This window comes from Hibiscus syriacus, unplaced genomic scaffold, assembly GCF_006381635.1.
Source record: "Hibiscus syriacus cultivar Baekdansim isolate YM2019G1 unplaced genomic scaffold, ASM638163v2 tig00111427_pilon, whole genome shotgun sequence".
Classification (NCBI taxonomy): Eukaryota; Viridiplantae; Streptophyta; class Magnoliopsida; order Malvales; family Malvaceae; genus Hibiscus; species Hibiscus syriacus.
This window is the reverse complement of record NW_024063088.1, coordinates 1,428,482-1,500,570: the sequence shown is the minus strand read 5'-3', so window position 1 is coordinate 1,500,570 and position 72,089 is coordinate 1,428,482. Positions and strand designations below refer to the sequence as shown.

At 32.7% G+C, this 72,089-nt stretch overlaps 3 protein-coding genes across 3 annotated transcripts; 2 read left to right on the top strand and 1 right to left on the bottom strand.

The window, feature by feature from the left end:
- Positions 1-24,339: 24,339 nt before the first annotated feature.
- Positions 24,340-31,249, top strand: LOC120163003. Its single transcript, XM_039173040.1, has 4 exons — positions 24,340-24,344; positions 28,225-28,229; positions 30,299-30,830; positions 31,063-31,249. Exons 3-4 carry the CDS (start codon positions 30,300-30,302, stop codon positions 31,165-31,167), a joined length of 636 nt encoding a protein of 211 aa, XP_039028971.1. The 5' UTR covers positions 24,340-24,344; positions 28,225-28,229; position 30,299; the 3' UTR covers positions 31,168-31,249.
- Positions 31,250-31,341: 92 nt separating this feature from the next.
- On the bottom strand, positions 31,342-32,651 carry LOC120163116 (protein RKD3-like). The gene is made up of 3 exons (XM_039173126.1): positions 32,575-32,651; positions 32,011-32,464; positions 31,342-31,599 (listed from the first exon to the last, which is right to left on the bottom strand). The coding sequence occupies exons 1-3, from the start codon at positions 32,649-32,651 to the stop codon at positions 31,342-31,344; spliced, it is 789 nt and encodes a 262-aa protein (XP_039029057.1).
- Positions 32,652-41,128: 8,477 nt separating this feature from the next.
- Positions 41,129-43,576, top strand: LOC120163115 (protein ABIL2-like). Its single transcript, XM_039173125.1, has 9 exons — positions 41,129-41,144; positions 41,233-41,240; positions 42,211-42,351; positions 42,431-42,530; positions 42,630-42,722; positions 42,815-42,884; positions 42,991-43,079; positions 43,190-43,308; positions 43,442-43,576. The coding sequence occupies exons 1-9, from the start codon at positions 41,129-41,131 to the stop codon at positions 43,559-43,561; spliced, it is 756 nt and encodes a 251-aa protein (XP_039029056.1). The 3' UTR covers positions 43,562-43,576.
- Positions 43,577-72,089: the final 28,513 nt, after the last annotated feature.

Genomic DNA, 72,089 nt, shown 5'->3' with positions numbered 1-72,089 from the left:
ATGCAACATAATTACAAATATTTATAAGAGAAGATCGAGTTGTTACCCCTTTGAATGGATCACCTATGATTTTACCATCCTTGAAATAGTTGTACTCTCTTGGGTAAGATATTTTCCTTTCTTCAATGGTTGGATTCTTGAGAGGATCATGAGTTTCCTCATCTTTCGTTTCTTCCTTTGATGATGGTTCTCCAACGTCATGTCTAACGTCATTTGTATTTATAATACCTACATCATCATTCAAGCAAGAATCCTTCCTGAGAAGGAGATTATCATCGAAAACAACATGTATAGACTCTTCTACAACTAAAGTTCTTTTATTAAATACTCGATAAGCTTTAGAACTTAAGGAATAACCCAGAAAAATTCATTCATCGCTTTTAGCATCAAATTTGCCAAGATTGTCTTTACCATTGTTTAAAACAAAACATTTACATCCAAAAGGATGAAAATAGCTAATGTTAGGCTTTTTATTTTTAAAAAGTTCATATGGAGTTTTCTTCAAAATAGGCCTAATCATTACTCGATTAATAACATAACAAGCAGTATTTGTGGCTTCTGCCCAAAAATATTTGTGCAAATTATTTTCACAAAGCATGGTTCTATCCATTTCTTCTAAAGTTTGATTTTTCCTTTCAACAACTCCATTTTGTTGAGGGGTTCTAGGTGACTAATACCATTAGAATTACAAAATTCAGTAAATCCAAGATTTTCAAATTCAGTTCCATGATCACTAGTTATAGAGTAACCTTTTTTGTTTTGGATTACTTTTGAAAACGTGATGAATTTTTCTAATGCTTCATCTTTAGTACTTAAGAATAGAACCCAAGTATATCTAGAATAGTCATCTACCAAGACAAATGCATATTGTTTTCCTCCCAAGCTAGTAGTTCTAGATGGACCAAAAAGATCTAAATGGATCAATTGCAATACTCTACTAGTTGATACATCATTAATGGATTTAAAAGAAACTCGCTTTTATTTTCCTTTAGCACAAGCATCACATATTTTATCATTATCAAATTTTAGTTTAGGCATTCCTCGAACTAAATCTCCTTGAATTAACCGTTGCAAAACACTCATACTAGCATGACCTAGTCTCCTATGCCATAACCAACTATCATGCTCATCCTTAGCAACTAGGCATAAATTAGTAATATCTATAGAGTCTAAATGCACCATGTAAATGTTTCTTATTCTATGACCAACAAGCATAATCTGATTAGATGCAATGTCAATGACTTTACAACCATTAGTTTCAAACATGACATTGAATCCCTTATCACAAAATTGACTAATGCTCAAAAGATTATGCTTTAATCCATTCACATATAAAACATTTCTAATTTGTATGGAAGAGGTATTACCTATTGTACCTATACCTTCGATGTAACATTTTGAATTATCACCAAAAGTCATTTCTCCTCCATTTTTTGCGTTAAGCTCTATGAACCAGATTTTGTCTCCGGTCATGTGTCTCGAGCATCCACTATCAAGGTACCATGAATTTGAATTTGTTTCCCGTGCCTTGTAGCAATGCTCCTTTTCCTACAAATATAGATTAATTTCTAATTTTTGGTACCCAAATTCTTTTGGGTCCATATTCATTAGTTTCCAAAATCCTAGTCCCCTTAGGTATCCATTTGTGTAGGATATCCTTATCTTTAGTAGCAATGAGCTCTTTAGGAACCCATATACTTCTAACAATTTTTTCATTAGAGGTTCTTCGTGGATCTCTATGATTGTAGTTTTTAAAACTTTTTCTAACAAAGTTGGATTTTGAATTTTCTCCATTTTCAAAATGTTTTGTTCCAACTTTATCAAAAGAGGTTTTAAGATCATCAATTTTCTTTTGATGATCATCATTGACCTTTGAAAGTAAATTTTGCAAATCCAAATTTTTCTTTTCAAACTCTTCTAGTTTGATTTGCAAATATTTGATTTTACTTTCAAGATCGCTGTTGGTTTTGGATATGAGTTTATTTTCATTTTTCAATTTTGAAACATCATTTTTATATTTTAAAAACAATTTCTTATAATCCGAAGCTAACCCATTATATTCCTCTAATAGCTCATCATAAGATAAATCATCAAATTCAGATGAGTTAGAGGTTACCTTAGAATCTTCCCCGAATACCATCAAGCAGAAGTTTACTACTTCTTGTTCCTCTTCATCGCTCCATGTAGCCACATGAGCCTTGTGCTTATTCTTTGATTGACCCTTTCTTTTCAATTATGGGCAATCATATTTGACATGCCCCGACTTTTTGCATTCAAAGCAAATGATAAGGTCATTCTCTTTTGGTTTATTTTTGAGGCCTTCATTTTGTTTGAATTTTCTTCCTCGGTAAGGTCTCATCATTTTTCTGAACCGTTTGGCAAACAATGTCATTTCCTCGTCATCGTCATCTTCATCCGAATCACTCTCATCTTTTGTAGATTTGAGAGCAACTCCAATGTTTTTCTTCTTCTCCTTCTCCTTTGGTGTCTTGTCAATCTTATCGAGGTCCACCTCATCTTCAAGCATCATTTCATGAGTTAGGAGAGAACCGATTAACTCTTCAAGAGTTAAGGACTTTAGGTTCTTAGCTTCGATGATTGCAGTCTTCTTGGATTGCCATGATTTTGGAAGTGAGTAAACTAACTTCCTTACAAGTTTTTCGTTTGGAATGATCTCTCCATATGATTTGAGACCATTGACAATCGTTGAGAATCTATCCGTCATAGCTTTGATATCTTCAATTGGTTTCATCCTAAAATTTTCATAGTTATGTGTTAGAAGACTAATTTTAGATTCTTTTACCTCGTTGGTGCCTTAATGAGTGACTTGTAGTTTATCCCATATTTCTTTGGCGGTTGTACAAGATGAAACTCTTCCATATTCATCTGGTCCAAGAGCACAAAATATGATATGGATGACTTTGGAGTTGAGCAGGAACATTCTTGTCTCTCCTTCACTCCACAATCTTGGATGAGTGAGAGGCTTGATATATCCGTATTTTACAACATTCCATGCCCTCATGTCACTGGCTTGAATGAAATACATCATCCTATTCTTCCAATAGGCATAGTTAGATCCATTGAAGAAAGGAGGCTTGTTGACGGGCATCGAATCGAGACCGGAGTCGACGTTTGAAGTGGAGGCCATTGATGACTTTGATTATCGCTGTAACTCTTCCCAAATCGACTCAAGTGGCGATTAAACCTTCAAATGAGTTAGGCTCTGATTCTAATTGTTGAGTTAATCGATAGACGGAATCGGCCAAGAGGGGCTGAATTGGCAATTAAAATTTTGGTGGAAGCTTTTGCAGAAAATTGAAAGTAATTGTACAGCGATTTAGAGTGGTTCAACTTTCTCAATCAAAGTCTACGTCCACTACCTTAGCTATCCACACTAAGGATTTTCCAACAAATTCACTAATTTGTTCTTTCTTTTAAGGCCAAAGAGATAACCTTACAACTCCCTTAAGAATATACCCCAATTCTTGAGAACACTCTTTCTCAAAGAGAATATTACAAATTTGCAAAATTACAAGGAAATCCTCACAAGGTAGATTGTTTGCATAATTCTAGAACAAAGAAAAGAACATTCAGAAATGAATACAATTGAGTACAAGTAGTGTTCTTGAAAGCAAAATGAATATTGAATGAAAATTAGGCTTGAAATGTTCAAACTTGAGGTTTGATGCTTTCTCTTTGATTCTCTCTTGATTCTTGTTGATTTTTATTTCTTGTTTTTGATCAATGGCTTCTAAGCTTGTTTAAATACACCTTTAAATGATTCTGAACGTTGGGGATGATTAGTGGAGTCAATAGAGCCGTTTTAGTGTGAAATCAATTAATAAAATAGCTTGGAGCATGGGGGAATCGGTACCCCCTCATGGGGAATCGGTTCCCTAAGTTAAAATTCAAATATTTTGACCATTAAACAGGTGGGAATCGGTACCCCATTGGGGGGGAATCGCTTCCCTCTGGACATTCTGGAATTTTTGGCTTTGAAACGGTTCGAAATACTTTGTAAAATTATTTTGAAATAATTTTAAGATTAAAACTTAATTTTACACTTGAGTAAGGATTAAAAATGACTTTTGAGAGATTTGGAGTAATATTTTGATATTCGAATAATTATATCGAATATACTTAAAAAAATCTTTTTGAAAAATCTTAAAATTCATTTATCTTAATTTGTTATATCGAAATATCAAAATGTTTTCAACAGTATCGATACATGCCTTATGGTATCGGTACCCTTGGTATCGATACTACCCATAGGGTATCGATGTCCCTTGAATAACTTATCAAATTCGGGCTTATGGTATCGTTACTGTTAAACCAGTATTGATACCCCTACTCCAAATTTCATTCATTTATCCTTGAAGTATCGGTACTTGATGAAAAAATAATGATACTCATAGCCCATAATTCACTTTTAAAACCCGAAAAATTACCCATACCAGCTCAATTCCTTCATGTCTTATTCCCTTTCATACTCTTAACTCAAGTACACATATTCAAACCAATTTATATTCATCTAACACATCATTATCTTCAAAATCTCATCATATATATTGAAACCAAGAATCCTACAAATTTTCCAACACACTCCAAATTCAATTCTAACACTTCATACTTCTTAATTTAGCCGATGAAAAGTAAAATTTAGTTTCAAACTTTACTTACTAACTCTCTTCCAAGATTTCATTTATAAACCTCTCATCTTTAATCCTTCCTAACTCCTTCATATTTTGATTTTAAGATAACTAAATTTAAATTCAATTCAAAATCAACTAACAAGAAACTCACATTTGCTTTTGGGATGACTCACGGTTGAAAGAGGAAAAAGAGTGAAGAAGAGTTCTCTGGAAACTTTCTTTTCCCTTAATCTTTCCATTCCACGTGTATATATCCTTACCATAATACATTTTTAATTCATTTCTGGGTCAAATAACCATTTTGTCATTCCATTCATCTTTATTTACTATTTAGTCATACATAAAATTTTTCATATAAGTCCCTGAACTATTCAATTTATCTACTTTAGTCACTAAATTTTGAAGTTTTTACAATTTGGTCACTAACTCGGTGTTGAGAATGTTACAAATCTCCCCTTGATAAAATCTGTCCTCAAATTTTTACTGCACAAAGAGATGGGGGTACTGATTCCTTATATCCTCTTCATGTTCACACGTTGCTTCCTCTACCTTGTGATTCCTCCATAACAGCTTGACCAACGAAATAGTCATGTTCCTTAACTATTTTACCTCAATAGCCATTATTTGTACCAATTCTTCCTCATAAGTCAGGCCAAGCTGAACTTCATATTTCTTCTGGTGTCACCACATGGGAGAGATTAGACATATATCTCCGAAGCATAGAAACATGGAAAACATTATGTATCTTCTCTATTTCAGGTGGCAAAGCCAATTGGTAGGCCACTGGTCCTACTCTCTTAACGATCTCATAGGGCCCAATAAACCGAGGACTAAGTTTTCCTTTTCATCAAAATCTCATCACTTTCTTCAACGGAGACACTTTTAGGAATACTTTATCTCCAATCTGAAACTCGATTTCTTTCCTCTTGAGATCAGCATACAATTTCTGTCTATCAGCTGCCGCTTTCAGATTGTTATGAATTACTTGAACTTTATCTTCCACTTCCTTAATTAAATCAGGACCAATGACCTCTCAATCCTTAAGCTCATACTAGTTCAAACGCATACGATACTTTCTCCTATATAGAGCAAGCCATTTTGATGCTTAACTGTTAGCTATTGTTGTAAGGGAATTCGACAAGGGGTAAGTATTTTTCCTACGATTCCTTGAACTCTATTACAAAAGCTCTCAACATATCCTCAAGAATTTGGATAGTCCGCTCGGATTTTCCATCGGTCTGAGGATGAAATAATGTGTTAAAGTTCAATTGAGTTCCTAACGCTCTATTTAAAGTCTTCCAAAACCTTCATGTGAATCTAGGATCCCGATCCGAAACAATTGAAACATGTATACAGTGTAATTGAATAATCTCCCTGATGTACAGTTTAACATATTTATCCATGGAGAAATCAGTTCTTACTGGAATAAAATGGGCAGACTTAGTCAATTTATCTATGATCACCCAAATTGAATCTCTTTTATTCGGAGTTAAGGGTAACCCCATCACAAAATCCATCGTCACATTCTCCCATTTCCACTAAGGAATAGACATTGGTTGCAATAGTCCGGACAGAACCTGATGCTCAGTTTTGACCTACTGGCAAGTTAAACACTTGGACACAAATTCCGTAATACTTTTCTTAATTCCTGGTCACCAATATCGACTATTGAGATCCATATACATCTTGTTTCCTCCTGGATACATCGTCAATGCGCTATAATGAGCTTATGTTAATAGTTCATTATTCAATTCTTCATCTTCATGAATTACCAACCTCCCTCTATAATATAGATTCTCATCAGACTTAATCTCATAATCATTAAGCTCTCCATTCTTTACTTGTTGCAACCTCTTCAAATACCATTCATCTTTTGTTTTCACTTCTCTAACTCGATCCAACCATTTTGGTTTAAGTTTTAATTACACACATATTTCACCATCACCGTCCAATGACAACTTGGCATCTAAAGCTCGTAAGACTGTAAACGTCTTCCAACTTAAAGCATCCACTACCACGTTTGTTTTTCCAGGATGGAAATCAATTACTACATCATAATATTTTAGAAATTCCACTCATCTTCTTTGCCTTAAACTCAACTCTTTTTGGGTCATCAGATACACTAAGCTCTTATGATCCATATATAAGTAACAATGTTCACCATATAAGTAATGACGTCAAATCTTAAGAGCGAACACTACTGCAACCAACTGCAAGTCATGTGTTGGATAGTTCTTTCATGTGGTTTAGATTGTTTGGACGCATAAGCAACTACTTTACCTTCTTGCATCAGTACACATCCAAAGCCATTATGGGATGTGTCACTATAAACCACGTAGTTCTTGCTAGATTCGGGTTGAACCAATACTGGAGCTTCTGTCAAAATCTTCTTCAACGTTTCAAATCTTTCTTGACACTCAAGAGTACAAGGAAATGTCATATCTTTCCTCATCAGCCTAGTTAACGGTAAAGCTGTCATTGAAAAGTTCTTAACGAACCTTCGATAATAACCTGCAAGTCCCAGAAAACTTTGAACTTCATATACATTCTTTGGAACTTCCCATTCTAGAATGGCTTTTATCTTCTGAGGATCAACCCGAATTCCTTCCGCAGAAATCACATGTCCAAGGAATGTCACTCATTCAACCAAAATTCACACTTAGATAGTTTGGCATATAATTTCTTATCTCGTAAAATTTGCAAAACTATCTTCAGATGTACACTATGCTCTTCATTCGACTTCGAGTACACCAGTATATCATCAATTTAAAAAACTATGAACTGGTTTAAATAAGGTTGAAATATTCTATTCATCAGATCCCTAAAAGCATATGGTGCATTCTTAACTCCAAACAGTATAACAATGAACTCTAATGACCATATATCGTTCTAAAAGCCATTTTTAGAATATCTTTCTCCTGAATCTTCAATTGATGATAACTAGAATGCAAATAAATCTTAGAAAATACCGAAGCTCCCTTTAATTGGTCAAATAAATCCTCAATTCTAGGGAGAGGATACTTGTTCTTGATAGTAACCTTGTTAAGCTCCCTATAATCAACGCAGATACGCAACGACCCATCTTTCTTCTTAACGAACAACACTGGAGCTCCCCAAGGAGACATACTTGGTCTTATAAATCCTTTCTCCAACAATTCTTGTAATTGAATCTTTAACTCCTGTAACTCGTTTGGAGCCATTCTGTACGGTTATATTGCAATGGGTGTTATTCCAGGAATTATCTCAATATGAAATTCCACATCTCTATTCAGAGGTAAACCGATAAATTCTACAAGAAAAACATCTGGAAACTCTTTGACTATGGGAATTTATTCAACCCCTTTTTACTTGGTTATAATATTCAACACATTAGCAATGAAACCCTGACATCCTTGTAGTAATAACTTATTTGCTGACATTACTGATATTATGTTTACCAATGGATTCCATCTTTCACTGAAGACTATAACCTCCAATCCGTCTGAATTGATTAACATTACCCTCTTCAATCTACAGTCAACATTAGCATGATAACGATATAATCAGTCCATTCCCAATATAACTTCGATTTTTTCAAAGGGTAATTCCATCAGATTAGTAAGGAATTCAATTTCCTGAATATGTATGGGACACCCTCGACATACTCTATTTACCCAAGCATTGTGCCCTAATGGGTTTGTTACTATCACATCACTACTAGTGGCTTCTAACTGAATTCCTAATTCTCTCACCACTTCACTACTAATATATGAGTATGTGGAACCCATATCAAGCAATACTACAACACATGTATCATACAATATAAAAGTACCTGCAATTATTTTGGGATCATCACGCTCTTCATTGGTCTTGATATTATACACTCGGGCAGTAGACCACACTTCTTATTGAGTAGAGGACTCGAGTTGACTTCTTCCTCTCTCAGAAATCTAAGCGGATCGCTCTGACTGTACAGACTCTTCGACCCTCAATAGACAATCCCGCAGTAATGTCATGGTTCTCCACATCGGAAAAAATCTCCTAAAATTACTCTATATATTCCACTATGGCTTCTTCCATAAAGTTGACATTGTCAGACTTATCCTTGATTTGCTCTTTCAGTACCAGACCCTACTAATTGAGTCTGTCTAGCTCTCATCTGATTTGATCCTCTAGCGGAGGATGCCACTGACTCAGACCTTGCCTGAGATCTAAAACTAGAATCTCTACCTATCTTAGGTGGTGCGGAACTTGATGAAGCCCCAGTTCTTTTGGACGGTTGAGCCCTTTGTTCCCCAAATCTTTCATTTTGAGCTCTCTCTAGAGCTTTAGCATGATTTACTACCTCTTGCAACGAGGATAGATTCAATACTATCAACATTTCTTTCGACCTAGGGTGTAAACCCTCCACAAACCACTCACGCGTATCTTTCTCAGTTGGAATCAACTCAGCCACAAAATGACTAAACTTATTTAACTCGCACTCTTATTCATACACAGTGCGATTCAATTGCTTCATATTCAAAAATTCTTGCTTCATCTGCTTGATGAATTGATCACCTATATACTTGTGCTTAAACTCTTATAGGAATAAGGACCATGTCACCTGGTCACTTGTCATCCTCAGAGTGACATTTTTCCATCAAATTCTCACTTGCCCACGGAGCAAGGAGACCACTCCTTCTAGCTTCTCCACATCAGAACAGTGGAGTCCATCTAACATGATCTTCATACCAATAAGCCAAAGGTCCGTAAAAACATGACCTTCCTCGGCTTTACCTTTGAACTTAGGAGCTCCTAATCCCTTTAACTCTTTTCCTACATTCTTTCTTTGGGTAGAGGGAGAAGGAGGTTAGAAACGCGTCAAGATAGCGTCCAACGTCCTGAAGAAAACGTCTTGATCTTGTATATGCACTCCATAAGGTGTATGTTCTTCACCTTGCCGGGCCAGGGTAGGTAAATTACTACTCTCGGCTGGCCTATTATCTCCCGCTTCACTTCAGGAGCTATCGTGTCCAGACATATAATAAGATATAACCATATAGTTCTATTAACAAAACAACATACTTGTTACCCTATCAGATCAAAGGTTCTTACTATATTGTTGGCATGTGTACATTTAAAGACACTTTAGAGTTTGGTTTATGCCTAGAATCGACTTAACCATAGCTCTAATACCATTAAATGTAACACCCCCAACCCGTACCCGACCCAGATACAAATTTGAGGTGTCACATTGACTATTCAAAACTTTTAAAACTTATAAAAATCATGAAAATTCAAACTTTCATTAAAATAAAGTTAATAATTTATACAAGTATATTCAATATATTACAAAAACCGATCAGAGCATATGTAAATCACAATTTGTCTACATGCCAACACCTTTGATACAACAAAATACATATTGTGTAATTTACTTCTGATCTAATCTTCAAGTGGAGGTATGTTGTTCTGCAGATCCTAGGTCTGATCCTCCTGCTTCTCAATACCTACGTGTAAAATGCTTATACGCTAAGTCATAGACTTAGTGAGGTATAAAAATACAATAATGCATTTCCTAAAAATATGAACTTATTTCAAATACAATCACAATTATCATACCATTATTCAATCATGTCACATATGATCCGTTATATACAATAATAACATGATAGCATATAATAATGTAAACACTTTTTATATCTTTTATAGGCCCATGTACATTATTGAGAACTTAAGGTATGCGAGTACATTGAGGTTGTATGCTGTCACCACAGCTCGTATAAGGGTCTATTGAGTGGCATGTGAAATTTGTCCCGAATGACCTCATGTATGTCCCGAAGGACCTAGTACATGTCCCGAAGGACCTTATATAATCCCTCGACTCTTGGCATGCCAACTATAACTATAGCTCTCATCTCGCATGTTATGGGCTGGAATATATATATATATTCCATATAATCACTAATTCATTATATATTGATGTACTCATATCCATTCTCTTAAAATTACATATGTCTTATCTCATACCACATATCACATGTACACACAACCATCAATCTCATATCATATAGCTTATATTATTTGATTATGTTCACATAGGCCATATAGAATGTATCAAAACATATACATATATACATTTATACATGTGTTTATAATGATCGTCATATATGCATGTTCATAACTATTGGACCATGAAAGTTAGCATAGAAAATAGACTTATCACAAGTCTTATTTCCATAAAACTACATCTATAGGATGCACTCACATTAGCCTCACTTGATCCCAATCACTTCTATGACCTAATTTCTCTCTCTTGATTGTTCCTAACTTTTCGGACGTTCCGAAACTTGCTTATGCTAAATATCTACACAATGACACATTTGATATGCATATCAGAATTCTAAGTATTATAATTTGATCCCTAATAACTCAAACTAAAAGAAAGGCTTTATGAAATTTTCCACTTTGAGTAGTATTGGTACCCTCTGTATGGTACCCATATTTCCCTAGTTGTGGTATCGATACCATTTTCGGTTCTATAATCCTTATTTCAAAAATGGTATCGATACATGCCTTATGGTATCGGTACCCTTGGTATCGATACTACCCCTAGGGTATCAATATCCCATGAATAACTTATCAAATTCGGGATTATGGTATCGATAATGTTCAACCAGTATCGATACCCCTACTCCAAATTTCATTCATTTATCCTTGAAATATCGGTACTTGATGAAGAAGTATAGATACTCATAGCCCAAAATTCACTTTTAAAACCAAAAACATTACCCATATCAGCTCAATTCCTTAATGTCTTATTCTCTTTCATACTCTTAACACAAGTACACATATTCAAACAAATTTCTATTCATCTAACACATCCTTATCTTCAAAATCCCATCTTATATATTGAAACCAAGAATCCTACAAATTTTCATACACACTCCAAATTCAATTCTAACACTTCATACTTCTTAATTTAGCTGATGATAAGTCAAATTTACTTTCAAACTTTACTTAATAACTCTTTTCCAATATTTCATTTATAAAGCTCTCATCTTTAAACCTTCCTAACTCCTTCATCTTTTGATTTTAAGATAACTTCAGTTTTCCTTAAGCTTAAGTATCATCTAAGGAACATAAACTAAACTTAAATTCAATTCAAAATCAACTAACAATAAACTCACCTTTGCTTTTGGGATGACTCACCTTCATCTTTCCACGTGTATATATCCTTACCATAATACATTTTTAATTCATTTCTAGGTCAAATAACCATTTTACCCTTTCATTCACCCTTCTTTACTATTTAGTCCTATAAAAAAAATTTCATATAAGTCCCTAAACTATTTAATTTACCTACTTTAGTCACTAAATTTTAAAGTTTTATAGTTTGGTCACTAACCCGGTGTTGAGGATGTTACATTTTAATAGAGCTAATAGGACATTCATAATTACATGCCACTAAACTAAGTCAAAAATTCCATCGTAGAATGTCTTACTGATAGTGTAATATATTCCTTGATGTTTGGGGTTGTTCGGTACTCTTTACTTCTAATCTCGGCTTTTACCTATGCTTGAAACCAACACACGCTAAGTATTTACTTAGTGAGGCATAGTAATAGAAAATGAATTATATTTAAATATAAACATATCATATATTATCAAATATAAATGAACATCGTATTATTCATATCAATACATTCAATAGTTTTGGCGAACCAACCTTAAATCAAATAACATGATAATTATCTTTAGTATGTCCAGCATACCTATCAATTAATATTTTCTAATTTATCCTTTGTTTTCCAAATATATGTTGAATGAAAATGCATGGTACATGAGATGCACCTAAATTTCGTAATTAAAACATAAGTATATCATACCTATCAAAAATGAATTTAATTATTTTCAAATCATTATAATTTCTTTGAGATGCATACGTAGTGTCGATACGGTCGTTCATAAACATATTATGAATTTTGCACACTTAGTGCCAGTACGATAGTTCATCAACATATAATGAATTTCGTGGGTTACACTATTAGTACTTATACGGTCGTTCATCAAAATATGATGAATTCTGTGGGTTGCACACTTAATGCCTATATGGTTGTTCATCAATATATGATGAATTCTGTGGGTTGCACACTTAGTGTCTATTCAGTCGTTCATCAACATATGATGAATTTCGTGGGTTGCACACTTAGTGCCTATAGGGTCGTTCATCAACATATAATGAATTTCGTGGGTTGCACACTTAATGCCTATACGGTTGTTCATCAACATATGATGAATTCTATGAGTTGCACACTTAGTGCCTATACGGTCATTCATCAACATATTATGAATTTCGTGGGTTGCACACTTAGTGCCTATACGGTCGTTCATCAACATATGATGAATTTTGTGGGTTGCACACTTAGTGCCTATATAACAATGCAACATATACATTTAATCACATAAAATCCATAACTCTTAAGGTACATAATAAATGCACTCACATGGTATGCCTAGTTAATATGCTTTAAGGATGTCCAGTTATCCAGTAACTTTATCTTTTCCCGTTTTCTTGCTTGACTCGGGAACTTGGTTACGATCTACACAAAATCCATTAAGTACACATACCATACCAAATGTTAGTATACTTCTCTAACATTTATACTTTCAATAATAATTAAAAGTACTACTATATTTAATTTCTATTAAAATTCATCATATCTTAAAGTTTCCAGACTCAATAGTATCGGTACCTCTATCATGCTATTGATAGTTATATATTATGGTACCGATATTCTCTTTTAGTATCGATACCATTTTTGCATTCTGTAATCCATGGTATCAATACCTCCCTTTTAGTATCGATACCCACATCAATATTGATACTAATTGCATAAGTATTGATAGTGTTCATCTTAATTCTTTAAATTTAAACCTATAATACTGGAACTATTCTTCCAGTACCAATGCCCTTACCCAGATTTTCCATTTTCAGCTCGATTTTGACCCAAATCATGTTTAAATCTCTTACTTTTACCTCAAAAAATACCCTTAGACTTAACATCACTTAACCCAACTAACTTTCCTCCATTTAGCTTCTTATAACACCATAATTCTCTAAAGAACACTCCAAACCAAGAATCATTCTACTTTTTATAACATGTTTTTAATCACATCCAAGTCTTCTAATCTCTTATTTACTTATTTGACAAGTCAAATATACTTATAAACATCAATAAAAACCTATATTTCAACAAATCACTCAAAAACACATTTTCTTCAATCTCAAATAAAACATATTTTTCTTAGTTTTAATCTTCTTTAACCCTTCCTTAAGCTTACACATCACTTAAGGTTTCAAGACTTGCCCATAAACTAAAGAATAAACCAATTCAAAGAAAACTTACCTTGGCTATGGGGAGAGCACGGTCATGGGGAAGAAGGAGAAGAGATGAAAGATAACTATCCTCTTTAACTTTCCCCCTTTTCTCACTTAAATCCCTAATAAAAATTGAATTTTAAATTTATTTCTCTCTAAAGGAATAAAATGCCCTTTCATTCTTTCATTATTTACTAATTGGTCTTAAACATAATCTATAAATCATTTCTTATACTTTACCATTTATTAAATTTATTCCCCCAAATTTCAAATTCTTTTACTATGGCCATCGACCCGATATTTGGGGTATTACAACTTTTCTAATGTTCACTGATCTGATGAAGTAACTTTTATGCTCATCTTTTGGAAGTGCTCTCCAATTCTCAACTCTCGTGAGCACATTTAGGTTGTATGGTGCCTTATAAATAGATTTAAAACCGCTTCATATTCATCAACTGCATAATCTTTATATATGAGCCTATTTTTTAGGTTTTCAACTCAAACCCTCCTTTGGTTTCGAAATGTTATTCAAAATTTTACGTCTTGAACTCCTCTTTGTCATTTTTCCGATCAAGCATTAAAGATTTTAGAAAACCTTTAGCAAATAAAAAATTAAACCTGAGAAGCGAAATAAAATATGAAGATAATCTTTTCTACTTAGAACTCTATGTATGATTAGAAGGGACTTTTTAGGCACGTACTGTAGGCTACGGTTCGCGGTTATGAAAGAAAGGGATAAATAGGCCAAACAAGTGTTTAAGGGTGATCAAACCAAGGATCAATTCATTTGGATGCCTTTAATCTTGTCTTATCAAATTTGAATTTGTTTGTCACTTGTCTTTTATTTTCATTCTTCTTCGGGATCCCTCTAGGCTGCGCATTATTGTGTTTTCAACCTAGATTTCATCTTCATTTTCCTATATCTTCGGCATTTATCGCTCTTCTTGTTAAATTTGGAACTTTGAAACATTTGTACTTGATCAACCTTATGGCTTGAGGCTCAACGAGTCACTTATCTTGAAATACTTGATCTATTTTCTCTCTTCTTCTTCTTTTCCTTCTTTTTTTTTTCATTTTTTCTTTTCTTTTTCTTATTTTATTTCTTTTTTTCCTTTTCCTTTTCTTTTTTGTGTGTGTCTTGAATATGAATTTATTAGATGAGTTTAGGACTTCAATTTCTTTAAGTACCTTCTTGTCTCTTTATTTGAAGAATTTTACACTTATATCTGAGTACAAATTGTTTCTTTTATCCGAACATCTTTTGTTATTATTGACTTGATTTGATCTTCGAGCACTTGTACTTGGTATACCTTGCGGTGTCTTGTTATTTCTCACTTGATTTTACAAGGGCTTGCCCCTGTAATAAAACCTAGATTGATGGTCTTCTCTCACGCGAGCAAATTTCCTTCACCCTACCCCCAAATGTGGAGGGTGATCCTTGGTTTGGGTTGAATCAAAAGAAAAATAATCCAGGTTCAAATGAGGAAAACAAGGGATACATTTTCTCTTTTTGTGAAGGGATAAATGAAATAAGGTCATTCATCATTTCATACACCGATGTCCTTGCAAAAAGAGGTATCCCCAGGGGGATGAATATTCATGATTAACATTTATTCACATGAAAACAAATTAATTAATGCATGATATAATCATTTCAATCATTTTATTTTAATCATTCCCTTTATTTCCTCTTCTTCTTCTTGCTTATGGTATGCTCTAATTATTTGAGCTTATATTCAAAAACTTGATCTAGGATGCCCCCATTTCGTCTCTTCTTGCTGGAAGATTCACGGACAAATGAAAGTTTTGCACTTAAGGCCTTCAGGTTTTATTGGCGTAAAAATGAGGATTTTGTGTTTGAAAAGACGAGGGTATAACTATAAAGTCGTATATATGGAGAAAGATAGTGTTATAAAAAGATCAGTTTTACCCGAGAAGGTAAAAGTATGAATTTGGTATCTCAAAAAAGGTAAGGGTGTGACATTGGGGGTCTCAAATAGAGGTAATGTCAAGGTAAAGAATCAAGTGATTTTACTTTTGGAATTGGACGGGATACGAAAGGTCTAATCTTGCTACTTGCCAAAGATCTATAATTATTGAAAAATTAAAAGAATCTTTAATTTATCGATATTCAAAGAACTTCAGGATTAAAACTTCTTTTATTGCTTATAAACCTATAAGAAGGTATAAGTTCAATCACCAAACATTTTTATAAAGCTTGGTGTACTTTATCACGTTTGATAAAGCTTGGTGTCCTTAAATTATTTGTGGTTGAATCATGAGATCTCTATTTTTACTTCCAAAACAAAGTGGTCTTCATGTCTTCGTGAAGGGCCTTTTCGTCCTAAGTCTAACTGCATCTATCTCTTAAGGAAACATTTTGGCATTTGCGCCTTCAAATGAAGTCTTCAATCAACTTCAAATTTCTTTATTCATCGGTTGTCTTTCTTCATGGAACATTTAAACATCTTTTGATCTCCTAGTTTTGACTACATGGCTATGAGTTTCTTGTCTCATTAAGAACAACCTTTTATTTAGTCAATCACTTGCAAATTAACACCTTTATATGGCATGAAGATGCAAATTCAAGAAAATAAAATCAAAATAAAATAAACACAAAACAAAAATGGGTTAGTACACATAAGATAAATAACAACATAGTAAGTACTATAAGCATCGAATGAAACCTACCCTCACAGGTTGACTACCCATACATGGTATAATAAATCCTACCCAAACATGCTTTCTACCCACATACTTTGTTATTCACAAAAATCATAACCACATGATATCTAGTTCTCATGTATTTATTCAAAACATCAAATTATTCTACCAAGACTCATAGAATCTTTTCCTTGTGTACACTCTTCATGGGCTTTCTAAGGGTAGATCAAGCTCTATAGTCCTAGGCTCACGATATGCTAGGTTCATCTCTAGGGCAAGAGGTACTCGAATTATCCGTATGGAGGCGATTACCATAACGAGGACCATAAGGAACGTGCCCCAGGAGCGATTAACTATCACATGCAGAGGTGAAAACCATCACGAAAGAGTAACTTCTCACTCCCACTTAAGTGAGATGGAACGATATTTTAGCTCATGTTACGCAAATGCAGCTGTGCAGTGTGAGGAAAAACAAAAACAATACAAACAACACAAAACATAGTTCTCAAATCCTTGAACATTTATTTAATCTGAAAATATTAGCAAACAAATTAGTACAACTATTTAGTGGCTAATCAAATTATAAACATAAAACAAATCAAACACCCATGGGATCTCAAATTAAATTACGACGAATTTACAATTTTTATTGCAAAGACAACTAATTCATTAATTAATGGCCTAACTCTCGAATGTCCCCAGAAGTGTTGTCAAGCTATCGAGAAGTTCCTTTTAAAATCTATGGTGTCGATTAAAAAAAATCGAGATTTTGTAAAAATGTTTGCCACAAATAATTTGGGACTCGAAAAAAATACTAAAATTGATCGTGAAGTCACCACCAATTTTTGATTAAGGTGTGATTGGGCACCCAAAATGCTTTTACATCATTTTAAGGTATGAGTACCGAAAATTGAGTTCGGGAGTCGATTACACGTGAGGAAGGATTAGCACCCCCCAAAGTGCCCTAAATCGGTACCTAGTCGATTAATTACATGTCTTTGCAATAAAATTTACAAGTTCTAATTTTATTTAATTTTTGATCCCTTTAAATAATATTCCTGAATTTTAGGATGGAAAATGACAATATTTAATAATTTCCTATCAAGAAGAAAAGACCTCTCATGCTTTAGAGCAGTCAATTCTTACTCCAATCGAAATAAAAAAATATAAAAAATCCTATTCTAAAACTCATTATTAATTTAAATTCCAAAATGCACGAACAATGATAAAATAAATCAATTTAAATGAGAAATTACCAATCCTTTTAGAAAGAAGAAGGATGTTCGATTATTTAAAAACGTCGAGATTGAACCTTTTATAAGTTCTAACAATATTTTCTCGACGAATTTAAATAGACGGACATTTCTTTTTCTCTCTTTCCCAAATTTTAGATTGAATCATATTTTTTTAGTTTCACTTGTAGGAATACCTTTTCATTTAAAATTATCGGAGAGACACTCTTATGCCTTAAGATAGTCATCTCACGATAATGTTAAAATGCAATGGCATTACTCTTAGTCCAATTATTTGAATTGAGTCCAAATAATGCTTGTCAAGATAACATGTATATTAATTTAAAATAAACCCTAGAGTTATATGTACAAATAAAAAATATTCACATACATATCGTTTGAAAACATATAAAAAACACAAAATTAATATCAGTAAATGAAATAATATATAAAAAAATATTTGTAATCGAACCAACCAAAATATATTAAATACCACACACACGTATGATGCAAACATGCCTTTAGCATTTAAATAAAAAAATGAATTAAAAATGGGACTACACAGTACATGCATTATACAATTTATTAAGGTATAAATGTTCATAATAAATTGGCATTCATATATATATATATATATATATATATATATATATATATATATATATATATATATATATATATATATATATAAACTAATTAAAACCATAATATGTAAATATATACACACAAGAAATTACATAGCATAGTAAAACAAGCTAATATATATATGTTACATAACTACTCACGTGACAAAATGAGGACAATGAAAAATTTAAGAATCAGGTCATAACAAATAATAAATATATATAGGGATACATCAAAACACTAACCCAACTAAAATGGTGGCCAAAATAAATATACGACAAACCTATGCAGATTTAAAACAGAAATTGAGCATGAAACTATGTATTAAACAAGTAGGACTAAATCAGAATAAATAAAATATTAAAAGCAACCATCAAAATATTAATCCATGCTATTTCATGCAATTTCAAGAAAAAATGGTGATCAAAATGAATTCATGGCAAGACTACAATGACCTACATCATAAATAAGACACTTTCGAACACATAACAATACTATGGACTAAAATGCTATAAATTAAAATTCACAAATCAGATCACAAATTCAACCAATTATATAAATAAAAGATAATGACCAAAATATAAAAACATAAACTTAAGAGCTTGAAATCATAAAATTAAAAGTTATATTTAGTGACTAAAATGAAGGGATACAAACATTGGATGACCCCTTGAGTGGTTTCCTCATGCGCTAGTTTCAGGAAATCCTAACCCTCAAAACTAGTTTTGAGTTTGATATATACTCATATTTTGTCTTTGTTGAAACCATAGCCCCCATTTATTTTATTTTCTAAGAGAGACATAGAACAAACTCTCTCAACTTCCCTCTCACCGGAGGCAAAGTCACCGCTCGTCGGTGGTCTCTACTGTCACTCACGATGGCTGAGCAGAGGCAAAATACCCCAAAAGGCCCGTCCTACTCCTCTAAACCCAAATCCCATGCTATTTTCCCCTTAAAACTAATCTTAAAAGCCTAAATCTAATGGAGAAATTATGAAAAAACTACCTTCTTCCACTATGAAAATCACCGTCCGATGGTGATGTATTTTAGATATGTGTTTGCCGACCACATGATGGATCTTCTCACCGCATGGATCTTCAGTTTGAAGGCTAGAAGGTAAGGTTTTGAGGATTTTTTTTTGTTTTCGATTTTCTTTCTCCCCTAATTCTTATAAGATATGTGTATTTCTAGGACCCTTATGTATATTTTGGTCTGTAACTCTATTGGTATTTTGATTTATTTGGTCTTACATATGTTTTTTTTTGACAAGATATAAGTCATTAGTTTTATTAGAAATAGAAAAATATCCAAATTACAATGAAGGTTTACAACTACAACCGTAAACTAAATACATAATAAGGATATTTTTCATATAATCATTAACACAAGAAACTAGCCACTTAAGATCACACAAGGACCATATATAAGGAAAATGTTAAAAACAACCTAACCAAATAAACTCAAATAAGAGGTAGATACAAACATATCTGACAACATTGATAAATGAACCATAAAAAGGGTTCAAGCTATTGAAAGACCGTCGACAAACCATAAATCAAAATTGAGTGATGTGAGAAAACTATCCATAAATGTAAATCACATATCCAAATCCAATATGAGGATCCAAAGCATTAAAGATTAGCATGATAAAAAAAATGCTATTTTGATCAGTCGTTACATGTCAAATCTAACCCTTAAAAAAAGGATAAACAAAAATAACGGCCAAACGAAAAATAACCGTCGCTCACGATGGCTAGAGCAGAGGCAAAATACCCCAAAAGGCTCGTCATACTCCTCTAAACCGAAATCCCACGATATTTTCCCCTTAAAACTAATCTTAAAAGCCTAGATCTAATGGAGAAATTATGAAAAAACTACCTTCTTCCACTATGAAAATCACCGTCCGATGGTGATGTATTTTAGATATGTGTTTGCCGGCCATATGATGGATCTTCTCACCGCATGGATCTTCAGTTTGAAGGATAGAAGGTAAGGTTTTGATGATTTTTTTTTGTTTTCGGTTTTCTTTCTCCCCTGATTCTTATAAGATATGTGTATTTCTAGGACCCTTATGTATATTTTGGTATGTAAATCTATTGGTATTTTGATTTATTTGGTCTTACATATGTTTTTTTGACAAGATAAAAGTCATTAGTTTTATTAGAAATAGAAAAATATCCAAATTACAATGAAGGTTTACAACTACAACCGTAAACTAAATACATAATAAGGATATTTTTCATATAATCATTAACACAAGAAACTAGCCACTTAAGATCACACAAGGACCATATATAAGGAAAATGTTAAAAAAACATAACCAAATAAACTCAAATAAAAGGTAGATACAAACATATCTGACTACATTGATAAATGAACCATAAAAAGGGTTCAAGCTAAAAAGGTAGATACAAACATATCTTTAGTATGTCCAGCATACCTATCAATTAATATTTTCTAATTTATCCTTTGTTTTCCAAATATATGTTGAATGAAAATGCATGGTACATGAGATGAACCTAAATGTCGTAATTAAAACATAAGTATATCATACCTATCAAAATACGAATTTAATTATTTTCAAATCATTATAATTTCTTTGAGATGCATACGTAGTGTCGATACGGTTGTTCATAAATATATTATGAATTTTGCACACTTAGTGCCAGTACGATAGTTCATCAACATATGATGAAATTCATGGGTTACACTATTAGTACTTATACGGTCGTTCATCAAAATATGATGAATTATGTGGGTTGCACACTTAGTGCCTATATGGTCGTTCATCAACATATGATGAATTTCGTGGGTTGCACACTTAGTGTCTATACAGTCGTTCATCAACATATGATGAATTTCGTGGGTTGCACACTTAGTGCCTATATGGTCGTTCATCAGCATATAATGAATTCCGTGGTTTGCACACTTAATGCCTATATGGTTGTTCATCAACATATGATGAATTCTATGAGTTGCACACTTAGTGCCTATACGTCATTCATCAACATATTATGAATTTCGTGGGTTGCACACTTAGTGCCTATACGGTCGTTCATCAATATATGATGAATTTTGTGGGTTGCACACTTAGTGCCTATATAACAATGCAACATATACATTTAATCACATAAAATCCATAACTCTTAAGGTAAATAATAAATGCACTAACCTGGTATGCCTAGTTAATATGCTTTAAGGATGTCTAGCTATCCAGCAACTTTATCTTTTCCCTTTTTCTTGCTTGACTCAGGAGCTTGGTTACGATCTACGCAAAATCCATTAAGTACACATACCATACCAAATGTTAGTATACTTCTCTAACATTTATACTTTCAATAATACTTAAAAGTACTACTATATTCAATTTCTATTAAAATTCATCATATCTTAAAGTTTCCAGACTCAATAGTATCGGTACCTCTATCATGCTATCTATACTTATATACTATGGTACCGATATTCTCTTTTAGTATCGATACCATTTATGCATTCTATAATCCATGGTATCGATACCTCTCTTTTAGTATCGATACCCACATCAATATTGATACTAATTGCATCAATATTGATAGTGTTCATCTTAATTCTTCAAATTTAAACCTATAGTACTGGTACTATTCTTCCAGTACCAATACTCTTACCCAGATTTTCCATTTTCAGCTCGATTTTGACCCAAATCATGTTTAAATCTCTTACTTTTACCTCAAACAATACCTTAGACTTAACATCACTTAACCCAATTAACTTTCCTCCATTTAGCTTCTTATAACACCATAATTCTCTAAAGAACACTCCAAACCAAGAATCATACTACTTTTCTAACATGTTTTTAATCACATCCAAGTCTTCTAATCTCTTATTTACTTATTTGACAAGTCAAATATACTTATAAACATCAATAAAAACTCATATTTCAACAAATCACTCAAAAACATATTTTCTTCAATCTCAAATAAAATATATTTTTCTTAGTTTTAATCCTCTTTAACCCTTCCTTAAGCTTACACATCACTTAAGGTTTCAAGACTTGCATAAACTAAAGAATAAACTAATTCAAAGAAAACTTACCTTGGCTATGGGGAGAGCACGGTCATGGGGAAGAAGAAGAAGAGAAGAAAGATAACTATCCTCTTTAACTTTCCCCCTTTTCTCACTTAAATCCCTAATAAAAATTGAATTTTAAATTTATTTCTCTCTAAAGGACTAAAATGCCCTTTTATTCTTCCATTCCTTATTAATTGGTCTTAAACACAATTTATAAATCATTTCTTATACTTTACCATTTATTAAATTTATTATCCCAAATTTCAAATTCTTTTACTATGGCCACCGACCCGATATTTGGGGTATTACAACTTTTTTAATGTTCACTGATCTGATGAAGTAACTTTTATGCTCATCTTTTGGAAGTGCTCTCCAATTCTCAACTCTCGTGAGCACATTTGGGTTGTACGGTGCCTTATAAATAGATTTAAGACCGCTTCATATTCATCAACTGCATAATCTTTATATCTGAGCCTATTTTTTAGGTTTTCAACTCAAACCCTCATTTGGTTTCAAAATGTTATTCAAAATTTTATTTCTTGAACTCCTCTTTTTCATTTTTCCTATCAAGCATTAAAGATTTGGTTTAAGGGTGATCGAACCAAGGATCAATTCATTCGGATGCCTTTAAGCGTGTCTTATCAAATTTGAATTTGTTTGTCACTTGTCTTTTATTTTCATTCTTCTTCGGGATCCCTCTAGGCTGCCCATTATTGGGGTTTCACCCTAGATTTCATCTTCATTTTCCTACATCTTCGGCATTTCTCGCTCTTCTTGTTAAATTTGGAACTTTGAAACATTTGTACTTGATTAATCTTGTGGCTTGAGGCTCAACGAGTCACTTATCTTGCAATACTTGATCCATTTTCTTTCTTCTTCTTCTTCTTCTTTTCCTTCTCTTTTTTTTCATTTTTTCTTTTCTTTTTCTTATTTTATTTATTTATTTTTTTCCTTTTCATTTTCTTTTTTTGTGTGTCTTGAATATGAATTTATTAGATGAGTTTAGGACTTCAATTGCTTTAAGTACCTTCTTGTCCTCTTTATTTGAAGAATTTTACACTTATATCTGAGTACAAATTGTTTCTTTTATCCGAACATCTTTTGTTATTCTTGACTTGATTTGATCTTCGAGCACTTGTACTTGGTATACCTTACGGTGTCTTGTTATTTCTCACTTGATTTTACAAGGGCTTGCCCCTGTAATAAAACTTGGATTGATGGTCTTCTCTCAAGCAAGCAATTTTCCTTCACCCTGCCTCTAAATTGGAGGGTGATCCTTGCTTAGGGTTGAATCAAAAGAAAAATAATCCAGACTCAAATGAGGACAACAAGGGATACATTTTCTCTTTTTGTGAAGGGATAAATGAAATAAGGTCATTCATCATTTCATACACCGAAGTCCTTGCAAAAAGAGGTATCCCCAGGGAGATGAATATTCATGATTAACTTTTATTCACATGAAAACAAATTAATTAATGCATGATTGAATCATTTCAATCATTTTATTTTAATCATTCCCTTTATTTCCTCTTCTTCTTCGTGCTTATAGTATGCTCTAATTATTCGACCTTATCTTCAAAAACTTGATCTAGGATGCCCCATTTCGTCTCTTCTTGCTGGAAGATTCACGGAAAAATGAAAGTTTTGCACTTAAGGCCTTTAGGTTTTATTGGCGTAAAAATGAGGATTTTGTGTTTGAAAAGATGAGGGTATAACTTTAAAGTCGTATATATGGAGAAAGATAGTGTTATAAAAAGATCAGTTTTACCCGAGAAGGTAAAAGTATGAATTTGGTATCTCAAAAAAGGTAAGGGTATGACATTGGGGGTCTCAAATAGAGGTAATGTCAAGGTAAAGAATCAAGTGATTGTACTTTTGGAATTGGACGGGATACGAAAGGTCTAATCTTGCCACTTGCCAAAGATCTATAATTATTGAAAAATTAAAAGAATCTTTAATTTATCGATATTCAAAGAACTTCAAGATTAAAACTTCTTTTATTGCTTATAAACCTATAAGAAGGTATAAGTTCAATCACCAAACACTTTTATAAAATATTTAAGTAAATAAAGAAAGAAAGAACAAAAACAAGTTCAAACAAAATAATGCAAATGCAACAAAGCTTAATGATGGATGGAAATGATTATTTCTTGATTAGGTTCGTAATGCCCTATTACTCATTGAAGGTCCATGCCCCTGAATTGACTAAATTCTGAACCTTGTTTTTCAGTGCCCCATAGTTCTTAGTGGTATGCCCCAAGCTTCATATCCAATTCTCTCAATTCTTCTCTAGGTACGAATGGGGTGGCTTCAATTTACCTTCAATATTTTCGTCACAGAGTCATCCACAAATTACCCCATTCTCTAGGATTGATTCATGTAACAATGCTTAAATTAAAGCAGTGCGAATACAAATGTAGATGCAAAAAGTGTTAATTGCATAAGTGACCACCATATAACAACCTTCATTTAGACAACAAGGTTTTATTACACCAGGTAGTCAAAATAAAATTGTGATTCTCCATTTCTTCACTTCCTTGATCCATACTCTTCATGAGATCTAACATTGCACCCAAAGTTTTCGGTGTACTTTATCACATTTGATAACGCTTGGTGTCCTTAAATTATTTATGGTTGAATCATTAGATCTCTATTTTTATTTCCAATACAAAGTGGTCTTCATGACTTCGTGAAGGGTCTTTTCGTCCTGAGTCTAACTGCATCTATCTCTTAAGGAAACATTTTGGCATTTGCGCCTTCAAATGAAGTCTTCAAATTTCTTTATTCATTGGTTGTCTTCCTTCATTGAACATTTAAACATCTTTGGATCTCCTAGTTTTGACTACATGGCTATGAGTTTATTGTCCCATTAAGAACAACCTTTTATTTAGTCAATCACTTGCAAATTAACACCTTTATATGGCATGAAGATGCAAATGCAAGAAAATAAAACCAAAATAAAATAAACACAAAACAAAAATGGGTTAGTACACATAAGATAAATAACAAGATAGTAAGTACTATAAGCATCGAATGAAACCTACCCTCACAGGTTGACTACCCATACATGGTATAATAAATCCTACCCAAACATGCTTTCTACCCACATACTTTGTTATTCACAAAAATCATAACCACATGATATCTAGTTCTCATGTATTCATTCAAAACATCAAATTATTCTACCAGGACTCATAGAATCTTTTCCTTGTGTACACTCTTCATGGGATTTCTAAGGGTAGAGCAGGCTCTATAGTCCTAGGCTCACGATATGCTATGTTCATCTCTAGGGCAAGAGGTACTCGAATTATCCGTATGGAGGCGATTACCATCACGAGGACCATAAGGCACGTGCCCCAGGAGCGATTAACTATCCCATGCAGAGGTGAAAACCATCACGAAAGAGTAACTTCTTACTCCCACTTAAGTGAGATAGAACGAGATTTTAGCTCATGTTACGCAAATGTAGCTTTGCAGTGTGAGGAAAAACAAAAACAATATAAACAACACAAAACATAGTTCTCAAATCCTTGAACATTTATTTAATCTGAAAATATTAGCAAACAAATTAGTACAACTATTTAGTGGTTAATCAAATTATAAACATAAAACAAATCAAACACCCATTGGATCTCAAATTAAATTACGACGAATTTACAATTTTTATTGCAAAGACAACTAATTCATTAATTAATGGCCTAACTCTCGAATGTCCCTAGAAGAGTTGGCAAGCTATCGAGAAGTTCCTTTTAAAATCTATGGTGTCGATTAAAAAAAATGAGATTTTGTAAAAATGTATGCCTCAAATAATTTGGGAGTCGAAAAAAAATACTAAAATTGATCGTGGAGTCACCACCAATATTTGATTAAGGTGTGATTGGGCACCCAAAATGCTTTTTCATCATTTTAAGGTGTGAGTACCGAAAATTGAGTTCGGAGTCGATTACACGTGGGGAAGGATTAGCACCCCCCCCCAAAGCGCCCTAAATCGGTACCTAGTCGATTAATTACATGTCTTTGCAATGAAATTTACAAGTTCTAATTTTATTTAATTTTTGATCCCTTTAAATAATATTTCTGAATTTTAGGATGGAAAACGACAATATTTAATTATTTCCTATCAAGAAGAAAAGACCTCTCATGCCTTAGAGCAGTCAATTCTTACTCTAATCGAAATAAAGAAATATTAAAATTCCTATTCTAAAACTCATTATTAATTTAAATTCCAAAATGCATGAACAATGATAAAATAAATCAATTTAAATGAGAAATTACCAATCCTTTTAGAAAGAAGAAGGATGTTCGATTATTTAAAGACGTCGAGATTGGACCTTTTATAAGTTCTAACAACCTTTTCTCGACGAATTTAAATAGACGGACATTTCTTTTTCTCTCTTTCCCAAATTTTAGGTTGAATCATATTTTTTTAGTTTCACTTGTAGGAATACCTTTTCATTTAAAATTATCGGAGAGACACTCTTATGCCTTAAGATAGTCATCTCACGATAATGTTAAAATGCAATGGCATTACTCTTAGTCCAATTATTTGAATTGAGTCCAAATAATGCTTGTCAAGATAACATGTATATTAATTTAAAATAAACCCTAGAGTTATATGTACAAATAAAAAATATTTACATACATATCGTTTGAAAACATATAAAAAAACACAAAATTAATATCAGTAAATGAAATAATACATAAAAAATATATTTGTAATCGAACCAACCAAAATATATTAAATACCACACACACGTATGATGCAAACATGCCTTTAGCATTTAAATAAAAAAATGAATTAAAAATGGGACTACACAGTACATGCATTATAGAATTTATTAAGGTATAAATGTTCATAATAAATTGGCATTCAAACATATATATATATATATATATATAAACTAATTAAAACCATAATATGTAAATATATACACACAAGAAATGACATAGCATAGTAAAACAAGCTAATATATATATGTTACATAACTACTCACGTGACAAAATGAGGACTATGAAAAATTTAAGAATCAAGTCATAACAAATAATAAATATATATAGGGATACATCAAAACACTAACCCAACTAAAACGGTGGCCAAAATAAATATACGACAAACCTATGGAGATTTAAAACAGAAATTGAGCATGAAACTGTGTATTAAACAAGTAGGACTAAATCAGAATAAATAAAAAATTAAAAGCAGCCATCAAAATATTAATCCATGCTATTTCATGCAATTTCAAGAAAAATGGTGATCAAAATGAATTCATGGCAAGACTACAATGACCTACATCATAAATAAGACACTTTTGAACACAAACAATATATGGACTAAAATGCTATAAATTAAAATTCACAAATCAAATCACAAATTCAACCATTATATAAATAAAAGACAATGACCAAAATATAAAAACATAAAATTAAGAGCTTGAAATCATAAAATTAAAAGTTATATTTAGTGACTAAAATGAAGGGATACAAACATTGGATGACCCCTTGAGTGGTTTCCTCTTACGCTAGTTTCAGGAAATCCTAACCCTCAAAACTAGTTTTGAGTTTGATATATAACTCATATTTTGTCTTTGTTGAAACCATAGCCCCCATTTTTTTTTCTAAGAGAGACATAGAACAAACTCTCTCAACTTCCCTCTCACCGGAGGCAAAGTCACCACTCGTCGGTGGTCTCTACCGTCGCTCACGATGGCTGGAGCAGAGGAAAAATACCCCAAAAGGCTCGTCCTACTCCTCTAAACCGAAATCCCACGCTATTTTCCCCTTAAAAGCCTAGATCTAATGGAGAAATTATGAAAAAACTACCTTCTTCCACTATGAAAATCACCGTCCGATGGTGATGTATTTTAGATATGTGTTTGCCGGCCACATAATGTATCTTCTCACCGCATGGATCTTCAATTTGAAGGCTAGAAGGTAAGGTTTTGATGATTTTTTTTTGTTTTCGGTTTTCTTTCTCCCCTGATTCTTATAAGATATGTGTATTTCTAGGACCCTTATGTATATTTTGGTCTGTAACTCTATTGGTATTTTGATTTATTTGGTCTTACATATGTTTTTTTGACAAGATAGAAGTCATTAGTTTTATTAGAAATAGAAAAATATCCAAATTACAATGAAGGTTTACAACTACAATCGTAAACTAAATACATAATAAGGATATTTTTCATATAATCATTAACACAAGAAACTAGCCACATAAGATCACACAAGGACCATATATAAGGAAAATGTTAAAAAAAACCTAACCAAATAAACTCAAATAAAAGGTAGATACAAACATATCTGACTATATTGATAAACGAACTATAAAAAGGGTTTAAGCTATCGAAAGGCCACCGACAAACCGTAAATCAAAATTGAGTGACGTGAGAAAACTATCCATGAATGTAAATCACGTATCCAAATCCAATATGAGGATCCAAAGCATTAAAGATTAGCATGATAACAAAAGTGCTATTTTGATCAGTCGTTACATGTCAAATTTAACCCTAAAAAAAGGATAAACAAAAATAACGGCCAAACGACAAAAAAAAATACCAAAAGGAAGAAGAAAACATGCCATAAAAACATAATTATTAAAAATTAAAAACATAAAAAATATATGATATAATGAAATAAAGAAAAAACAATAAATACTTGTGGTCAGTGACAAACACTAAGATTAATATCGCTGCGGATCACAAAGATTACTTGGTCTTATATTAATTGTCATAGAGTTTCAATTTTGTATAAGTGTTTTATCATTGGTATTGATGTTATTATTTTATTATATCATTTTTATTATATGATTAAATGTCATAAATGAGAAAGAAAATTTAAAATTATTGATCACCTCAGTGATTCAAAGTTACACACTAAACTCATCATGTAACAAATTGGGCTTGAGGTGTTACACATTTGTTAATTTTGGTAAAGGCCATTTAGAGGCAACACATGGACTAGGGTTTTTCTGTGTAGAAATAAGACGAATAAGAGAAAAGAGTGTTCTAAAATTCTAGGAAATAATAAATTCATTTTTTTAATTTTAAAAAAAGTTTAAAAAAATTAATAAGAGATGATGATGATGTGTTTTGGAACAATAAAATGATAGAATTTTTAAATATGTAAGATTAAACTAGTTGAATTATTTTAAATTACGACTAATTTAATAGAATATATGAGTAGTGAAGAATAAACATGTTATAATATACATTTAAAATGTCACATTAATATTTCCATTAACAAGTTAACTAATCACAAATTAAAATGTTAATGACTAACCAACGGTGTTGTTCATGTGATAAGCAGTTTGATATCGTGTAAGTAGGTTTCAAATTCGAGTCATTGCGTATGCAAAAGGTCCTTGCTGGGAAACTTACCCACCAAAATCAGGTGTGCGACCTGAGTCGGTCCGGATTAGCCAGAGCAAACCTTGGAAACTAGAAGGGCAACCAAAAAAAAAATTGTCAATGACTAAATTAACAAAAAAAAGTTATTTAGTAGCTAAAATAAAATTGACCCCATTATGTAGTTAGTATATTGATAATTTTCCCTACATAAATCATATACTCGTGAATAAGAAGCGCCGGGAGCGTTTGTTGCTGCTGTGGGACTCTCGCAGTTTACACTCATCACCACCCTCTTCACCCACGATCTCCTTCTCTATAAACTTTGAAAATCATTTTATATATTGTGTGAGAGGAAAAAAAATAACGTTTGCATGATCAGAGACTTACAAGAATGGGGTCTCCTTCTACACCAAAGCTTTCTCTATATTCGCTTCCGAGTAAGGCCAAAGAGCCGTCAGGGATGATAACGCCGCCGATCCATGCCTCAGTTTCGATTCCATTCAAGTGGGAGGAAGCACCGGGCAAGCCTAGGCGGCCATATCGTAGTGAAAACGAAACAGATACAAGCAGCCGATCAAAGCCAAACGTTGCGAGATGCTTGCAACTGCCACCGAGATTGTTAGCTGAGTCTAAAGTTGCTAACATTCCTTCTCCAGCAACAGTCTTGGAGGTGCCTGATGCATGTCGGTTTGTGTCTAACACTTTGTCGTTTGGAAAAGGTGGGTCTTTGAGGAGACTGGACAAAGTTATGTTTGGATCCAGTAGGTGGGGGAGCTTCAGAAAGGTTGGCCGACAAGTTTTTCAGGGAAGTTTTGACTTTTCAACTCCGGCGGTTGATGGCGGAGATGCGGAGGTGAAGATCACAACGATTAGGAAGAAACCCGGTTTTCTGAATCTATCTCAAGCTAGCTCACATGTCTTGGTACGTTTCAAAACCATCATTGACTAAACAATTCTATCATGTTCCTAGTCTTCTTTGTCGTGTCAAACTTTCTGTTTCAAGTTTCTTAATTTTCTGGGAATTTACACTCTTCAAGTGAATTTTGGTGATATTAACGAGTAATTAATTATTTTAGCAAAAAATAGGCATCTTTGGCTAGTATATGACTTTTTTATTGAATGTTTTCTAATCAGACAACAACATTTATCTGCAGGCAAGCATTTATGAAAGCTTTAAGCAAGTGGTCCCATGGAGACGTGTGCATGAGAAAATGAAGAAAAAGGGCTCCTCAAACGCATTGCCGTCGGCTGATCTGTGAGATCCGTTGTTCAACTTTAAAGCACTTTTATGTAATATCAAGGTATAATTTACAGCACTTCATATACTGTGTGATGTATATAAAATTATCTCTCGGAGCAGAAAATCAATATTATCATATTCTATGTATGGTACCCAGAAATCATGGTTTGGTCAAAAAACAGTTTTTTTTACATTAAAATCTATAAATGGTTGTTGATTCAAAACATATGGAGAAAAGTGGCTGTGTTGACTGTATATAATAGCAGAAAAGTAAGAGCTGAATAGCATAATAGTCAAAAAAAGGAGGCAAGGGACCTTCTTTCTTGTAATTAGCTTTGAAGCATGCCTGTCTTAGCTTCTTTGTTCTCTCTGGCAATTCCATATCTGGCAGTTTCTCTAGCATCCTTTGGTGCTCCTCCAACACCTGTATCTCATTAGTCAAACCAAGCTCCTAAAGATAAGAGGACAATGGCTAATTAGAAATTAGGAACCACACACTTTGAAGGGTTTTTCCTCATTTGGCTCTTGATCACCATTGAGAAACCATTAAAGAGTTTGGTCAGTTGGCACCATCAATCTCTTGCTAATGCTAGCAAGTAATATTCATGTGTTTTAGTTGATGATGACATTTAGTTTTATCATGATCATGTCATGTTAACGAGAGCCTTGTCTCATTTAGGGACATACATAAAATTTTATATCAAGGAAAATTTATAAAATTCCAGGGGTGATCGCTGCTCTAATCCCTTTCGATTCATCGCTGAGCAGTAACTAGTTCGTTAAGCAGAATGGAATGCCTAGAGTGAGAAGCATATGAAAGTTTCTACTAAATGTAAACACATGCATGGATAAGAATATATACCTTGACATTGTTGATGAGTGACTTCAAGCTCTTGATCTTCCTATGAGGCCATCTCAAGATGTTAGGTTCCCTGCATCTCTTCTTCAACAGAGTTAAACCCACATTCATCTCTTTAGCAGCTTTGGATATGGGAAAATCAAAGTACTTTTGAAACTCATCTAATTCCAATGCACCTGTTCTCTTCCTCCTAAAACTCCTGCTTCTACTTTTACTCAAAGTTCCACTTGAACCACTGTTGTTCGTCATATTGCCACAATGGTGACCCAATGAATCAACTACTGCCTTTAGAGGCTTTACATCAACCATTTCATCTTCATTGTGATCTAAAAGAGTAAAGTCGTTGCTTATTTCTTCAAAATCCATGAACTCAACACATGCATTATTGGATTGGGATGGCAACGAAGATGAATTGAAATCGTAAGAACTATCCATTTCAAAAGCCGACAACTCCAACCTGATTTAAAGAAAAAGATCCAAATCATAAGAACTAAAACCCAAAACTTGAAAAGAAAAATGATAATGTAATAACCACAAATTATTAAGAAGATGATTAAGGCATCTAACATTCGAAATGGGTTTTCTTCAAAGTTGATGCAGTCAAATTCAGGTCCATTTTCAAACTTCGGGAAGCCAAGATCCATTGGAAGATGATGCAGAATGAAGGTGGGGAGTTAAAAGGCGACTTTCAACGTTCTATATAAATATGAAAAACAGGGAAGGGGATGAATTGGTATAGAAATGGAAATAAATTGCACAATTTTCAAGGGATGTATTAAATATTATCATTTATTATTAGTGAAGAATTAATCAATCACTTAACACCATTATCATTAATGCATTAATCCTTATCTATCTTTTAAACTTCGTTTTTATGATTAAACATCATATCTTTTCGATTTTACAACTTTTGAGTTTAATTTAGTTCATAAAATTATAAGTTTATTTTTCTAATTAACGATTTTTATTCATTGATTATTAATTTAGATCAATAATTTTATTTAAAGGATTAAATATTTTAAGTCATTTAAAAAATTTATCGGTGGTATACTTTTTTTTGATGTAATGTATTGATTTTTTTAATAAATGTATAGGAAACACCTTTAATTGCGGTTTCATTTTTTAAATTTATTTTATCATTATTTATAAATATAATCTCTATGATTAATAAGTGTACCATAACCGAAAATCAGTTGATCAAGTGGGATGAAGTACTAGATCTCTTAAGCAAGTTCAGGGGTTCATATCCTGATGTTTGAGAATAGAATATACTGAGTTGGGGGTTATCTTTATCTCTATAGTACCTTATTCAGATTAATCGATCAATAAATCAGATATTAATGATTATAAAAAAAAGTTGACGTTAAAGTGTTACGTAGCCGCTTTTAGCATCGTTACCAGATATGTATTAATGTGAGAAATGTAGATAAATTTAAACATCAGTGTGAATAGAAAAATTTAACACTAAGACAAATTGAAGATTAACATATAATTTATTTTTTTATAATTATAATAAATGGCATATCATGATGTTCATCGTTTTTTTTTAATTTTTCGTATCAAATGACCTAAAATTAACATAAATTAAGATAGTAAATTAAATATGGGAAAATTACACTAATGGTCCCTTAACTATAGAGTATTACTTTATTGAGTTCATCAACTATTAAAAGTTACAAAATGATCCTTTTACTATAAGACACTACTTTGTTGAGTTCTCTACTATTAAAAGTTACAAAATTGTCACCCGACTATTTATATATTCCAAATTCATCATTCTCCGTTAAAAAATCAGAGATCGTCTGAGTTTGACGTTAACATGCTCATTGGGATATGATAAAAATATGATTCCAAAATTTATTGAGCTATATTTTGTGAATTGAGTCTTTGTTTACATTACATTATCGAGTCATTTCTTGAAACATGATGTCGTTGAGTTAGTACTTGAAAGCAACGACGGTGCCCATAGCATCATTAAATATATGATTTTATCATATCTCAGTCAGTAGGTTAACGTTCATATCAGATGTCCGTCAATTTTTTAATGAAAATGACGAGTTTGGAATATATGAATAGTTGGGTGGCCATTTTATAACTTTTAATAGGCGTAGACTCAATAAAACAACACTCTATAGTCAAAAGACCATTTTACAACTTCTAATAATCAGGATACTCAATAAAACAATATCATACAATCACTTTTGTATTTTACATACATTCTTATCATAATAATGTAGACATGTCTATTGACTTAATTATGATCTTAAAATTTTCAAATCAATTACAAAAGTCGCCAGACATATTGTTGAAAAAGATATATTAAAAAATGAATGTGAAATTTTGTTGAAAACTCGATCCGTACAGATACAACAAATAGGTAGAGAAGGCCAACGTAAAAGAGTTGACTACACAGCAACAATTCTATTCAACGAGACACCATGCAGATCGTCATAGAAATACTTCAACTTTTGCTGCGTTGGTTAGGGGTGAGTACTCGATCGAGTTGAGTTAAATTTTTTTGAGTTATTCGTGTTGACGAGTCGTATTTTATTATTAAAATTTTATTTGAAATTTTTTTGAGTTGATTTTAAGAAATTCAAGGCAAGTTTTTGACTTTTTATATAAATTTAATTGTAATTATTTATAATAGTATGATACCAATTACATCTAATTTATTGACTTTCTCTAACCATATATATATATTTCTTCATATTATTTTTCATATTGTAATGTTATTTAATAAATCGATACAATCTAAAATTATAAATATTTATAACATTATTTTTAAAAGAAGATATTTTGAGGATATAAAATTTATGGAAGTATAAAGGAGTCAAGGAATTGATGAGAAGAAAGAATTTACAAGAAAAAATGTAGTCGAAAGACCAAATTGAATAAAATGTAAAGTTAAGGGATTGAACTGATAAATGAGTAAATTTGTAGTTAAAAATGAGAATTGAAGTTGCATAGGTATTCTATTGTGGTAGAGGAGCATATCGTTCAAATTGGTCAAAATGGACTTAAAATGAAGGATGAATTGAAGAAATGAGGATATCATACAAAGTTGATGAGCTAAATTGGAAAAATATAAAATTTGTTATAAAAAAAAGATTAATTGAAGATACATATGTATTCTACAATGATTTAGGAGAATGTGGTTCAAGTTTAATAAAAATTGGACTTAAAATGAATGAAATATTGAAGAGATTAGGAAATCACTCAAAATTAAGGGACTAAATTGAAAAATTGAAAATTTGTTATCAAAAAGAAAAATTGAACATACATAGTTATTCCAAAATGGTTTAAGAGCATGTGATTTAAATTGGTAAAATGTGAATTTAAAAGGAAGGATGAATTGAAAAATTATAAAATCATAAGTCAAATTATAAAACTGTCAAAATATTCAACAAACATTTGATTTTTCGAGTTACTTGTAGTACGTTTTAACATCTTGTGTAGTTTTATCATGCCTCCATCTAAGGTGATGTTTTTAATGACAAATTTAAATTGTTTCATATTTCTTTGATAATTTTATAATTCTTGTTATTTGTTATGGAGAGGTTTTAATATGCTTTAAACATGTACTATTTTCATATGTATGGTATTATATTTTCTTAGTGCATACAGTGTCACAAGAATTACTAAACAAAGGTTTCGAAACATCTTTGTTTAAATGAAGAATCTATTGGTATATAAATGTTTCGTATTGACTTAAATTCTAATTAATAATTAAATCAAATTTTATTGTAATTTTGATTGTTGAAGATTACTAGATGATTAAGTTTATTTAGATAAGAATTTTTATGAAGTAAGGATTCATAATGATTGAGCTTATTTTCCTTATATCTTAACGTTTAAAATTATGAGAGAATTATTTAGTGATATATAATCTCTACTGTGATCTCTGCAACTATTAGAATCTATGTTTGTAACACCCCAAATTCCGAGTTAGTAGTTTTGGTGTTAGATGACCCTATAAGGCTCCCTTAAGCTTTATTTATTGATTTGGGGTAAAACTAGAGTGTTTTAGAGGGGTTTTGGGTGATTCTTGAGCCTTATTCATGGTTTTCTAGATTGTAGTATCGATATTGTTCTTGTAGTATCGATACCAATATCAATATTGTTTTTGTAGTATAGTACTCGTATTAATACCAATATCGTAGTATCGATACTCGTATAAGACTCGCACCAATACATCACTCGTTGCATATGAATATTTATAGATTGATATAAAATGTACAACTAAGGTTAAAAAAGGGTCTTAAATTATGAAATGACCCAAATTCCCCTTAGGTGACATAAATTACCAAAATACCCTTAGTGCGTAAGAAACTTTAAAAATACCCTTAAAGGGGTGCATATCAAACATTCACAAACGAAGGATCGTTGCGATAGACATGCCATCGAGCGAGACGATGGATGTCGTGGATAGCGAGATAGAGGAAATCGAGTACTACATGAACACCTATCATAAAAAATGAGCAAGTTGCCCTATTGGTTCAAGGGAAAATCGATGGCAAGTGTGATGAGAGCGACTAAGGGGTCGTTATCAATGAACCAACCTCGAATCGAGCATTGTGCTAGTAATAATATCAAGTGGGTAGCGATGAATATTAATTTCCTTAAGGGCATAACACACTAAAAAGACTAATAAACCATTGTATAACATTCTAGATAAGTGAATGAGCGATATAAGAACTAGTGAGGGGATGACCTCACTTTAGTGGGTTGAACAATGCTAGTGTGTAGCTATGCTACCTTAGTTGCCATAGTGGGGCATTGATATAAATGCGTGGCCTTTGGGCACTCAGATATGCATGTGTAGTTGCATTAGTATAATACATCAGTTATACTTGAAACTTGGCTTGATGATATGTGATACAGAGCCAATGCTTCAGTTGAGTGAAAATTAACGATGCCATCTGACCTGGGTTCCCCCTTCATGATCTACCTGATGATATGTGATATTATGAGATCATTCAGCAGCTTAGTGGGAATTTCACCGATGCTATATGATACTGGGGTTCTCCCAGCATTCTAGTATCTGATATTATGTGAGACCAAATAGTAACAACATGTCTTGTGTCGCAATTAGAGAATGCACTTCAATTATAATCATTGGGGTTAAGGACCCAATAGAGGTGTACTCATGGCGAGGCCCTTGAAGAGAATTAAGGGAACCATGAGACTCCTACTTCAGCAATAAAACAATTGAACCTTAAGTAGGTAGCACTCGATTATGATCATGCATATACATACTGCTTAGTACCATGTCTTTAGCATGCTTGTGTTTATGAGACTCATAATGCTGTTCTAGATTAGTGATTATACTGCTAGGCTTTATAAGCTCAGCGTCCAGATGTTTTCATTTGCAGGTTATTAGCTTGAGTTGTTCAATGAACACCATCGCAACAGGATTTCCAGTATCTCCTCTAGAGTATTTTACTGTTACTTTTAGTGGGCATATGTATTCATATAACCTTACTTATGTATTTGAGTTTTATAATCTTTGAGTTGTATTATTTGATTTAAATTATAGAGCTCTAGTTTATAAAAATGTTTTTATAAATGTCATGTATGTCTATTTTGGTACCATTCAATATGTTTTTAAATGGAAATGAAACAGGTTTTGAAAATCAGGAGTTGCTCTGATAGCCTAATATGACACTTTAGATTCAATTAGGTTTAGGGTGTTACAATGCTACAAATATAATTTTTATGTGGATATTAAGAGAATGATTGAGGATAATACATGCTTTCGGAATATATGTAGTATCGTCCCAAATTTGTTCAAATCTATTGATTAGAATTTTTATAAATTAAATTATTGGGATTTGAACACAGTAATTCTTGTCCGTCAAATGATTCATTGGTTCTTTTTTGGAATTAATTTGATAATCTAATTGAGAAAATGGAAAAAGGTTGGCAAACAAATGAAAAAAAAGAGAGAAATGATGTATTGTCCCTTGCTTGATAAATAGACCAAAGGTTGGAAATGTTGGGAATTGTTAGATTTTGACTTTATTTTATTTTAAAAAAATAAAACCAAATCTCTCAAATTCTTTTACCCCTATCGAATTTCCCTTCCTTTCCAAGCCTTTTGTCTTCTTTCATTTTTTTCTGTTTCCAATGCCTTTATTGAAGAGATTTGTTTTATTGTTATTCACATTTTTAAGGTTTCGTCTTGATTAATCCCGACCGATTTGGATCATATATTTGACTTTGAAATGTTTGAATTGTTGGTTCAACATGAAACGAGTTATAATCATCAAATCAATCCTTTGAACATCTACTACATTATACATGATGATCTCTTCCAAGACACCCTCCCTCCAGAAACCTAGAAAACAAGAGCGACATGGAAGAGAAAATAAAAGCGACCTTTCGTCCCTCTTTTCTTGCATCCAAAGTCATTTGAATGAAATAATCAAGAAATGTTGCTTTAAACATGACAACTTCACTTTTGATTCTCATGGCTTTAATAGCTTCAACAACAACAATATCAATGTATAAAAATAGGGTAAAATACAAAATGATCGAGAGACTCGACAAAGTAACATTATATAGTTGAGAGACCATTTATATACTTTATCCACAAAAATAAAACCCAACCAATATTATTCTCTACCAACACAAATATTAGCACAAACTAATGGCATGCATCCTTGATTTTCTAAGTTCAACATTATTAGGATTGTTCATTTTAAACTCAAATTAATATAACTAAAAAAATTATAAAAAAATTCAATTAATTCAGTCAACGACCGAATAACCAAATTTTGTTCAATTCAGATTAACAATTAAAGAAAAAATCTAATTAATTCAGTTAATAAAAATTTGATTCAATCAATGACCGTATTAACCATTAAAATACCCTTAAACATTATCCATAAAATTCCTTTATGAAATCTAATCAGTTTTCTACTAAAAATACAAAATACATAAAATATGATTTCATTGTATTTTCCACCGACACTAGAGTGAAAACGTGTTGGCAGCTTCATAGCATGCACAATAACTAATATCGATCGTATTTTTATGTAAATTATATTAGTTTAAGCAGTAAGTCACTTGATAGCGTTTTAATAAGTTTTGAGTTTGAGTCTTATGTATTCAAAAATTTTCTATTGAGAGACTATCTTACCACAGACAGATACGATCAAGTCGATCTGAATTAATTAAAACAAAACCTTAAGAATGAGAAGGATAACAAAACAAATCTTTTATTAATCATTCAAAATATCGTTATATAGTTCAATTGTGATACTTATCGAATGATTACATATACGTTAATTTTTTAAACGTACATAGACAAATATATTAATTTTTATAATAAAAAGATTTAAGATAAATTTAAAAATATAATATACAAACTAAAATATTTCTTTTATAATTAAAATTTAAAATGAAGTTTTTAATATAATTTCAAAAACATCTGATAGACTTAAATATAAAAACATTTTGAGAGGAATCAAAGTTTGTCCTAATTTTCTCTTTCTTTTAATCGTTGCTAATTTTTTTCTTTATTTTATGATCTGGCATCAATTTTGGTATTAATCACCGACCATCAATATTTATTATTTTTTTATTTTATTATAGTGTTTCGTTGCTTTTTTCCTTATTATTAAATTTTTAATAATTATGTCTTTAAGACACATTTTTGTAAGGGTTAGATTTGATATTATCACAATTAATTAAGATGTCACTTTTTTTATCATGATGATATTCCCTACTTCAAACTTTCGAATTGAATTTAGATACGCGATTTATGTTTGTAAATAGTATTTTAACGCCACTCAACTCTAATTAGATTTATTGTCGGTTCAAGCATTAATCCAAATTACAAAAACCCTTCTGAAAAGTGGATTAGTTTTTATTAGTTTGGAACGAATATAATATAATATATGTTTATAGATTCTCAATCATTTAACATTAAACGTTTATACACCTCTACATACAAGGGGAATATCTAAGGAAAGACAATCTAATTTAAGGCTAAGAAAAGGCAGAACCAAAAATATTAACTTTTTAACCTAAAATATTAACTTTTTAACATTTTCGGTCGGCAATTAAAAATATTGACTTCTTCGTAACATTTTTGGTGGAATAAAAAATGTTAAAAAATTAATATTTTATTTTAAAAATTTATTTATGTTGCGTTAAACTAAAAATATTAATTTTTTAAATATTTTCGGGTGTGACTTTATTTAGCCTTAAATTAGACATACGTCACAGTAAAACTACCTTACATATATGATGCTTTAAACTTAAATTTTCAAAAATAACAACAATTCCTTACTTATTTAAGTTGTTTGGTTGGGTCGTGCCCATTAAGATTTCTTTATATGGATGAAACCTTGTAAGGTCATGTGATTCTGCTTGAGAATTGGACCCCATTGGACCAGAAAAAGAAAAAAAATATACTGCTGCAAAACAAAACAGTCCCTCTGGAATGGTCATTCAACGTAGCTGCAAAAATCAACTATAGCAAGACGTGCTATTAGCCTATAAGTAATAACCTGGCTTCCAATTGCTTCTTTCTCGAGTACGACTGCAAGTTTTTGCCCTTTGTGTTGCTCCCAGTGCAGGTGATGTTGTCGTTTTCTTAATGTTTAACCAAACAACCAGTTCTACATCAAACTATTTCGGTCACCGTCAATCATCTAGCTCCGTTTATGGTCTATTTCGCTTTGCTCAACTCCTGCTGATTCTTAAAGGTTGAACTGGGAGTGGGTCTCGGTTTTTACAAGTTCAGTTGCGCTAGAAGTGGAAATAAAAGAACAAGCTTGTCTAAGAAAAGGTTAGTTTTTTTTCTTCAATTTTACTGAGAACCCACTTTCTATTTTGGTTAGTTTTGTGCTTTTACATGTTGAGATTCTGAGAAGAAAGGGAAGAAGATGACCCGACAAGGCCTACAATTTGTTTCACTAAGGCCATTTACCTATTTGGCTTTAGTTCAGCTGAAATGATATTCACACTTTCTGAGAAGTATCTCAACATCACTGTTCTTTGGCTGTCTCTGCAAATAAAGAAAAAGAATGGAAAATTTCCAGCTTTTGGAGTTATCTTTCTTTTTAAATGTTTAATGCACTTAGAGTATTGCTGAAGATTCACAGACAAAATGGGGTTTCTCCTATGTATGACAATCAAGTATTTTAGTTTATTATCTGTCGATTTTGTGTATGAGAATTGTTCCCCCCCCCCCCATATTTTATTTCTGGGTAGTGGCAGAAGTGAAGCAATTGGCAAAGTGTTGTCTGTTTTTTATTATTTGTTTTTTTATCGCCTTTGGTAGTTTTGAAGTGTCTCACTCTGTCTACAAGTTTCAAGTTTGATGTTGTCATATTGTTGCGGTTCTTATTTTAAATTCTCAAGGTTCAATGTGGTTTTCTGTTTCTTTCCATGGCGCTTAGGGACATAATATTATCATATGATTTCTATCTTGTTTTGTTTGGTGTTAGATGAACTATTTTTTCTTGCTCTCCCTTTCCCCCATTTGCTTGAAATAAATATGGTTATTTTGATTATACATGTTAAGGCATACTCGGTCCGGTCTCCTTGCTGCTATGCTGATATATCGAGAAGAATCTAATTATGAAGAAGTTTCTATGCAGCGTAGGCTGTTATTGTCTGATATTCTCAAGGTATCGGAGTTCTTGATATTTTGTCTGTTTAGTTCTTAGGCTTGAAAGAATAGGATCTTCCTTAAAGTTGAAATCTTTGTTTTGTTTCTTTTCTTCGATATCCTGGTCGAATTTTAGTACTTCTAGGCTGTATGCTTAGCATTTTGATGGCCAAACTGGTTGCACCAGCATTCAAGTTAAATCACTGCCTAATTTGGGTGGTTTTGTCTTAATATTTCAAGTGGTGGATGTTCTTGGAGGTTGCTAAGCCGCCATCCATATCAGTCAGTGCGATATGCACAGATTTGGCACTTTGCACTGCTAGATAATGCGTTTATGTCTCATATTTATTGTTTTATCACAGAGTTTCTTTGTGTAGGATTTCAAAAATCTGAGAACACAACTTTACTCAGCAGCCGAGTATTTCGAGCTGTCCTACTCTAATGATGACCATAAGCAGATGTGAGTCACTCTAATTCCTCATAGCTCATGTCTTTCAGTGTTGTTCGAGTTTAATTACTTCCATTTTCTCCTATTGTCGATTATGAAGGAAGATCGTCATATATATGCTGAGTTGTAGACATTAAAGGATTATGCGGTAAAAGCCATTGTGAACACCGTCGATCATCTGGGTTCTGTGACATACAAGGTTAACAATTTTTTGGAAGAAAGGGTTAATGAGGTTTCTGGAACAGAGCTTCGGGTATCTTGCTTCGAAGAGGTGAGGTTATGATTCTAGCCTTTCCTGTTGTTTGCTTACAAAGTATTTAACTTTTCCATACTTTAATGTGGCACTTCAGAGAGTACGAAAATGCCAAGAGTATATTGACCATGAGAGAATTTCCCAACAGTCGTCGATGATCAAAACACCGAAGTACCATAAACGTTACATCTTGCCAGGCAATTACCCGACTCCATTCTCTTCGCCTTTTTCCCGTTCCATTGCAATTACCGGGAAAGAATATTTGGCTGTTTTTAATGTCTTTGATCAAATTCCAGTTGGGGAGACCTTGCATGGTGCAAACCAAACCAAGTCAAAATATCAAGGATACAGTCTAGACGATGAAGACAACTGCCATCGGTTCAGGAATGGTAGTTGTTTTATCTATCCTTTTGCATCATCTCTTATATTTTGGTTAAGATTCCAATGTAAATCGATCCTACTTGTAATGATTCCTCTAAAGCTGTTCGAGCTACAATTAGGGAAGTCCGATCGCCACAATCTGTCGGGGAAACCTCGGCATCTTCAATCAGGTAAAGATCACCATTACATTTCTGATGAATTGGATTAATAGACCATAGTTATTTAGTTGTATAATTAGAGCATGAATACCAACTATTCTAGTAATGGTTGTTGAAGAAGAGGACGTTCTCCATCACCTTCTCCTCAGCCTCGACAACGATCCACAAAGTTTTCCTTTACTGTTACCATGCCAAAGAAAGAATTAGGTCGATATACTTCTGAGCTTTTCTATTCTCGGACTGCCATTCTATACTTTTTTATTCTCTTTTACCATCTTAGTTCCTTAAATCTGTTCTCGGTTATGACTTATGATCAGAGAAGCGAGCAGTATCACCTCATCGATTTCCTCGTTTGAGTTGTGGATCTGATAGCAGGCCTACAACCCACAATAAGAGCCGGTCAAGTACTCCAAATTCGGATGGTGCGAGACGACGGGTGAGTGTAAAATAGTTTCATTTATATGCTTAGTCTATCAATGAAGCATTGCCGCATATCTTCAACAGTTCATACTCTGTTAAGGATGCATATGAGCTATAGATTCTAACTTGAATTTGGTTTGAATTGCCAGTTTCCATCAGAACCTCGGAAATCGGCTGTTGATTTTGAGAAAGACAACACCACCAACGACATTGAACAATATCTCACCAAAAGTAAGAGACTGCAAGCATTTTTTAGTCGTGGCAAATGAAAGAAAGATGATATGCTGTATACTTATTTGGATGAATAGTGAGATACAAATACAAGGATCATATTATTCATATATAAGCAGTCACAAATAAATTTCCACAACTCCACTTCAAAACTGAATTATTATCTGGATTTTACTCATTTGGCTGGTATTGAAATATAAATCTGTTTGGAGATATATGGCCGGATGCCATTGTTGGAAGTTGAAACAGTTCGAGTTCATATTTTTTTCTGGTTCAAATTTTACACATGCTGTTAACTACCAGATTAATGTTGAATCTTTTAGTGCTGCCTCTGCCTTCTGTTCAACAAGTTGTTCAACTTCTGTTCGGCATGGCATGTATCGTATTGAAAATAATTCACATTGTGAGCATCTGTGATCACTCAATCAACTAATAAAACTCAAAATTTAGAATCAGTTTTAATTAAATTCACTTTTTTATTTTCTTTTGTTAGGTATCTACATATATAATAATATAAAAAAAGTAACAGAACACTTCATTATTATGATTATTGTATTTATTGCTACTCCAAATGAGATCTCGTTCAAGAACACCATAATATCACGCCTTTCTAATACTAAGATCTCTGAAAAGAGAGGGGTGAGTAGAGACTAGAGAGTTTGCTGGATATATATATATATATATATATATATATATATATATATATATATTAGGGTTTCCCGGGTTTTCTCGGTTCATGCTTAGTATTAGCGCCTGCATCATCATAATCCAGCATTGCACCCGTCAACAGCTTTCTTAACGATGAACTCATCTGGATCTTCTCATTCCCACCCTTTACCTAATAATTAATAACAGTCGGTAAAACCAACATCTCGAAATCAATAAAGAACGTAGTTTATACGATCACATTACATGCATATATTAATCCCGAAGCACGAGAAAGATTGTGGAATATATATATTATACCTGTTGATGATCAAGTGCGTAATATGTAGCCTGCATTCCACCTTGAAACTCGTGAACTATACCTGCCAATAACAACAACAACATCAACTCTGATCAGTGGATGGGTAAAGAGATTAATGTGCAGAAAGGTAGTGGTTGGAGTATTGGTTACCATAGGAGATAGACATGAAGAGGAGCAAAGAGAGCAGAAGAAAAGTATTGAAGCGAAGATCTGACATAGATAGTGCTTGATGTTAGGAGGAGGGAGCTGGGAGAATGCGGAGGGGAAGGTGTGGCCTTTATAGTGCTGGCTATTGCTCTGTCATGGCGCACAATACCCATTCATCATGAGATGCTTTACCCCTTCTTTTGCCCACAATTTCCTTAAGTCAACTCCACTGTTTTTAATTTCCCAAAGCTAAGTATTTATGCGGTTCGCCCTTTTTGATTTGAATTAAGGATCATGGTTGGTGAGATAATCGAGAGAGTCCGTCTCTTTCATTAGTCTTATCTTGGACTTGGGAGTATTTATAATGGACTTGACTGGTTATGTCAGGTTATTCCTTGTAAGAAGAAGAATGAGAGATAATATCTAGATTGAAGAAGGTTTGACTCCTTTATTAGTCTTACTTGGGCCCGGGGTATATATAGTGGATTTAATTGGTTATATCAGGTAATTATGATTATTCGTGGGTCAACAACTTAGATAGATATTATAGTCAAACCTTAAATTTTACTCTAATAGATCATGTGAGTCTGTCAATGGTCTATTTAATAACTCTCGTTTTGTAAGGTCAAAGATCCTTCAACAATTTCAATAAACAAATAAAACTTTAATCCCAAAAAAAATATTATTATTCAACTACATATAACAGCCTAAAACCCATGACTAAGCCATCACTTTGTAGGTATGCTACCACTTGACTAGTCCAAGTGGTCCTGTATCGATTATTAAAAATTTGATCTGTTGTTCAATACTTCAATATATGAAAATGAAGATCCTTCAATAAATATAGTATTATTTTAACCGGCGGTATCATACCGTTCACTCTAAATGTACATATATTATATATATAGTAGTAATATTTACAATAATAATATAATGAAAATAATTAATAATAGAGGTTATTTTTTGAGCTGATAAAAAAAATTATTCATGAAGTAGAGAAGAACAAAATAAATATTTTATTTTCTATAATATAGGTTTAGCGAATCAAATGGTGCTACTATATATATGTCTAAAATCAAATATACAAGTTTATCAACGATTAGATGGTCTAATTAGATGAGGGATTAAATTTTTTAAATAAGATTAAGAGTTCAAATTTTGGCGTTTGTGAATGGAGTAAACTGGTTGGGAGGGTCGCCATCACCTATGCAGTACCCGATTTGAATTAGTCGGTTAATAGATTAGATACAATGATTAATTCAAAAAATTCTAATATACAAGTTTTATTGTAAATGGTGTAATATCATTTGAGCTATGGATCAACTACATATAAAAATAAATTTTAATAAAAATCTATTAAGTGGTCTTAATGGTAAAAGAGAATGTTAATCTTCTTAGAAAATTTAGATTTGATTATGCAGGACGTGTGTATTATCAATAAATTAAGAAAATATTAAACAAAAGAAATAACCCTCAATCTTTAGATTGATCTAAAAATTTTATGGATTAATATTGAATATTTTGAGACATTTTTTGTTTAATACTTTTCTCTGCCGCTTATTCTAAACTTGATTCTATTAATAAGTATAACTCGAAAAAATTATTTTAATATACTTTTGAATTATGAAAATATATGATTGGATCGTCGAGAAATCGCATTTTAATTTTTTTACATGAATCATTCTTCCATCCGAGGAAAGAGATATTTCAAGAAAAAATGAAAATGTTTCCTTAAAAAATGAAAAGAGAAATAAAATGACTAAAAATGAGAAAAATATACAATTTCTAAAATTACAAATATTTTCCTTTTAGCAAAGTGTTCTTAGAAGAAATGTTCTTCTAAAATTTTCAGATAAATTCAACATATCTAATACATATTTATAGCATGAACCAATTGATCTCAATGGTTAAAGGATTCGTTATTTTTTTAGAGGTCACGAATTCGAGCATTGACAAGAGTATGAATGTTCATATTACCCTAGATGTATATAAATATAAAAAAAAAACTATTTCGAAGTGTTTTAAACATATTTAACTTTTTTTTCTAGTTAATTGCATCACATGTCCTTAGAGTATGGCCCTCATTTTAAATTGGTCCATAAATTTTTAAATGTTCCAATTTTTCCCAAACTATGAATATAATTTTAAATTAGTCCTCAAACTTTTGAATATTTTAGTTTCATCCCCAAACTATGATATTCATTCTAAATTGGTCCTCAAACTTTTTGCACATTCCAATTTTATCTCACACTATACGTATATACTAATCACATCCCTTGTTAATAAAATCGTTAGACCAAGTTATATTATTATATTTTTAAAAAGAAAAACAAAATTTAGGTTAAACTATGGTTGAAACTAATTATATATTTGGATGAATTTGAGGATGAAATTAGAATATTCAAAAGTTTTGGGATCAATTTAAAAAGAGGGCCATAATTTAGGGATGAAATTATAATGTTTAACTTTCTTTTATTTTTTAGAAATGAAGTTTTATACAAATATATTCAACTTTAATTTTAATTATTTTATTTTGGTTCTTATAAATGAGTCTATTAAAAGTGTGAAACCAAAATCCGATTTTAAACTTATGATGCTCATATCTAGGAATGGCTATGGGTCGTGTCAGGTCGAATTTTCCGTCAATCCGACCTGACCTGAAAAGTATACATCCTCCATCTGAATCCGACACGAATTGAAAAATATACACCCTCCACCCGACCTGAATCCAACCCAACTGTTTGAGATAAAATCAAAACCCGAACCACCTGACCCGAAATAATATATTTATTAAAACAATATTATTTTTATTCAATAAAAATAGGGATTTAATTGAAAAAAAATATATGGAGGGGCATTATTACAATTATCTCTAAATATAAAGGTAAATTTATATGCTTTTCTCATGTCGGGTCGGGTCATATATTTTTCATCTTAAACCCGAATCTGAATCGACCCGGCTCGCACACCTCTTAAAAACTCGACCCAAACCGAACCTAATATTTTAAAAAAAACTCGACCCGGTCAAATTGGATTAAATCAGAGCCCGTCAGATTCATGTCTCATGCCAATCCCTACTCGTATCAATAAGTCAATCCACTTTTCCAACTCTTTTCTATACCTAAATTTTAGGTTCTTATTCTTTGTGGTGCAAATTTAAGTGAAAATTTTCATAAAATTTCCATATAGTTATATTTTACGGTTAAATAATTTTATTTCTTTTCTCCCATCATTATTTAAAATAATGAAGAAATTGCAATCAATTTAAGGCATTATATTCTTTTTGTTTTTAATGTTTAGTTTTTAGTTTCTTTTAATATTTTTTTAGTATTAGTTTGATCCTTGAGAATTGTACATGTGATTATATTATCATATCTGTTGAAACTTTTCTCAGAAGAAATGATTATAATCTAATGCTTTTTTTGTGTGTTCACAACCATTGAGATTATGAAATTTTAGAGAAAATTGCATCATATGCCCCCAAATTATAATTCTTATTTTAAATTAGTCCTTAAACTTTTGATTATTCCAATTTCATCCCTAAACAATAACTATCATTTCAAATTAGTCCTTAAACTTTCAAACATTTTAATTTATTCCATAATTATGACCCTCTTTCTAAATTGGTCCCCAAACTTTTGAATCTTCCAATTTCATTCAAAGATGCAATTATTTTTTTCAAACACATAATAATATAACTTGGCCTAACGATTTTATTAACAATTGATGTGATTAGTATATACGTATAGTATGAGATAAAATTCAAAATTTTAAAAAGTTTGAGGACCGATTTAGAATGAAGATCATAGTTTAGAGATGAAATTGAAATGTTCAAAAATTTGAGAACAAATTTAAAATGATAGTCATAGTTTAGGAATGAAATTAAAATATTTAAAAATTCATTAACCAATATAAAATTTGAATCATACTTTGAGGTCATGTGATGCAATTAACTCGAGATTTTATAAGGATATTTTGGGATGTTATTTTACTTGAACTTGATAAATTCTGATTTGATCTTATAAAATTAAGGTTTTTTTTATATATAAAAAAGTTGAATTTAAACTTAATTTTGTCATAGATGAGACAAACCAACCAGATTCATATTTAGAATGATTTTTTTTTAACTTAACCCTAAACAATAATATATATTTAGAGGTAATTGATATGGTAATCCTTTCTATATATTTTTTAAAATTATATCCTATTTTAGTGTGCATTTTATTTTCTTTAAATGTTTGATTTATAGGTGCTCTTGAATCTCTTATTTTAGAATTCTTTAACCGTGGTACCAAACACCACTTTATTAAACAGTCGTTTCAGCACATTCCAGGGAAATTCAAATGGGGACAAACCAAGTCATAGTAGCCTACACATGAAATCAAACAGGGAGCCTCTTAGGGTGTTGAATTTTAGGTGCACCCATTAACAAAGAGCACTATATAAAAAAGGTAGGGGACAACACAGCATCTTGAACTAACACTAATACTAATTTAATTGTTAATTAACATTAAAAAATTGAGTTAATTATCTTTAGGGAGACCATATGTTGGTAATAATGTTGTTTAAACCAAATGTGATTGACTAATGAATATGCTTGAGGATCAATTTCATCAACAATCTCATGTTGTCTGCAAGTAATAATGAATATGCTTGAGGATCAATTTATCAACAATCTCATGTTGTCTGCAAGTAATAAAATTATAGTATTCAACTCATTGAGTGATTTTAGTGATAAAAAATGAATGTTGTTCTCCATAGAGGATCAACCATTTCCTCTAAAAAACAACCTCAAACATATAAGCAGTGGCAGATCCACCTTAGTTCTTTGGTTACTTATTTTATTAATTGTGTTCATCCTGAAAGTTTATTTGTATCCATCGTATACAAAATTTTGTGTTATTAATACATGTGTGCCTACACTAAAAAACATTTCTAGATCTACAATTGCAAATAAAGAGTGTGTAATCACCACTTTTTTCTTTTCTTTTCTTTATTTTTATTATTTTATTATTATTTTAAAAAATAATAAAAATTGTATTAGTTGGGGTTATAATAACCCCAACAACCCTTGTATCAAGACCCCTTTTCCCCCAAAATATTTGAAACAATAGAAAAGGTAACCTTCTTTTTTGCTCTCCATTGTTTTCTTTCATTTTCTCGGGACAACGTAGCTTAGGGAGTGGCCACCGTTGAACGGTGGCCGGCGTGCGAGAGAGACTGACTTACGGTCAGGCAACGTTAGTGGTTGGTGGCCGATAGTGATTGACGGAGTCATTAAGGGTTTAACTCGAAATAAAGAAGAAAAATAGGTGTAGTTTAGGGTATGTTTGGATTTCAGTTACACGGTGTATGGAAAGAGCTGTAGGCCACCGATTTACGTTGGTCGTTACTGGCGTTGAGGTTGGCTTTATAGCTCTCGACGCTGGCGTTGGGGTTGGCTTTAAGCCTCTCGGATGTGTGGGGAAGAGAAAGAGTGAGAGAGGAAGATAATGGGGGAGAGTTTCGACCGTTCAAGTTGTTCGGTCGGGCTTCCTTTGGTCGTGGTCGGGATCACCAATTGGAGTATAGTGGTCACCGGCCCAGTGGCCGGCGTATGACGGCCGAAAGTGAGTTTGAAGCTTTGGTAACCTTATCGGCCGAGTTACGTGAAATTGGGGATAATATTTTGTGTTTTAAGAAAAAGGGTAAATCACGCTGAGGTCCTTGTACTTTTAGTGTGATTTTACGTTTTAGTCCTAAAATTGTGGGTAAATCACGTATAAGCCCTCCTACTTCTGCCGTGTATTTGCATCTTGTCACCATGTTTTTTAGTTTTTATTTGTTATGATTTTGACCCCTTTGTTTTATTTTATTTCGATTTGGTCACTATTTTTGCTATTTTATTTGTTATAATTTAGCTGATGTTTTATTTCTTGTTGCTCTTTGGTCATTGGTTTTATTATTATTTATTTATTTTGAATATGACATTATTTTTTATTTATATATTGTTATTAGTTTTCAAATCATTATACGACATGCGGTGACCCGATCCGGGGTACGATCCACATTATTATGGTCCGGACTCTATTAACTCCTAATTGTTAATTTTTCTTATTAATTTGTTTGAATTATTATACGACCTTGTGGTGACCCGATCTGGGGTATGATCCGCATTATTGTGGTCCGGACTCTACTAACATTTCTAACACTAACTGCTAATTTCTAACTGTTAACCACTAACTGCTAACTTTTCTAACATCTAACTTTTCTAATCGTTAATTACTAACCGCTAACTTTTTATTTATTTATTTATTTATTTTATGTTCGAACTATCGAATGACCTTGCGACGACCCGCCCCGGGTACGACTCACATTATTTACGGACCGGGTAAAATATTAAAAATTAATGCTAACATTTTATTTTTATTGCTCCTTTATTTTTGTTATTTAATTTTATGCACATTTAAATTTCTGTTATTTAATTTTCATTTATTTAATTTCAATCCTTTAATTTCATTACTTTAATTTACTATTTTTATTTTATTTTTATCTTTCATTTTTTTGTACTTTAATTTTAGCCCTTTTATATATTTTATTTGTCTATAATATTTGTATCATTTTAGTCCTTGATAGATCACTTTTTTTAGATTTTGTGCGTAATCTTTTAATTATTCATTTATATTTAGTCATTAAATTAAGAGAATTCTTAATTTAGTAATTGATTTTGCTCGAGGTTCCAATTTAAGTATTCGAATTGCAATATTGATTAAATTAATTTAAGTTAAGGTTAGAACCTCTACTTTAGTTAGATTTCAATCTAGTCCTTTTAAGTTAGGGAATAATTCGAGTTGGACCTTACCTAAATGCTTAAGGGACCATATCAATTATTCGATTCAATAACTAGTTAAAATCAAGTAGTATTAATATTAGAGCCTACATTTTTAGGTTTATGTCTCTAGGTTCTTTAATTTTCATAATTAGACACTATAAGCTAGAGAAAGCCTTAATATATCCTTAGTTTAATTAGGATTAATAAAAATTTATTTGATTGCATTTTATTTTAAAATTTAAGGTAATGTTCACTTATTAGGGATTCGATAGTGTATCTCTCGCAAGTATGCTCGGGGGTGACTACTGGTGATTCCCGAAATAAGTCGACATTCTTTTCAAGATTGCATCATGATTTCTAAAATTAAGGCAATTTCCGGTTATCAGGCACAATAGCATATCTCCCGCATTTATGCTAGGGGGCGAATGCTATTGGCATTAATAAACGAATACCATTTTAATCTTTGCATTCATAATGATTTTTAAATTAGATAAATTTCGAACTCAAAATTTTTGATTCTAAATATAGGGTAATCAACTAGGTACCAATTTTTGGGTGGTTGTAGGCGTGCCAATCCTTCCCCACGTGTAACTGACTCTCGAACCTGAATTCTGGATTTTTACAGACCCTAAAACCTAGTATTTTGATAAAAATAAAATATTTTATTAAAATCACCCGGTTTTTATAGTGTCCCAATCGCACCTTAAATGATTGATAGCGACTCCGCTGCGGACATTTTGTTTTCCAAAACAACTTGAGAGTCGAGCCACAAGTTGGTTACCCTATATTTAGGATTTTGGAAATTATGAGTTTGATCTTATTTAATTTACAATTCAATATGGTCTTAAAAAAGATTTTCTTTCAGGTTAATGCTTAAACTTTTGTGAATTTATTTAGGATTGTTGCATATCATAGCTCTAAACCCGAGCTTAATCCCGGTTTACCTAATTAGGGGAACATCACACCTCGTGAAGAGCATTGGGCTTCCTTGTGTAGGTATGAAAAATTACCTCTTGAAAGCATCCTAAGTTGCATGTCCGGATATCAGTTTCGAGGCACGTTTTTAGTGGTGTGATCCTTTAAGGAGAATTCGATCCGCAAGTCTGTAATGGGCCAGAATCGGAGTCAACCTTAGCAGGTTGTAAAGATGGGTTGGAAAACCTTTGCTAGAACCCATCCTCATGTAAAAGAATTTAGTAAACCTACCCCGCTAGAGCCATGTGGACAGCCTAGAAGAACTAGAACACATGCGGTTAAGACTCTTAATTTCCTTTGTATGCTTTATTTTTTTAGTCTCAGCGTTGAGTCGTATTTAAATATTTGAATTTTACACTGATGCACCGATGCACCTATGGTATGCATCGATGCACTGACGCTCCCAACTGCTTTAATTAATTGTTTTCACACTTAAACGACTCTATTGACTCCACTAATGATCCCCAACATTCAGAATCATTTGAAGGTGTATTTAAACAAGCTTAGAAGCCATTTATTAACAATAAGAAACAACAATCAACAAGAATCAAGAGAGAATCAAAGAGAAAGCATCAAACCTCAAGTTTGACCATTTCAAGCCTATTTTTCATTCAATATTCATTTTGCTTTCAAGAACACTACTTGTACTCAATTGTATTCATTTTGAGTGTTCTTTTCTTTGTTCTAGAATTGTGCAAACAATCTACCTTGTGAGGATTTCCTTGTAAGTTTGTAAATTTGTAATTTTCTCTTTGAGAAAGAGTGTTCTCAAGAATTGGGGTATATTCTTGAGGGAGTTGTAAGGTTATCTCTTTGGCCTCAAAAGAAAGAACAAATTAATGAATTTGTTGGAAAATCCTTAGTGTGGATAGCTAAGGTAGTGGACGTAGACTTTGATTGAGAAAGTTGAACCACTCTAAATCGCTGTGCAATTACTTTCTTTTTTCTGCAAAAGCTTCCACCAAAATTTTAATTGCCAATTCACCCCCTCTTGGCCGATTATGTCGATCGATTAACTTAAAAATTGGTATCAAAGCCTCACTCATTTGAAGGTTTAATCACCTCTTGAGTCAATTCAGGAAGAGTTACATCGATAATCAAGTCATCAATGGCCTCCACTTCAAACGCCGACTCCGGTCTTGATTCGATGCCCGTCAACAAGCCTCCTTTCTTCAATGGAGCTAACTATTCCTATTGGAAGAATAGGATGATGTATTTCATTCAAGCAAGTGACATGGAAGCATGGAATGTTGTAGAAGACGGATATATCAAACCTCTCACTCATCCAAGATTGTGGAGTGAAGGAGAGACAAGAATGTTCCAACTCAACTCCAAAGCCATTCATATCATATTTTGTGCTCTTGGACCAAATGAATATGGAAGAGTTTCATCTTGTACAACCGCCAAAGAAATATGGGATAAACTACAAGTCTCTCATGAAGGCACCGACGAGGTAAAAGAATCTAAAATTAGTCTTCTAACACATAGCTATGAAAATTTCAGGATGAAACCAAATGAAGATATCAAAGCTATGACGGATAGATTCTCAACTATTGTCAATGGTCTCAAATCATATAGAGAGATCATTACAAACGAGAAGCTTGTGAGGAAGTTAGTTTAATCACTTCCAAAATCATGGCAATCCAAGAAGACGACAATCATAGAGGCTAAGAACCTAAAGTCCTTAACTCTTGAAGAGCTAATCGGTTATCTCCTCACTCATGAAATGATGCTTGAAGATGAGGTAAACCTCGATAAGATTGAAGAGACATCAAAGGAGAAGGAGAAGAAGAAAAACATTGGAGTTGCTCTCAAATCCACAAAAGATGAGAGTGATTCGGATGAAGATGACGAGGAAATGGCATTGTTTGCCAAACGGTTCAGAAAAATGATGAGACCTTATCGAGGAAAAAAATTCAAACGAAATGAAGGCCTCAAAAATAAACCAAAAGAGAAGGACCCTCATTTGCTATGAATGCAAAAAACCGGGGCATGTCAAATATGATTGCCACAATTGAAGAGAAAGGGTCAATCAAAGAATAAGCACAAGGCTCATGTGGCTACATGGAGCGATGAAAAAGGTTTCGATGAAGAGGAACAAGAAGTAGCAAACTTGTGCTTGATGGTATTCGGGGAAGATTCTAAGGTAACCTCTAACTCATCTGATTTTGATGATTTATCTTATGATGAGCTATTAGAGGAATATAATGGGTTGGCTTCGGATTATGAGAAATTGTTTTTAAAATATAAAAATGATATTTCAAAATTGAAAGATGAAAATAAACTCATATCCAAAACGAACAACGATCTTGAAAGTAAAATCAAAGATTTGCAAATCAAACTAGAAGAGTTTGAAAAGAAAAATTCGGATTTGCAAAATTTACTTTCAAAGGTCAATGATGATCATCAAAAGAAAATTGATGATCTTAAAGCTTATTTTGATAAAGTTTGAACAAAACGTTTTGAAAAAGAATAAAATTCAAAATCCAACTTTGTTAGAAAAAGTTTTAAAAACTACAATCATAGAGGCCCCCGAAGAATCTCTAATGGAAAAATCGTTAGAAGTATATGGGTTCCTAAAGAGCTCATTACTACTAAAGATAAGGATATCCTACACAAATGGATACCTAAGGAGACTAGGATTTTGGAAACTAATGAATATGGACCCAAAAGAATTTGGGTACCAAAAATAAAAAATTAATCTATGTGTGTAGGAAAAGGAGCATTGCTACAAGGCACGGAAAACAAATTCAAATTCATGGTACCTTGATAGTGGATGCTCGAGACACATGACCGGAGATAAAAGCCGGTTCATTGAGCTTAACACCAAAAATGGAGGAGAAGTGAATTTTGGTGATGATTCAAAATGTCACATTGAAGGTATAGGTACTATAGGTAATACCTCTTCCATACAAATTAAAAATGTTTTATATGTGAATGGATTAAAGCATAATCTCTTGAGTATTAGTCAATTTTGTGATAAGGGATTCAATGTCATGTTTGAAACTAATGGTTATAAAGTTATTGACATTGCCTTTAATCGGATTATGCTTGTTGGTCATAGAATAGGAAACATTTACATGGTGCATTTAGGCTCTATTGTTATGACTAATTTATGCCTAGTTTCTAAGGATGAGCATTATAGTTGGTTATGGCATAGAAGACTAGGACATGCTAGTATAAGTTTTTTGCAACGGCTAATTCAAGGTGATTTAGTTCGAGGGTTGCCTAAACTAAAATTTGATAATGATAAAATTTGTGATGCTTGTGCTAAAGGAAAACAAAAGCGAGTTTCTTTTAAATCCATTAATGATGTATCAACTAGTAGAGTATTTCAATTGATCCATATAGATCTTTTTGGGCCAACTAGGACTACTAGCTTGGGTGGAAAACAATATGCATTTGTCTTGGTAGATGACTATTCTAGATACACTTGGGGTCCTATTTTTAATTACTAAAGATGAAGCATTAGAAAAATTCATCACGTTTTCAAAAGTAATCCAAAATGAAAAAGGTTACTCTATAACTAGTGTTAGGAGTGATCATGGAACTGAATTTGAAAATCTTGGATTTACTGAGTTTTGTGATTCTAACGGTATTAGCCATAATTTTTCAGCACCTAGAACCCCTCAACAAAATGAAGTTGTTGAGAGGAAAAATCAAACTTGAGAAGAAATGGCTAGAATCATACTTTGTGAAAACAATTTGCCAAAATATTTTTGGGCGGAAGCCACAAATACCGCTTGTTATGTTTTTAATCGAGTAATGATTAGGCCTATTTTAAAGAAAACTCCATATGAACTTTTCAAAAATAAAAAGCCTAACATTAGCTATTTTCATCCTTTTGGATGTAAATGTTTTGTTTTAAACAACGGTAAAGACAATCTTGGCAAATTTAATGCTAAAAGCGATGAAGGAATTTTTTTGGGTTATTCCTTAAATTTTAAAGCTTATCGATTATTTAATAAAAGAACTTTAGTTGTAGAAGAGTCTATACATGTTGTTTTCGATGATAACCTCCTTCTGAGGAAGGATTCTTGTGTGAATGATGATGTAGGTGTTATAAATACAAATGACGTTAGACATGACGTTGGAGAACCATCATCAAAGGAAGAAACGAAAAATGAGGAAACTCATGATCCTCTCGAGAATCCAACCATTGAAGAAAGAGAAGTCACTTACCCAAGGGAAACAACTATGTCAAGGATGGTGAGATTATAGGTGATCCATCCAAAGGGGTAACAACTCGATCTTCTCTTAGAAATATTTGTAATTATGTGGCATTTATCTCATGCATAGAGCCTAAGAATATTAAAGAAGCATTAAAAGATGAACATTGGATTATGGCTATGCAAGAAGAGTTAAATCAATTTGAAAGGAGTAAAGTATGGACATTAGTTGGAAGGCTTAGTAATAAATCTACTATAGGTACTAGATGAGTATTTAGGAATAAGCTTGATGAAAGTGGTAATATATTGAGAAACAAGGCTAGACTTGTTTCTCAAGGGTACACTCAAGAAGAGGGCATAGACTATGATGAAACATACGCTCCCGTAGCTAGGATGGAAGCAATTAGAATGTTATTAGCATTTGCATGTTTTCATGAATTTAAATTATATAAAATGGATGTTAAAAGTGCATTTTTAAATGGTTTTATAAAGGAAGAAGTGTACGTGGAACAACCTCCATGTTTTGAAGATTCAAAATTTCCAAATCATGTTCTTAAATTGACAAAAGCACTTTATGGTTTAAAACAAGCTCCTAGAGCTTGATATGAAAGATTGTCAAACTTTTTAATTGAAAAAGGTTTTTCAAAAGGGAAGGTTGACACTACATTGTTTTTAAAGCATAAAGGTAAAGATTTATTAGTAGTTCAAATTTATGTTGATGATATAATATTTGGTTCTACTAATGACGTTCTTTACCAAGAATTTTCTAAGCTAATGCAAAGTGAATTCGAGATGAGCATGATGGGGGGGCTATCATTTTTCTTGGGACTCCAAATCAAGCAAAGAAAAGATGGCATCTTTATCAATCAAGCTAAGTATGTCAAAGATATGCTCAAGAAGTTTGGACTGGAAAATGGGAACCTCATGACACTCCAATGAGCTCATCAACAAAGCTTGACATAGATGAAGGAGGTAAATGTGTGGATGTTAAATTATATAGGTCAATGATTGGTTCTTTACTCTATCTAACTGTAAGTAGACCAGACATTATGTTTAGTGTTTGCTTATGTGCTAGATTTCAATCATGCCATAAGGAATCACATTTACTAGCTGTTAAGAGGATCTTTAGATACCTTAAGGACACTCCTAGTTTAAGACTTTGGTATCCTAGAGACTCTAGCTTTAGCTTGCATGCCTTCTCTGATGCGGATTATGGAGGATGCAAATTAGATAGGAAAAGCACCTCCAGTACTTGCCAATTCCTTAGAAATATGCTGATTTCTTGGTTTTCAAAGAAACTAAATTGTGTCGCATTATCTACCACTGAAGCAGAATATATTTCAGCCGGTAGTTGTTATGCACATGTTTTATGGATGAAACAACAACTTTTTGATTATGGAATTGAAGTAGGTACCATTCCTATCAAGTGTGACAATACTAGTGCTATTTGTCTCACTAAAAATCCCATCCAACACTCTAGAACTAAGCATATTGAAATTAGACATCACTTCATTAAAGACCATGTCGCTAAGGAAGATGTAGTTCTAGAATTTGTTGATACTTTGCACCAATTAGCAGATATCTTTATAAAACCTTTAGACAAAGAAAGATTTTGGACACTTAGGAGAGAATTAGGTTTAACTAACCTATCTTCACTTAGTGTTTAAAATAAATTTAGCACTTTTAAGTATAAATGAAAAATGCATATAATGATAATTTTTGATTGCATTCATTGCTATTAGTTAGGGGGAGTTTATGTTCTTTAGAGAAAAATAATTTTATGTTCAAATGAAGGTTAAGGATTAATTTGATTGATTGAACATGATTAATTTTAAATATATGAGTTGCCAATACCACTAGAGCTAATTAATTTAGCATTTTGAGTGTTTAAAACAGATTTTTGTCATTTCTGTTCTTAATGCATCGATACACTTAATAGTGCATCGATGCATCCCTTTGAATGTGCATCGATTCATCATTTTGATGCACCGATGCACGCCTTGAATGTGCATCGATGCACGGGGTCATGCATCGATGCATCCGTCGGGTTTTGGGTTTAAAAGGCATATTTTCTCATTTGTTTCAAACCCTAAAACTATATCCTCATCAGCCGTACGCCCCTCTCACTCCTCTAAATCATCCTTTTGCTCAAAATCAATGTAATTGTCGGAATCCTTGAGCTTTTCAACTCATAATCCTGCTTTAATCATCAAATCGTGCAAAATAACATCGCATTCCTCTCAAATCCGAAATTTTCAAGGTAATATTTCAAAAACTTCTATTTTATTGATTTTTGATCTTAGGACTAGTTTTAATTAGTTCTAGGATGAATATTATATCAGGCATTGATTGTTTGATGATTACAAACTAGTTTTTACAACTAATTTCATCAAAAACTTACAAATTTTCAATGTATTTGTGAATTTTAGAAATAAAAAAAATCAAAAATCTGAAATCAATTTTAAATTTGATGTTTTTGATTTAATTATGTTATTTTCATGAAAAACTATACATATTATAATTTTCAAACACTGTTTTCTAAATAGTTTTTCAAAACTATGCCCATTAGGATTGGTTTAGAGAACCTTGAGATATTGAGGACTCAATTGAGTTTTGGGATTGATTATTTTTGCATACATGTGTTTCAATTTGTAGGTTATATTCTCTGTTTTTGATTCCTAAACCATGTTTAATCCCAAACACCCTAGGACTTCGTCGAGTCGTTCTCGTTCAAACCAACCTCCTAATCCCGTTCCTCCTCCACCTTCATCTCTATTAGGATCTTGTTTTAACGTGCCTGAGCGTCGTAGAGACGAATTGTACTCTAGGTACAAAAATTCTTTTCAAACTTATAGAATCCGGGAAGAGCGTATTCCTTCTCTTCAAGCTATGATAGATATTAACTTTGAATACCTTCCAATTCTTAAAGCTTGGAAGTTTGATAAAATGTTTCAGCTAAAACCTATCATTTATCAACAGTTAGTCCGCATTTTCTATTCCAATGCGGCATGTATTCAAAACGAAACTCAATGTGGGACAATAGCCATTGGATCATATCTTTTAGGCCAATATATTAATATTGACCCCACTATTATAACTTCACGTTTTGGATTAGATGATGATGGGTTATATAATGAAAATGAAACTGTAAATTATCCCTATGTTCCAAATACTAGTGTTAGTACTCTACGATCTCATCACGATCGTTTTCTTCATCTGATGATCTCTTGGTGGTTTAGACCATACGAAGGTAGGTACTCTACTCTTCGTATTAGGGATTGGTGGTGGATGCACTATCTCAAGAATAAGATCACAATCAATCTACCCCATATTTTCTTCAGTCAACTAGTTGATGTCATAAACATTGTTCCTTCAAAATATGTCGAAACATTAGTTTATGGATGTCTTCTTAGTAACCTCTTTATCAAACTTAGTCTAGACGTCTCTCTCGACAATCCTATCCCACTCCAAAACCAAATCAATCTTACTTCCTTGAAGAAAGCGGATTGGAAACAAGACGAGGAAACCGATCTTTGGGTATTTCGACCCGGTAAGCAAACCCCGGGAGCTAGCTCTTCATGAGCTACTCCTAGCTCTTCTTGTGCTCCTCCTCCTCCTCCGGCACCGGATACTGATGATGATCCTGAGTTTCAACAACTTATGCAAGATATCGATGATCATGTTCCAGACGATGAGCCTGCACCAGAACCAACTCCACAAGAGGATCAAATGCCTCCATATTTTCATTCGTTTTTAGAGACATTTGATCTACGGTATGCTTCCATCGAATCCCACTTGACTGCTACTCACGAAGCAGTAAATCAATGCTTAGACACTTTGGAAGCTCGACAGGTGGAGTTTCAGAGGGAAATGCTTGCACTCATGGATGCTCTCTCTCTTGAGATGCAAGCCTGATTTCCTCCTCTGCCTCTCGATCCCTCTATGGACGAGTAGACCTTGTTTTGTTTTGGATCATATTTGAACTTTTATTGTTAAAACATTTTGTATACTTTGGGGATTATTGTTTTTTATTTGGATTGTTTGAATTTGTTTGAAGCTATAATTTGGATGCTTTATGGTTTTTAAAATTGATATATATATTCGTTTGATTTGAATTTTCACTTTGAGATTAACATTTATTAATTTTTACATTAATTTCATATTAGTTGCATTATGACCAATTATGCCATTTCACATTTTATTATGAATATTGATTATGAAACTAATGGCTAACGTTTCTCTTGATTGTGATCTTAGCAACTTAAGCTATATTACTAATCAATTGGCTAATTTTTTTTACAACATTGTTTAAATTTTCGAGTCTTTTTGATGTAACAAAAAGGGGGAGAAATGTTAAGTGTTACAATGTTTTAAAGGGGAGAAGTGTTATAGTAACGGGGAGTAGTATTTTCAAAATTAATTTCAAACTTGATTTTTCAAAGAAAATCTTAAAATTATTCAAGTGCTTTGTTATATCAAAAAGGGGGAGATTGTTGAAAACATTTTGATGTTTCGATATAACAAACTAAGTTTAAATGAATTTTAAGATTTTACAAATATTTTTCTAAGTATATTCGATTCAATTAATCGAATATCAAATTATTACTCCAAGTCTTTCAAGATCAATTTTAAACCTTACTAAATGTGTAAAATTGTGTTTTATACTTAAACTATTTTTAAACAATTTTCACAAAGTATTTTGATCCAAAATCAATTTTTCAAAGTGATACACTGATGCACCAATCCATGCATCGATGCACCAATTAATTTTTCAAACATCGAATGCATTTTTTGCATCGACGCACATACCATGCATCGATGCACTCAGTGCATTTGATGCATCGATGTACAAGACCATGCATCGATGCACTCTGGCTTTTTCAAAACATCGAATGCATTTTATGCATCGATGCACTCTTAGTTCACTGATGCACTAAGGGTCCGATGGTCAAAATATTTGAATTTTACACTGATGCACCGATGCACCTAGGGTATGCATCGATGCACTGACGCTCCCAACTGCTTTAATTAATTGTTTTCACACTTAAACGGCTCTATTGACTCCACTAATCATCCCCAACGTTCAGAATCATTTGAATGTGTATTTAAACAAGCTTAGAAGCCATTGATCAACAACAAGAAACAACAATCAACAAGAATCAAGAGAGAATCAAAGAGAAAGCATCAAACCTCAAGTTTGAGCATTTCAAGCCTATTTTTCATTCAATATTCATTTTGCTTTCAAGAACACTACTTGTACTTAATTGTATTCATTTTTAGTGTTCTTTTCTTTGTTCTAGAATTGTGCAAACAATCTACCTTGTGAGGATTTCCTTGTAAGTTTGCAAATTTGTAATTTTCTCTTTGAGAAAGAGTGTTCTCAAGAATTGGGGTATATTCTTGAGGGAGTTGTAAGGTTATCTCTTTGGCCTCAAAAGAAAGAACAAATTAGTGATTTTGTTGGAAAATCCTTAGTGTGGATAGCTAAGGTAGTGGACGTAGACTTTGATTGAGAAAGTCGAACCACTCTAAATTGCTGTGTAATTACTTTCTTTTTTCTGCAAAAGATTCCACCAAAATTTTAATTGCCAATTCACCCCCCTCTTAGCCGATTCCGTCGATCGATTAACTCAACAAAAATGATGGAGAAGAAGAAGAAACTAAAGATTTTAAAATGACAGAGTCTGACAAAAAGTGACTTATTATCCAATTACTCGCACAAGTTGCAATATTTGATTTTCGCTTCCCTATTGTATCGAGACATTCTTGTTTTTCAATAATTGTTCAAGGAACACTTTTTTTGGGATCAATACTTTCGTTGCATTTTCATATTTGTATTTGCATTTACCTTTCCAGTTAACTTGTTGCTATATGTCCTACCTAGTTTTCTTTCTGCCTTTCTTTTTCTTCCATCATATGGTCATGACATACACAAAATGGTGTCAATTCTGAGTGGTGACCAATTAAAAGGTTTTCACAATTGTCAAGGGGTTTCATGATCAAGTAGACCATGATACAATTAGGAAATGACATCTGAAAGAAGTTCTAAGAAGAGAAGAGAATCGTACGTCCAAAGATTGCATGTCTAACGGAGAGAAAAGTGAATTTCAACAAACAAGGGAGCAAATGTCCAAGATGATGGATATAATAGCTATGTTGGCCAAAGGAAAAAAGGCTTCTACACAAAGGGAGAAAGAACTTGACAAAAATAATTCTGTAACACAAGAGGCTACTTTTGAACAAGGTGATCCAAGCGAACTTGAGGAACCACATGTAATCATTGTCCGCATCAACAAGTTGTCAGGAAATACAAAGGAAACAACGAAAACTGTAAATTTCAAAGAAATATGGAGGAAGAGAAATCACATGATCATTTCAAACAGGGTAAATTTGTGTTCCCTAAAGGTCTAGATGCCACCAAAGTACATGGGAATATAAAAAATAAAGGATAATAGGAATCCAACTACAATGGTTTAGTTTTTGAAGCCAGCTTTGAAAACTAATGTTCACTCCACAGAGATTCACCTCATCGATGACCAGAAGTTAGGAGGTAGTGATCCTAACTTTGATCTTGCTCCTATCGCATTTGGAGATTTATACAATAAGTTGTTAGAAGCACGAGAAATGACCCCGTAGTATGTGAAGCCTTTGCAACCTCTATATCCAGAATGGTATGATGCCAATACCAACCGTGAATATCACGGAGGAGCTCAAGGACATTATATCGAGACCTATGTTACTTTCAAGCGTTGAATTTATTACCTACTAGAGCATGAAGTATTGTAATTCGAGAAGGAGGGTTAACATGGTTCAATAGTCGAACATCTAGTCGAGGTGAAGCTGAGAGACTCCAAGGACAAAAGCATCAGTGAGGGTATCCAAAACGAAGAGCCTCTCTTGAAATACGAAGCTAAAATATGTCAATTGTAAAATGAAAAGGACATTCTGATTAGAGAATTGAAAGCCATGCAAGATGGTTTTCAAAGAATCAATCAAGCTTTTCAAAGTGTTGATTTAGGCAATACACAAGAAGAATGGGTAAAAGAAGCCTCTAAATTGAAAAATAATGTCGAACAATGGAAAAAGAGTTGTAAAGTGCACGAAGGTCAAGCTAAGAGGGGTTCTTGTGATCTGCAGTTTGCATAAGATGAACATAAAGTAGCTTTATAAGAGTTGGAGATATGGAAAAACATAGAACAAAATGTTGAAAATAGTCCTTACTGACGTAGAAGCTTCATTTCAAAACCACAATTGTAAGAAAAATGCTGAAGTAGAAGCCAGTAGAGCCAACAATAAAACATTGACAGAGCTGGAACATGATTATAGAAATCTTGCACGAGAACTTCATAACCGGATCAAGTCTCTTACGAGAGAAAATGGTTAATATTGCCTACAACTTTAAAGGTTGAAATGTAAGGTGGAGAAAAAAGACAATGCGATGAATGAGACGGCTACTCAAGCAAGCAACGTAGCTCACAAGTTGGTCGACTTAGCTATCTTTGCAAGAGCTTTGAAGAAGATTGATTGCTCAGCACCAGATCTTGCTTGGAAGATAACCTGGCTCTTGAATGAGATAGAAAAGGTAAGAGCTAAAGTTATTCATTATATATTGTTTGGCTATTCGATGTACTGAAACCTTTTGTGTTCAATGGAAATCATTTAAGATGGTTACTCTGGATTGACACCTTTTTCCATGCATACATTGCATTTATTTATTTAAATGTTTTATGCATTCCTTATAAAAATCATCAAAATAGTTTATGGAAGGTTACATGACAGTAATACCAAGATCACTTATCCACATTCTCCTCTACTCTCATTATGGATAAGAGGTTAGAAGCAATAGAGCAGTCCCAGATGGTTGCACTGCAATAGGGTATGGGAAACAAGCATTAGTTTCTCAATATGAGGTGTTGGGTTAGATATTGGATACAATGGCCATCAACAAAGAAATATTGTTTGCTAAAAGATGACAGAATCGTCAAATTAACACACCAAGGTTGGTCGACCACCCAGGGCTATCCTATTTAGATAAAGAGAAGAATCTCGTGGTTACCGAGCATTTCAAAGGAAAAATTAAATAGTTAGAGGGGTTGGTTGAGGAAATAAAGGTTGGTGAGGTCTCCAATAAAAACCTAGATGCGTGAAAGCTAAGTTTAGTCCCCACCTTGGTCATTCCCCATGAGTTTAGAGTACCTAAGTTTGAAAAATATAATGGTACCATTTTCCCTTTAATCCATCTGAAGATGTTTTGTAGAAAGATGGAGGGGGTACTTGAATGACGATGATTTGTTGATTCATTGCTTGCATGACAATCTTATTGGACCGATTGTGGTATGGTATAGCCGATTGAGCAAAGAGAAAATTAAGTCATGGATCGATTTGGCCAATGCCTTTCTAGAGCAATACAAATATGTCAAAGACTTGGCTCCAAATAGTCAAGATCTCCATAAATTAAAGATGAAAGCTACTGAGAGCTTTTGAGAATATGCATTGAGATGGAGAAACATGGCAGCTCAAGTTCATCCTCTGATGCTGGAAAATGAAATGTCACATATGTTTTATAGCACCCTTCCGGACCCTTTCTTTAAGTTGTTGCTTACAGATTCAATAAATGATTTTGAAGATCTTATGTCAAGTGGGGAGCAAGTAGAGTATTTAATCACCAAAGGGAATCTGAGGACTGCCTCCAAAAGACCAACCATTCAAAAATCAAAAGATTATGAAGTGGATGAATGTCATGTCCCAAGTCTTTAAAATTGTAAAAGAAAAAGGATAGTTAGTCACTCAGATCGACCAAAGAAGATTCCTCGAGTTAGGAAGGCCTTAGAGGTGTTCCAATCACCCATATCTAAATTGTTCCCTCATCTTGTTAAAGGGAAACATATTACTCCGAGGCCAATCAAAGTAATGTCAAGCCCTTCTGGTCATAGCTATGACAAAGATAATGTATGTGATTTCCACATGGGAGCACCTAGGCATTCTATAGGAAACTGCGGTCCATTGATGAAAGAAATAAAGATGCTCATTAGTAATGGAACGTAAACTCGAGAGTTGGTTGAGCAATGGATGGCGGACCCGATTGGGGTACCAAAGTTCTAGATGCAACATTCAATTAAAGCAAGTTCCTTATAGCATCAGATGGACAACATGGGGCGATATGAGATCACACGAATTTGTTGCTCTCCCTTTATGGAGCTTAGTCGCACTTTTCATGAAAGCAACAAGTTTTTTTAATATGTTTTATCTTTTTCTCTAATGTTAGGAAGTTTTTAAGGTTTTAATTGAAAAAACACTACTCTTTTTAGACTATGAGCATTGAATCAAATTTTCAATCTTGAAATTCTCTAAATATCAATTGGATTAAAGGTTCTTTAAATAATTAGAGTTATAAATCTTTGACAAAGTGACAAGATTGAACCCATAAAAAACAAAGACCCTTGACCTTACCCCAGAAGATACACTCAAATACATACCCTTCTTTTGCAGGGACCAAGCTAGCCTTCTCTTCGTATGAATAGACAATTAAGGGCTTGACATTCAGGTATGTAAGGATGTGGAAAAATTGGGTATATTTCATACGAGGTTGCAAAGTTGATTGGTTTCTACTTCTATTAATGACGTTCATGAAAATAATATATTCAGATGAAATAGTTCAGTAGATGAATTTAGTTTTGGTCAGCTGCTTGAAAATTGAATTCTAAAGATGATATTTCCTGACCTTTAATAACACTCAGACTATAACAGATTCTCCTTGACGAGCTAAAGAAATTGAATTGACAAACCCATGAATATAATTATAATATGTATACAATAATGCTTGAGTTTTTCCTCTAAAGCAATTGGTTAAATGCCCCAGCTTTATGAATAGATCTAGCTAGCCCAATAAAGGCGATTATAGTATATATATATATATATATATATATATATATATATATATATATATACATACAATAAAGCTGAATTCAACTAGCCAACAATGGCAAATTAAATTAAATTTGCTAAACAAGGGGTTTCAGTAAAATAAACTAAATGAGTCGAGGAACACCTGTTATATTCGACCTCACACAAGCACTCATGAATTTTATATTTAGACTAATATTTTCAACACTGCCTATACTAAAGGAGTTTACAAAACTTGAACAAATGAAAGATTTCAGATAACTGAAATAGAAGGCTTCCAAAAAGTCTAACAATTGAATATACTAGTTGCTTTATTTTGTTTGCATCCACTTAATATGCCAAACCAAAAAAGAGGGGCATGCCATAAGGTTTATATGGGCGTATAAACAAGTGAGGATATCTCGATGGGTGAAATTTTTAAAAAAATAGGAAGCCAACCTGAAGCTAACCCACCAGTCATGACACTGGTCAAAGGAGTATAACTGTAAAATCTAAAGAACAATTGATTTTTTATATTATGTGAACTCATGTTTATGATTTGTTTTAATTTTGAGTATAAATTAAGGGGCAATACTTTACAAATTCTTTTGTTCTTTATTTTTAAAATAAAAAAGGAGAAAAACATTTGCAAACAAGACAATCCCTCGAGAACGAGGTCCTTGAACTTGACGAGACTCATGAATAGAAATCAAAGCAAAGAAATGAGCAATGAGAAAGTAATTAGACAGAGAATTGAACAAGAAGGGGCACGACTTACCTCGAGATTTTTTGGTATCTCAATTCATATCAAGGAAAAATTGGTCACTTTAAATGTCCATCTGTTTTTAAGATCTCATAGAAAGGGAAGGCCCCTAAACTTTGACCAGGACAAGAAAGATACGTGGCAGCTCTTCTGTTTGTCCAAGATGATAGCTTGTGGTCGTTAACGAATGGTATGACGATCAAATATTTCAAAATCAAATATTAACTCTTGATGGTCCCATATTGAGGTATTCCCAGAAAATCTAGATCATGTGGAGATAACTAAATTTAGATCAAGAAGACCCTGACGGAGAGCATCACCACTTGGAGTGTTAGGGGCAAAAGATGAAAACAAAAAGGGCTTACCTTGAGAAATAGACCATTCATGCTTTAGTTGGCAAATGATTCCTGAGAAAAGTTTTTGATTGAATAACTGAGTCAAGGATAAATAAGGTGCCCAATTATCTACCTGATCGCAATAAGAGTTCAAGAGCGAAAACACTTCTTCCAAAATTATATTGAAGAAACAAGACAAAAGATAGAAGACATGAAGGACATGATTATACAAGATGATTGGGGCAGACTCCATACAAGAGGGATCAAGTGAAAGAGGACCGAGATCTCCACTTTGAAGTTAAAAGAGGATTAATGATCAACATTTCTGCATACAAGAATGTCATACATTACATTTAGAGACGTTTAAGTGCATTCATACATATATTTATAATTCTTACAGATTTTTCAAGAAAATAAGAGAAACAAAAGTTAGAATTAAAGCCTTGAATAGAGGGAATTACTTTCAGAGTGGCAGAACCTCAAGAATTAAGGAACCCAATCCACAGAACAATCATTATTTTTGAAGCGGGGCATTTTACCCAATCGATATGAATTTTAAAGAAACTACGTTTGATTTTTGAAGGTTTCTTGACATGATGTTTTTAAAAGAATCTTTAAAGAAACTAGGTCTGATTTTCAGAGGTTTCTTGATATGATATTTTCAAATGATTTTTAAAAGAGCTAAGTCCGGTTTTTGGAAGTTTCTCGATGATTTCTTCAAATGATTTTTTAAGAAGCTAAGCCTAATTTTTAGTGGTTTCATGATGTTTTCAAATTATTTTTAAGAAGCTAAGCCATTTTTAGGGGTTTCTTGATGTTTTTGCATAATTTTTTAAGAAATTAAGCCTAATTTTAGGGGTTTCTTGAAGTTTTCAAATGATTTTTAAAAGAAGATAAGCCTATTTTTTGGGTTTCTTGATATTTTCAAATGAACTTTAAAGGAGCTAAGCCTGATTTTAAGGGGTACTTGATGGCATCCAATGATTTTTTAAAGAAGCTGAGCCTAAATTTTAAGGGTTTCTTGATGATAACTATAAACAAAAGTTTTTAAGAAACTAAGCTTGATTTTCAAGGGTTTCTTGATGGGTAAGTCCCTTCGGGCCATCAGTAAGTCTTTCGAGCATGATGCTTAAATCCTTCGGGTCATCTATAAGTCTTTCGAGAAAGATGATAAGTCCTTCGGGCCATTCATAAGACCTTTGGGCAGGATGTTTTCACATGATTTTCAAAAAAATGAGAAAGCGATTTTCAAAGTTTCTCATTTAATTTTTTTTTTATGAAAATTGATTTTTTTTGAAAAGTAAGAAAATGATTTCCAAAGTTTCTTACTTAGTAAGTCCTTCAGGCTATCAGTAAGTCTTTCGAGCATGATGCTTAAATCCTTCGGGTCATCTATAAGTCTTTCAAGCAAGATAATAAGTCCCTCGGGCCATCCATAAGACTTTCGGGCAGGATCTTTTCACATTTTTTTTAAAAAAAATGAGAAAGCGATTTTCAAAGTTTCTCATTTAATCTTTTCTGAAAATTGATTTTTTTTTATAAAAAAAAATAAGAAAACAATTTCCAAAGTTTCTTACTTAGTAAGTCCTTCGGGCTATCAGTTTGTCATTTGTGAGGTTGAAGCGAGCCAAATGAGAAGATTTTCAAATACTCATAGAGGCGGTCCATTAAATTGTAAGATGAGAGGACGATTCAGTGGAGGATCAAGGAAGAACGCTAGTGTGAGATCAAGCTTGAAGAACTAGAGATGGAGACTCAACCAAGAGAACGAAGCAAAGATAACATCATTTACAACAAGTACTTGATGATTCCAGAAAGAGTTGGATCATCATCACCTAGGATCATCCATCACATGAGTTGGATTAGAATCACCTTGGTTCAACTATCTCAAAAGAGTTTTGTCAACATTTTCGAAAGAAGTTCATAATCATTTTCGAAAGAAGTTCATAATGAGAACTTGTTCAATCAGGTCAAACATCGCAGAAGAGAGAGTATTGACATCTCCAGGGAAGAGTTCATAATGAGAATAACTCGCCCGATGAGAAGAACTTGGGGCTCAAGATTTTAGCAGCTCAGGCCAAATAAAAAAGGATGCTTACTATCTTTGCTTTATTCATGTTTCATAGTAATGAGCAAAGAGGGGCAGCTTTAATCATCATTTTTTTCTTTTCTTTATTTTTATTATTTTATTATTATTATAAAAAATAATAAAAATTATATTAGTTGGGGGTTATAATAACCCCAACCACCCTTGAATTAGGACCCCTATTTTTTCCCGAAATATTGGAAAAAATAGAAAATATAACATTCTTTTTTGGCTCTCCATTGTTTTCTTTCGTTTTCTCAGTCTAGTGTAGTTTAGGGAGTGGCCACCATTGAGCGGTGGTCGACGTGCGAGAGAGACCAACTTACGGTCAGGGAATGTTAATGGTTGGTGGCCGATAGTGATCGCTAAAGTTATTAGGGGTTTAGCTCAAAATAAGAAAGAAAAATAGGTGCAATTTAGGGTCCGTTTAGGTTCCGATTAGACTGCGTGAAAAGAATTGTAGGCCACTAATTTATGATGGTTATTATCGGCGTTGGGGTTTGCTTTAAGCCTCTCGGTTGTGTGGGGAAGAGAGAGTGAGAGAAGAAGATAACAGGGGAGAGTTTTGGCCGTTCAAGTTGTTTGCTCTGGCTTTCTTTGGTCGTGGTTGGGGTCGCCAATTGGAGTATAGTGGTCACCAGCCCAGTGACCAACGTGTGAGGGTCGGCTTGCGGCGACCGAAGGTGGGTTTGAAACTTTGGTTAGCTTCTCGGCCGAGTTACGTGAAATGGGTGGAATATTTTGTGTTTTAAGAAAAATGGTAAATCACGCTAGGTCCTTATACTTTTAGTGTGATTTTACGTTTAAGTCCCAAAGTCGTGGGTAAATCGCGCATAAGCCCTCATACTTTTGCCGTCTATTTGCATCTTGGTCACCAAGTTTTTTATTTTTATTTGTTATGATTTTGACCCCTCTTTTTATTTTATTTCGATTTGGTCACTATTTTATTTATTATAATTTAGCTGTTGTTTTATTACTTGTTGCACTTTGGTCACTACTCCTATTATTATTTATTTATTTCGAATATGATATATTATTATTTATTTATTTATTTATTGTTATTAGTTTTCGAATCATTATACGACCTTGTGGTGACCCAATCCGGGGTACGATCCACATTATTATGGTCCGGACTCTATTATTTCCTACTATTAATTTTTCTTATTAATTTGTTTGAATTATTATACGACCTTGTGGTGACCCGATCCGGGGTATGATCCGCATTATTATGGCCCGAACTCTACTAACATTTCTAACTCTAACCGCTAATTTCTTACTGCTAACCACTAACCTATAACTTTTCTAACATCTAGCTTTTCTAACCGCTAATTATTAACCCATAACTTGTTTTTGTGTTCAAACCATCGTACGACCTTGCGACGAACCGCCCCGGGGTACGACTCGCATTATTTATGGTCCGGGTTAAATATTAAAAATTAATGCTAATATTTTATTTTTTATTCATTTTTTTATTTTTGTTATTTAATTTTATGTACATTTAAATTTATGTCAATTACTTTTTATTTATTTAATTTCAGTCCTTTAATTTCATTACTTTAATTTACTATTTTTATTTTATTTTTATCTTTTATTTTTTGTACTTTAATTTTAGTTCTTTTATATATTTTAATTGTTTGGAATATTTGTATCCTTTTAGTCCTTGATGGATCACTTTTTTTTTTATAGATTTAGTGCTTAATCGTTTAATTATTCGATTTATATTTAGTCATTAAATTAAGAGAATTCTTAATTTAGTCATCGATTTTGCTTGAGGTTCCAATTTAATTATTCGAATTGCAATATTGATTAAAATTAATTTAAGTTAAGGTTAGAACCTCTACTTTAGTTAGATTTAAATCTAGTCCTTTTAATTTAGGCAATAATTCGAGTTGACCCTCGCCTAAATGCTCAAGGGACCATATCAATTATTCGATGCAATAATTGATTAAAATCAATTATGATTAATATTATAGGCTACATATTTAGGTTTATGCCTCTAGGTTCTTTAATTTTCATAATTTGACACTGTAAGCTAGAGAAAGCCTTAATTTATCCTTAGTTTAATTATGATTAATAAAAATTTATTTGATTGCATTTTATTTTAAAATTTAAGGTAATGTTCCATTATTGGGGATTCGATAGTATATCTCCCGCAAGTATGCTTAGCGGGTGACTACTGGTGAATCCCGAAATAGGTCGACATCCTTTTCAAGACTTCATCATGAATTCTAAAATTAAGGCAATGTCCGGTTATTAGGCACAATAGCAGATCTCCTGCATTTATGCTAGGGGGTGAATGTTATTGGCATTAATAAACGAATACCCTTTTCAACTTTGCATCCGTAATGATTTTTAAATTAGATAAAGTTCGAACTCAAAATTTTCCATTCTAAATATGGGGTAATCAACTAGGTAACAATTTTTGGGCTCT

What these genes read in the sequence shown, in the direction of transcription:
- LOC120163003 (XM_039173040.1), top strand. Translation starts at nt 30,300, where the DNA reads ATGGGGTCTCCTTCTACACCAAAGCTTTCTCTATATTCGCTTCCGAGT. An exon ending in AAGCTAGCTCACATGTCTTG is followed by an intron (nt 30,831 to 31,062) that starts GTACGTTTCAAA and finishes ATTTATCTGCAG; the next exon opens with GCAAGCATTTATGAAAGCTT.
- LOC120163116 (XM_039173126.1), bottom strand. Translation starts at nt 32,651, where the DNA reads ATGGATCTTGGCTTCCCGAAGTTTGAAAATGGACCTGAATTTGACTGC. An exon ending in GAAGAAAACCCATTTCGAAT is followed by an intron (nt 32,465 to 32,574) that starts GTTAGATGCCTT and finishes TCTTTAAATCAG; the next exon opens with GTTGGAGTTGTCGGCTTTTG. An exon ending in CACTCATCAACAATGTCAAG is followed by an intron (nt 31,600 to 32,010) that starts GTATATATTCTT and finishes TCTTATCTTTAG; the next exon opens with GAGCTTGGTTTGACTAATGA.
- LOC120163115 (XM_039173125.1), top strand. An exon ending in TAAACGTTACATCTTGCCAG is followed by an intron (nt 42,531 to 42,629) that starts GCAATTACCCGA and finishes ATCAAATTCCAG; the next exon opens with TTGGGGAGACCTTGCATGGT. An exon ending in CGGATGGTGCGAGACGACGG is followed by an intron (nt 43,309 to 43,441) that starts GTGAGTGTAAAA and finishes TTGAATTGCCAG; the next exon opens with TTTCCATCAGAACCTCGGAA.